General features: G+C 33.2%; 2 protein-coding genes and 1 pseudogene across 4 annotated transcripts; all 3 read right to left on the bottom strand.

Annotated features, from left to right (window-relative positions):
* Window positions 1-2,934: 2,934 nt before the first annotated feature.
* On the bottom strand, window positions 2,935-5,840 carry LOC120133751 (annotated as a pseudogene).
* An 18,349-nt stretch (window positions 5,841-24,189) lies between these two features.
* Window positions 24,190-26,678, bottom strand: LOC120133811 (fatty alcohol:caffeoyl-CoA acyltransferase-like). Its single transcript, XM_039150331.1, has 2 exons — window positions 26,205-26,678; window positions 24,190-25,112 (listed from the first exon to the last, which is right to left on the bottom strand). Exons 1-2 carry the CDS (start codon window positions 26,658-26,660, stop codon window positions 24,237-24,239), a joined length of 1,332 nt encoding a protein of 443 aa, XP_039006262.1. The 5' UTR covers window positions 26,661-26,678; the 3' UTR covers window positions 24,190-24,236.
* A 28,113-nt stretch (window positions 26,679-54,791) lies between these two features.
* On the bottom strand, window positions 54,792-70,580 carry LOC120133745 (protein PHOTOPERIOD-INDEPENDENT EARLY FLOWERING 1-like). 3 transcript variants are annotated; one of them, XM_039150264.1, is made up of 21 exons: window positions 70,479-70,580; window positions 68,537-68,639; window positions 67,170-67,250; window positions 66,877-66,984; window positions 66,624-66,704; window positions 66,447-66,535; window positions 66,244-66,377; window positions 66,092-66,132; window positions 65,339-65,474; window positions 64,700-64,768; window positions 64,544-64,608; window positions 64,329-64,460; window positions 64,184-64,231; window positions 62,019-62,087; window positions 61,823-61,885; window positions 58,655-61,733; window positions 58,254-58,315; window positions 58,083-58,150; window positions 56,696-57,473; window positions 55,752-56,278; window positions 55,017-55,461 (listed from the first exon to the last, which is right to left on the bottom strand). In XM_039150264.1, the coding sequence occupies exons 2-21, from the start codon at window positions 68,594-68,596 to the stop codon at window positions 55,017-55,019; spliced, it is 6,135 nt and encodes a 2,044-aa protein (XP_039006195.1). In that variant the 5' UTR covers window positions 68,597-68,639; window positions 70,479-70,580. The 3 variants fall into 3 exon arrangements, with proteins under 3 accessions (XP_039006197.1, XP_039006195.1, XP_039006196.1); XM_039150265.1 differs by having other exon boundaries at window positions 70,505-70,576; XM_039150266.1 differs by lacking the exon at window positions 70,479-70,580 and having other exon boundaries at window positions 54,792-55,461; window positions 68,537-68,596.
* Between the last annotated feature and the right edge of the window lie 1,509 nt (window positions 70,581-72,089).

Below are 72,089 nucleotides of genomic sequence, written 5' to 3'. Positions count from 1 at the left end.
ACCTTACATAATTTGTGATCCTATAACTTATATCACATGTTCATATAACAATTTTCCTATAATACATAAATCATTGTCATATAACTCATATCATATAAATTCATACCACATAACATATAATACGAACAAAACATATTCACACAATATCAAACATAATCATACTTCTACTCCTACAATCATATTGGAAACAGACTTGTCGCAAGTCCAATTTCCATATTCAATACGTATATTATAATAAATATGCACTCACCTGGCCTCACTAGTCAATACCGATCTCTTATCTTTTCCTTGATCGATCTTATTTGCCAAATATTTCGGAATTGCTTTACGCTTAGAATCTACATAAATGTACATTTTTAGGCAATTATTAGATACCTACACCTTGTAATTGGATACTAGCAACTTACACGAACCTATTAAACCAATATTCACAATTTTCCTTAGGGGGAATCAGTTCCCTCCTGTGGGGGTATCGGTTCCCCCATGACATTCTGTAAATTCTAGTTCGTTTGAGGGGGTATCGGTTCCCCTTGAATGGGTATCGATTCCCCTAGCCTAAAAATCACATTTTGAGCTCGAAAATCACTTCATTTTTAGTTCCACACTTCCTATTTCACTCCCTTTAATATTCTTAACCCAAATATACATACTTAAACTAATAAATTTTCATTCAATATCTCTTTAACTTAAAAATTCTAACACTTCTAGCTTCTTATTCTCATAGATGACAAGTCAAATTCAACTTCCAATTTGAGTAATGAACTCTATTCCAAAATTTCATTCAAAAACTCTTAATCTTTAATCTCTCCTAATTCCATAATCCTTTGTTTTTAAGATGATTTAAGCTTTCCTTAAGCTTAATTATCATCCAATAATCATAACCAAATCCTAAATTCAGCTAAATATCAACTAACAAGAGATCTTACCTTTACTTATGGCTTCACGGTGGAAAAGAAGAGAATGAAGAAGAGAAGTCTGGAACTCTCTCATATTTCCCACGTTTTATAATACTCAAAAAGGGAAGATAAAAATCTTTCCCATGAAAATACCATTTTGCCCCTTTAGTTCATCCATCTTTGCTATTTAATCCAATATTAAAATTCTTTACTTAACTCCCGAGACTTTTAATTTATTTCTAAATTAAGCACAAAACTTTCAAAATTTGCAATTTAGTCACTGACCCTGATTTGGGATGTTGCATAGGATAAGACATAAAAAATAAGATATAAGCAATGTGACAAGAAATGTGAAATAGTATAAAAAGTGGATATGAGCTACGCGATATGTGAAAGTGATTTACATGTTTATACGTATATGTGATTCAACTTATGTGACATAATCTACGTGCTATGTGAAAGTGAACTACGTGTTTATGTGAAAATGTGAAATGACATAAATGATGATGCCCGTGTTATGTGTCATGAGAGATAGGGTATAGTTGTCATGCCAAGAGTCGAGGGTCTACGCGGTCGTTCGGGACATATATGTATTCTTTGGAACATGTGAGGTCTTTTGAGACACATACTTGATCCTTGGCATATGTATATGATTCTTAAGGAATTTTCTACGTGGTCCTTAGGGACAACCTTATATGGCACTTCGGTGCATTTCTACGCGGCACTACGGTGCAATTCTACGTGGCACTTCGGTGCATTTATACGAGCTGTGGTGACAGCATTAGAGCACAACCTCTATAGACTCACATATCTATAGTTCTCATATGTGTACATGGGCTAATAAGAAAAAACAACAAATATATTACATTTGATTTGTATGCTTTTGTGTTATGAATGGTATTATATGATTTATATGATGATATGTGGATTGTATGATTAAATGAGGCAAATGTTGGTTAAAATGCTAGGTATAAGAGGATATGTATTAAGTGATATAAACGATAATAATATTGATAATGAAATAAGGCTAATGATGGAAATGATGAGTGATGAATATATGTGTGTATATGTTTTTATATGTAATGATATATATATTGCATATGTGTTATAGGGATTTGTTACATGAATAAGGGTATGAATGATAGTAGTAATTGTTCATGCATGATTACAAGTTATAGTTATATTTTATGTTTATTGCCTCACTAAGTCATCGACTTAGCGTGTGATTGTTTCACACGTAGGTTACCGAAGTGAGAAGAGTAAAGAGCAATGTGGAGCAAGACAGGTCAGATCAGAAGAAAGGTGAATAATATGTATTTTAATACATAAAGTTTTAGTTGGCATGTCAAAATAATATATTATATAAGCTCTGAATAGTTCGATAAAGGTTTTGAATAAGTTATATGTAATAATAAATTTTAAATTACTCACTATTTTATACAACTAAAGGTTTTTGAAAAGTCAATGTGACACTTCAGACTCGGATCCGGGTCGGATACGGGTTGGGGGTATTACAATGAACTTCTTCTCCCTCTTCGGATAAGTTATTCTCATTATGAACTCTCTGCTGAAAAATGTTGATCCACCTCCTTTTGTGATAGAATTGCCAAGGTTGAACAAGTTCTTCTCATTATAAACTTCTTCTCCCTCGTCGGACAAGTTCTTCTCATTATGAACTTCTTCTCCCTCATCAGATGAGTTCTTCTCATTATGAACTCTCCACTGGAATTGTTGATCCCTCGAGTGAGGTCTGTGTGATTTAACAAGGGTTGGTTGGGGTATTAATAACTCCAACTACTACAATATAATATTATTTTTTTACATAATAAAATAAAAATTAAAAAATTGGTGTTTACAATATTGTATAACTTGAAAAAAAAGAAACTTTTAAAAGCATCTTTAAAAAGTGTAAATCACATTCTCTTTATTAATAACATAACGTACTAATGTACATTACGTGGTCGATACAATACAATAATAAATAACGGAGCCGGTTATTCATGCAATACGAGAGACTTTGATGAAAATACGCAGTACGTAGGTTTTGGTAGCTGTGCGCATCATATTAAGTAATGAATAATATTATTATCTCCTGTGGCCACCGGAGCCACTCTCCCTCTGGCAGTTGAAATAAACGGCAGCCACCGGCAGGCCGAGATTGTAAAGCTCAGCAAAGTCTCTGGTGTTGAAATTCTGGCGCCACCCCGGCGCGTACACTGTTTGCCTCCCCGGTTGCCGGAACAACACGAACACGAAATGGTGGATGCCGACCGTTGGTCGTGGGCTCTCATAGCACACTACTTCTTGCCCTGAACATTGAAAAACAATAAGCAAAAGTGAAAATGAGGGCTAAAAGAAAAACCCACAAACTTGAGTGATATATTTTTGTGGATCGAGCTCTAATGCTATACAATATGATCAATGAAACGTCAGTTCAAAATTCAAATCGTAAATATGCATCGGGAATATTTTATAGCTTTAGGCTTCTTTTCTTTTCTCCTACTGTTTTCCCTAAATTAACCAAGACATGTATGGGTGGCGCAAACACTGTTTGTGGTGACGGAAAAAAGACGATTCTCAGTGTCGGCAATAACTAGTGATAACTTAAACCTAAGCAAACGAGTATATATACGCGAATCGACATATACACTATTATATCTTTAAAAATTTTAAATTCTTATATCATTAAAGTATATTTTTATAATTTTTATTAATAATTTAATTCATATTTAGAGTCGTAGTTGAGTCTGGACAGGAGACAACCGCCCAAGGCCCAAAATTTAAAATTCCACGTATAACTAAAAATAGTAAATTACTTTTCTAATCTTCCACTTATTATTTCATTTCTGTTTTAGTCTTACAATACAATTTTTTTTCAATAATTATTACTAGAGGCCTAAATTTTATGTTCACCTTCGGGCCACTAAAATATCATAAACAAACATGTTCATATCTTATAAAATATTATAATTTCTCGTTAGTAAATTTATAATATAAATTCTCATATTCTTTTAATATGAAATCTTGAATCTGTTCTTAATATATACAAATAATAATAAAGGGTGCAAAGAAGATACTAACCAAAGTTTACACCAGTAGTAGCTGGAATATCAGTTACCTACCTGAAAAGTTTGATTTAAGTATAAATGTAAATACCAGTGAACTAAACTACAACTTTTGTGACGGAATAAAGGATTTTGTCCTTTTCTTTAATTTTCACTTAAACAACCACTGTATGACCAATCACATCATATTCATAAAAGAAGAATAGTATCTTTTCTTTTTTCTCTTTTTTTCGACTATTATTTCACGGTATGAATTAAGTGATACTAATAATTAAAAGATTTATTATTAATTTTTAAAGTCTCAAATTCAAGCATAGCATATGTATATACAATTTAAACATTGTTTTATGAAGAGTAAAATTAATTAATTAAGTGATGATTGAGTAACTGTTGATGACTCTAGTCCTTAGAAATGGGAGAATGGGAAGACGGGGCGATCAATTTTCTAAAAATTTTAATTTTATTATATATTTTAGATATTTTTTATAGATTCTATTAAAAATCGATTTTCGTTCTTTAAAATTTTAAGTATATGTCATCTTAAAATTTTATAAATTCACCCTCTTAACATAAAATTATATATCCGTCCTTGTTAATTTTAGTATCGTTAATGCAGCCCTAAAGTTACTTAATAAATATGGTATATAGATTTTTTTTAATAGTCGGGGTGATTATAAAGTAATATTTATTCATATATTTATTTTGTCTATTGACAACGCACACATCGGTGGATCCACCCTTAACCTAGGGTGGGCATATACTCATCCTAAAATTTTGTTGTTTGTGCCTACCTTGAGATTTCATTCGTTTGTCTATCTTATACGAATTTTTTTTACTAATATATTTGTGCTTAGCCTTGAAAATAATTTTAGATCAACCATTGAACACACATATACCCTACAAATACAAATGTTCGAATTTAAAGTCTTTAGAGAGAATAACCCTCATTTACCATCGAGACCACTCAATTGATTATATTGTATATAGAATTATATATAGAGATTCTCGTGTAAAAATTAACGGGATTAGTCTCTTGATTAAACAGCTAAACGGATAAGGATAATTTTAGCTTTGAAGCTGCTTATGAGTTTTATCTTCTTGAAGCTGCTTTAATGAGGGTGGGTGGGTGGTGAGAGTTTATTGTTTTTTATATGGTTTTTCTTGATTTGAAAGTTCTCTTAAACGCTTTTATGGATAAGTAGCTAATTTATGGCTCTTTGGTTAGAATGTCAAGTGCATCAAAACTTTGAATTTTGAGTACTTGTGCTCGCATGCTTTCCTCACTATCCCTGTTCTACTTCTCTTTGCTTGTGTGTTTTAGTATACAACTTGGGACGGAAAGAAGGGGTGGATGGTGAATTCGTACTTGAAAATTTTAAATTCATATATATTTTAATTCGTATATATTTTAAATATATTCTTCCTATTTTTTTATTGATAATCTATTTTCTCTCTTCCTCAAATTTTTATTCAACCTTAAGTGAGAGAGAGCCAAACAAGGAGTAGGTAAAATATATATACATATGTATAGAGAAAGAGAACTCACCAGTGCAAATATTCTCTGAGATTGGGGTCACTTGGGCTGGGGGCATCAGGATCCACCATAACCTGCACCAGGCAAACTGATCATTAAGAAATCAAAAACCCTAATCCATTAGTATTAGTTCGTATAAAGGAAGTTACCAGAGTGTAGAAGTCCTAAGATCATCACCACCAATATCAACCCTGGGCTGGTTCACAACTCGAGAAGGTTTGAGCTCGACGCATTGCTAACTTGCCTAGTAGAGTAAGACACCTCGAGAGAAATAGACCTCGTAAAAAAGTCCAAAACATCTCCTATAACCCTACCAACTACAAGGGGATCTGTGCCTCTAGGCATGCTATTTGCCCTACCAACTACCAGGTGGTCTCTATCTCTGGGCATGCTATTGCTATTGTTATTTGCTAATGGAAGGAAAAGGGCTTAACTGGAGAATTTTGGCTTGAGTTTATTGATGAAAACAAGCTATACTTGAGTTGTATTTATACAAGAGAGCCATGGCATTTACATTTATTTTATGTACCATAAAATTATTACAATTTCGAGACATAAATATTATTTTCTCCTTTCTTACTTTGGTTTGACTAAAAAACATTTTTCAATGAATTATTTTAGGCTAAACTACGTTTTTATTCATCAAATTATCACTTTGGTTCCATTTTAATCACCCAACTTTTTTTTTCAAAATTATTGTTAATGTTACGTTTAGGTTTTGTCGAAACAGTTTCTTCCCGAATGGGGAAAAGGGGGTCTCGTTTTGAAAATATATTTTAGAACGATCGATCAATGATAAAACGTGATTTGAGGAGTCGCCACCAATATTTGATTAGGGTGTGATTGGGCACCCAAAAACGTATTTGCCATTTTAATAAAATATTAATTTTAATTGAAACGACAAACTTGCGGTTTGCGTTACCAAAATTTGAGTTCGGGAGTCGGTTACGTGTGGGGAAGGATTAGCTCCCCCACAACGTCCTAAATCGGTACCTAGTCGATTAATTAATTGTATTTGCAATAAAATTTACAAGTTCGAGTCTAATTTAATTTAAGATCCCCTAAAATAACGTTCTTTGAAATTTTGAATGAAAGATAATAATATTTAATTATTTCCTATCAAGAAGAACCGATCTCTCATACCTCGAAGCAACCGATTATTACTCCAATCGAAATAAATAATTATTAAAATTACATTCTAAATTTCACTATCAATTTCAAAATAATGACACCCAAAATAATTTTAAGAGTGAAAACGATAATATCTAATTATTTTCAATCGAGAATAAATGACATTTTATGCATTAAAATAGTCAATTATTACCCCAATTGAAATAAAGGGATAGTACTATTAAGTCTTAAAATTACATAGCGATTCAAATGAAAATGATAATATCTAATTATTTCCAATCAAGTATAAATGACCTATCGTACTTTAAAGCAATCATTTATTACTCGGACCGAAACAAAAAGATATTACTATTCTCAATGTCGATTCAAATGTTATTATTTTGAAAATCTATCGGGAAAACACATGCAAAAATAAAATAAATAAAAAGCATATCAAACAAGGAATTAATTATTGACTTTACCTATATTTAATGAGAGTAAGGATGTTCAATTATTTAAATATCTCGAGACGAGACCTTAGATTCGATCTAACAGTCTTTTCTCAATGAATTTGATTAAAAGAAAATTGTTTTTTTCTCAATTCCCGAATTTTAAAAATGAAATCGATTTAATTCGTGTCAGTAATTGAGATAGACTTTCATTTTAAAATTATCGAAAGTAACTTTCTTATATGTTAAGAGAGTCACTTTACAGTAATATTAAAATGATCGAATATTATCCTTAGTCAATTTATTTTGAATCAAATCAAGGGATGCTTATGAGGGTATCATACACAATCAATTAGGACTAAAATGAAATAATATGCAAACAACATGCAAAAAATAAATTAAAAATAAAAGTAGGCCTAAAACATAAATAAACAAACTCTCATGCCAAAGTTATAAAATATACAAGTGACCAAAATAACCATTTTCAATATTAAATGCTAAAATTACAAGGAATGAAAAATAAATAATACATGGGGCTAAATCGAACTAAATTAAAATTACATGGCCGAAGTAAAAACATGCAAAAATATAGGGGGATATACATAAAATATCCCTAAAAATAAATATCAGACATAAAAAGGGTAAATTACATAAATAATCCCTACAGGGATTAACATGCAAAAATGTGTTAAAAGTATGAGGACTAAACTTAGATTAGACCAAAAAATTTAACGCACGCGCAAAAATGGCTAAATAACAAAAATGTTCTCTGCCAATGATCATTATGTAAAAACACGAGTAAGTTAGGGAGACCAAAGTGTAATTTCCCCTAACTTAACCCTATATATACTATTTAAGATTTTATTTTTTTTCATTTCAAACCGTTTTTTATATAAAAAAATCTTTTTTTCTAAGTTGTGTAACACCCCTCAACCTGTATCCGACCCGGATACGAGTCCGAGGTGTCACATTGACTTTTCAAATCATTTACTTTGACAAAAATAAAATAATTAAATAAAAATTTAGTTTGACATTTTCAATAACCAAATAATTGCTATTGTGTAAAACATATTGATTTACAAAACTTATCAGAGCGTATTCGACACCAATCTTTTATCTTACATGCCAACTACATTTCATAAAATGCATATAATTCAAGATTTTTCTGATCTGAACTTCAGGAAGGAGATGCTGACCTGATGAGCTCATCTTCGATCCCTTTTTCCTCTTCTCGAAAATTACGCGTGAAACATTCACACGCTAAGTCGATGACTTAGTGAGACATTAACACTTAAATATAAAATCTCAACTCTAATTCATGCTCTACACACTTCATAGAACTATCATAATTTAATAAGCTCATAATACCTACAAAACATAATTACATACATATATATATCATACCAAATCATATATTCTTTGATGTACTAATTACATATAGACACACATATCATCATTTACATTCCTAATCTTTTATATGTTATCATCGCTTTTTTTATATTAACATTTTCTTCTTATCTTTAATACACATACACATCATATAACATCAAATCACCAATAAACATATAACATCACATAGAATTTTCGTATATTATATCTTTAATGGCCCATGTACACATGTGAGAACTATATATATATGAGTCTATAGAGGTTGTGCACTAATGCTGTCACCACAACTCATATAAATGCACTGAAGTGTCACGTAGAATTGCACCATAGTGCCGCGTAGAAATGCACCAAAGTTCTATTGTCTCTGAGGACCATGTAGAAAATTCCTTAAGAATCATATACATTTGCCAAGGATCAAGTATGTGTCTCAAAAGACCTCACAAATGTTCCAAAGAATACATATATGTCCCGAAGAACCGCGTAGACCCTCGACTCTTGGCATGCCAACTATACCTCTAGCTCTCATGACACATAACATGGGCATTAATATTTATGTTATCACACATTCACATCTTCACCTAGTCACATAGTTCTTTCACATAGCTCATTGTCATATAAATCACATATAACATATACATATAAATACATAACTAAGCATTTTCACGAAATATCAAACATAATCATACTTCTAATCATACAATCATATATTCAACATATTGGAAACAAACTTGTCACAAGTCCAATTTCCATATAAATACGTATATTCTAATAATACGCACTCACCTGGCCTCACTAGTCAATACTGATCTGTTATATTTCCCTTGATCGATCTTACTTGCCAAGTTCCGGAACTTGTTTAGGCTATGTATCTACATAGTAATATATTGATACTTATCAATATACTAATTAATATATTATAAACTATCATTTCTTAGGCTAAAAGAAAAGCTATTTTCATCTTTTAATAAAGGTATGCATCGATGCACTACACCATGTATCGATACACTACACCATGTATCGATGCATCCCTTGACGGGTGCATCGATGCACTATCTATGCATCGGTACATAAATCCCATTCAATGTTTGTATTTTAAGGGGGTGCATCGGTACACATTAAATGTGCATCGATACACTTTGCCCAGAATTCGTATTTTACGCCCGAAAATCATCAACTCTTCATTCAATTTTTCTATTTTAAGCCCCTATCATGTCATTAAACTCAACTACCACTACTTAAACCAACTTGTATTCATATAAACCATCTCTATCTTCCATATCTCATCATGATTCTTAAAATTAAGAATCTTATTAAACTTTCAACTTTTTTATTAATCCCTTCTAACTTCATAAATCTTTTATTCTTAGTGATGACAAGTCAAATTCCTTCTCAACTTTCACTTATTAACTCTTTTCCAGAAATTCATCTAAAAAAATTCATAACCCATGTAACATTCTCCATGCCGGGTTAGTGATTAATTTGTAAAAATTCAGAATTTGGTGATTAAAGTAGAATAATTATATAGTTTAAAAATAATTGTTAGTAAATATGAAATGAATTTAAGGACAAAATGGTCATTTGCAAGGAAAAATTATAATTAAAAATTTTATGGGGATATATTATAACCCACGTGGGGGTTGAGTAGGAAACAAAGGTTTCCAGAATTCTCTCTTCTCTTCTTCCAAACGTGAAGACCAAGTTTAAGGTAAGAATCTGAACCTTGGTAGTTTCTTTGATTTTTAGCATGGAAATTGAAGTTTGGATATTATATAAGCTAAAGGAAAGCTTATATGACATTAAGACAACAAGATAAGTGATTTTAGAGAGAGATTTGGAAAATGAGTTTTTAGATGAAATTTTGATATGGATGAGTTTTTGAAGTTTGAATAAGATTTTTGACTTGTCAATAAGTTAATTAAGAAGTATGAGGTGATAGAATTGAAATTAGAACAAGTTGGAATTTGAGTAAGATTCTTAAATTCTATGTGGATGATTAGTTTTTTTAGTTTTATAGGTATTGAATGGATAATAATTAGTTTAAGTAAGTGTATGAAAGCTAAGAGTATTAAAGGGAGTGAAATATGTATGTTTGAGCTGAAATGAGATGATTTTCGGGCTCAAAATAGGATTTCTGGGCTAGGGGAATCGGTACCCATTCAAGGGGAATTGATACCCCCTCAACGAATATGAATTTCCAGAATGCTAGAGGGGAATCGATACCCCCAGGGGGAGAACCGATTCCCCTATGAAAAAAAGAAAAGAAAGAAAGACTAAGCTATTAATTCCTTAAATTGGTAAGATATTAAAGCTTAATTTCAAGACATAGACATCTGATAATCATCTTGAAAATTATGTTTATGTAGATATCGAGCCTACACGAGTTCGGGAACAATCTACAAGTAGGATCGATCGAGGAAAAGGCAAAGAAACATAGGTGAGTGCATATGCATAGCATAATTATAGAAATATACTCAATTCTAGACTGGTGATAAGTCTAGATTTTATATCTTGGAACAATCTACATGAATTCATATAAAATGCATTATATGACATGAATATGCAAGAAAAGTTATGAGCTATGTGAAGAGGTAAGAATTTACATGTCTACGTGATATAGACTACGTGAAATGTAAAATCCCATGTTATGTAGATGAGAACTATAGGTATAGTTGGCATGCCAAGGGTAGAGGGTCTACGCGGTCCTTCGGGACAAAATTCTACGCGGTCCTTCGGGATATATATATATTCTTTGGAACATGTGTGAAGTCTGGTGAGACACATATGTGATCCCTAGCATATGTATATGATTCTTAAGGAATTCTATGTGGTCCTTATGGACATTATTATATGGCACTACGGTGCAATTCTACGCGGCACTTCGGTGCATTTATACGAGCTGTGGTGACAGCATAGTGCACAACCTCACATTACTCAGATACCTTAGGTTCTCAATATGATATCATGGGCCAATAAACTTATTAATACGAATTCATGAATGTTAAAGTAATATGCTTACAGGTATGGATATTGATGATGTAGACTACATTGATTAAGTACATGCTTCCATCTCATTTCATATCATTATGACATGGTCATTACATTGCTTTGTTATTATTATTACATTGCCTCACTAAGTCGATGACTTAGCGTGTGAGTGTTTCACACGTAGGATCCGAGAAAGTAGACGAGACAGGTTAAGCAGCTTGACAGCATTACTCCTGCAACCACCAGATCAGAAGCAACTTAATCAGTAGGTCATTTTGTTATGTAAATGGCAGTTGGCATGTAATTAAAGGGTTAAGTTGTGTATGCTCTGAATATTTTGGTAAACTTATGTTACAATATGTATATTATCGTATTTTCTTAATATAAGTTCAAATATTTTTCTATTATTGGTTAAGAGTTGTGTTTTAAAAGTCAATGTAATATCTCTGAATCATATTCGGGTCGGGTACGGGTTGGGGGTGTTATATTTAATGGTATCAGAGCTATGGTTTAGCCGATTCTAGGCATGAACCAGAGTCTATAGAGTCTTTAAATGGAATACATGCCAACAAATAGTGAGAACTTCTGATCTGGTATAGTATGAGTATGTTGTTTTGCTAATAGAATAATGTGTTTATTCTTATTAGATGTCCGGACATAATAGCTCCCGAAGTGAAGCGGGAGAAGATAGGCATGCTGAAAGCAGTAATTCACCTGCCCTGGCCAGGCAAGGTGAAGAACAGGCATCTCAAGGAGTGCCTGTGCAAGATCAAGATACGTTCTTCAGAACGTTAGACGCTATTTTGACGCGTCTTTAACCTTCTGCTCCACTAACTCAAAGAATAAATGTAGCAAAAGAGTTGAGAGGTTTAGGAACTCCCGAATTTAAGGGAGAAGCTGAGGAAGGTCCAGTGTCAGCGGATCTTTGGTTGAATGATTTGAAAATCATGTTAGATGGTCTCCACTGTTCCGAAGTGGAGAAATTAGATGGAACTGTATCTTTATTGAGGGGTCAGGCGAGGATATGGTGGACGAACGTCACCATGAGGATGTCAACCGACCAGTTGACTTGGTCTTTGTTTTTAGAAGAATTTAAAAACAAATATATTGGAGATCAGTTTATCTAACAAATGAAGCAGGAGTTTTTGAATTTGAAGCAGATGAGCCGCTCTGTATATGAGTACGGATGTGAGTTTAATAAGCTGAGCAGGTTTGCAGCTGAGCTTGTGCCTACTGAAAAAGATGCTTGCGAATGGTTCGTGGAGGGCTTGCGCCCTAGACTTAAAGAAATATTGATAGTATTAAACTTGTCCTCGTTCCAGGAGGTGATCAATCGTGCAAAAGCTCTTGAAAGGGCTCAGAATAAAAGATTTGGGGACTCAAGAGTTCAGACATCAAAGAGGACGACTACTTCCTCTAGCTTAGTACCAACAAAAAGGGGAAGAGACTCGGGATTTCGATCACAAGCTAGATCAGAATCAGTTGCATCGTCTGCTAGGGGAGCAAGTCAGGCAAGACCTAGACAGACGCAGTCAGTGGAATCTGGTGCTGGAGATCTACTCCGAGTCAAGGGAGACAGTGTCAGCACTGTGGGAAAAACCATTATGGGGCTTGTCGTATGGCTGCTGGGACTTGTTTTCGATACGAGATGCCGGACATTTTATCCGGGATTGTCCATTGATTGTTGGGGAGCCTGCACCATCTGGAAGAGTTGGTTCTTCCTCAAAAAGAGGACGAGGAAGAGGCAGAGGAAGGAACCCATCTGAATTCTCTGCTCAACCTGAAGTTCGATCCACTGCTCGGGTATACAATCTAAATACAAGTGAAACCGTGATGACCATATTATAGCAGGTACTAAATTTATTGGTACTGATTGATCCGGTTCTAATTATTCTTATATTACAAGTAAGTTAGTAAAGGAGTTGGGATTCCCTTAGAAGCTACGAGTAATGAGATTATAGTAACAACTCCGTTAGGCCATAGTGCCCGGGTGAATAAAGTCTGTAAGGGGTGTCCCATAAAGGTTCAGGGAATTGAATTCCCTGCTAATCTGATGGAATTACCCTTTAACGAGTTTGAAGTGATTCTAGGAATGGATTGGTTGTTTCATTATTATGGAGAGGTTAATTGCAGATTGAAAAAGGTAACCCTGAAAAGTCCAGGAGGAACAGAGATAAGTGTGAGCAGTGAAAAGTTTAATTCCTTAGCAAATGTAATGTCAGCTAAGAAGCTATTACTACAAGGATGTCAGGGTTTTCTTGCAAATGTGATTGATTCAAGAGCTCAAGAGAAAAGGTTAGAGGAGATTCCAATAGTTCGAGAGTTCCCTGAAGTTTTCCCGGCTGAGTTGCCAGGATTACCTCCGGATAGAGAGGTATAATTTCAAATTGAAGTAATGCCAGGAACCGCTCCAATTGCAATGGCACCTTATCGGATGGCTCCGAAGGAATTACAAGAGTTAAAGAATCAATTGCGAGATTTGTTAGAAAAAGGATTTATTCGACCAAGTTTGTCACCTTGGGGAGCTCCGGTGTTATTTGTTAAGAAGAATGATGGATCAATGCGTCTCTGTATTGATTATCGACAGCTTAATAAGGTGACCATCAAGAACAAGTATCCCCTTCCGCGCATTGATGACTTGTTTGATCAACTAAAAGGAGCTTCGGTATTTTCGAAGATCGATCTACGTTCGGGTTATCATCAATTGAAGATCCAGGAGAAAGATATTCCGAAGACGGCTTTCAGAACGAGATATGGTCATTATGAATTCATCGTAATGCCGTTCGGAGTAACGAATGCACCTGCTACTTTCATGGATCTCATGAACATGATTTTTCAGCCCTATCTGGACCAGTTTGTTGTTGTCTTTATTGATGACATATTGGTTTACTCGAAATCCATTGAAGAGCACAGCACACATCTGAGGTTAGTTTTGCAAATTCTCAGGGATAAAAATCTCTATGCGAAATTGTCCAAATGTGAATTTTGGCTAAACGAAGTAATTTTCTTGGGGCATGTGATCTCGGCAGTTGGGATTAGAGTAGACCCTTAGAAGGTTAAAGCTATAATGGATTGGGAAGTTCCTAAGAATGTGTCTGAAGTTCGGAGTTTTCTTGGACTTGCCGGTTACTATCGAAGATTCGTTAAGAATTTTTCGATGATTGTGCTGCCTCTAACAAAGCTAATGAGAAAGAACGTACCATTTGTTTGGACTTTTGAATGTCAAGAAAGTTTCGAAGTTTTAAAGAGAATTCTGACGGAAACTTCGATATTGGTTCAACCGGAATCTGGCAAGAATTTTGTAGTATACAGTGACGCATCCCATAACGGGTTGGGGTGTGTATTAATGCAAGAAGGAAAGGTGGTAGCGTATGCATCGAGACAGTTGAAACCACATGAAAGGAATTACCCCACTCATGATTTAGAAATGGCTGCTGTAGTATTCGCTCTCAGGATTTGGCGTCATTATCTTTATGGAGAGCGTTGTTATTTATATACGGATCATAAGAGCCTGAAGTATCTGATGACTCAAAAAGAGCTAAATTTAAGGCAACGTAGATGGGTAGAGTTCTTAAAAGATTATGATGTGATAATTGACTATCATCCCGGAAAGGCAAATGTGGTAGCAGATGCTTTGAGTAGAAAGACGTTTGCAGCTTTACGAGCTATGGATACAAGATTATCTTTAACGGGAGACGGTGGTCTTTGTGCAGAATTAACCCTTAAACCAGAATGGTTGGAACGAATAGGAGAATTGAAAAGTAAAGATGAAATGTGTTTGAAAAGAATTGAACAAGTAAAGAACAAAGAGATTAAAGACTTTGAGATTAAGTCAGATGGAAATCTATATTGTAAAGGAAGAATTGTAATACCCGACAATGACGACTTGAAGAAAGAAATATTAACAGAGGCTCATTGCAGTCCGTTAACGATGCACCCGGGTGGAACCAAGATGTATATGGATTTGAAGGATCGATTTTGGTGGTCAGGGATGAAACGAAGCATCACCGAATTTGTGTCTAAGTGTTTGATATGTCAACAAGTCAAAGCCGAGCATCAAGTTCCATCAGGATTATTGCAACCGCTTTTCATTCCTCAATGGAAATGGGAAAATGTTACGATGGATTTTGTTTCGGGGTTACCCTTGACCCCGAACAAAAGAGAATCAATCTGGGTAATTATTGATCGATTAACTAAGTCAGCACATTTTCTTCCGGTTAGAACGGATTTCTCTATGGAAAAGTATGCAGAGCTGTATATTAGAGAAGTTATTAGATTGCATGGAGTACATGTGTTTCCATAATCTCTGATCGAGACTCTCGATTCACTTCTAGATTCTGGAAATCTTTGCATGGAGCGTTGAGGACTCGTTTAAACTTTAGTACGGCTTTTCATCCTCAGACTGATGGGCAATCAGAGAGAACTATTCAGATATTGGAAGATATGTTACGAGCATGTGTTATTGAGTTTAAAGGGTCATGGGAAAAGTATTTACCGCTGGCAGAGTTCGCTTACAACAATAGCTATCAGTCGAGTATTAAAATGGCTCCCTATGAAGTATTATATGGAAGAAAATGTCGTACTCCATTAAATTGGTATGAACTCAAAGACCGAAGTGTTCTTGGTCCGGATTTAATTCAAGATGTAGAACAGAAAGTTCGAGAAATTCAGCATAACCTCAAAGTGGCCTCTGATCGGCAAAAGTCCTATTCTGATCTTAAAATGAAAGAAATTGAATTTCAAGTTGGAGATAAAGTGTTTTTAAAAGTGTCCCCATGGAAGAAGGTGTTGAGATTTGGTCGAAAAGGAAAATTGAGTCCTCGATTTATTGGACCATATGATTGTAAAGAGAGTAGGACTGTAGCATATCCAGCTAGCTTTACCACCTGAGATGGAAAAGATACATGATGTCTTTCACGTTTCAATGCTTCGAAGATATAGATCTGATCCCTCTCATATCGTGACACCAGAATAGATTGAGGTTCGACCTGACTTGACTTATGAGGAAGAACCGATTCAAATTTTAGCTCATGAGGTTAAGCAATTGAGGAATAAGACTATTCCATTGGTTAAAAATTTATGGAAGAATCACAAAGTAGAGGAAGCAACATGGGAGCGTGAGGAGGATATGAGGAATCAGTATCCCCATCTCTTTTCTTATTGAAAATTCGAGGACGAATTTTCTTAAGGGAGGGAGATTTGTAACATTCTCCATGCCGGGTTAGTGATTAATTTGTAAAAATTCAGAATTTGGTGATTAAAGTAGAATAATTATATAGTTTAAAAATAATTGTTAGTAAATATGAAATGAATTTAAGGACAAAATGGTCATTTGCAAGGAAAAAATATAATTAAAAATTTTATGGGGATATATTATAACCCACGTGGGGCTTGAGTAGGAAACAAAGGTTTCCAGAATTCTCTCTTCTCTTCTTCCAAACGTGAAGACCAAGTTTAAGGTAAGAATCTGAACCTTGGTAGTTTCTTTGATTTTTAGCTTGGAAATTGAAGTTTGGATGTTATATAAGCTAAAGGAAAGCTTATATGACATTAAACAACAAGATAAGTGATTTAGAGAGAGATTTGGAAAATGAGTTTTTAGATGAAATTTTGATATGGATGAGTTTTTGAAGTTTGAATAAGATTTTTGACTTGTCAATAAGTTAATTAAGAAGTATGAGGTGATAGAATTGAAATTAGAACAAGTTGGAATTTGAGTAAGATTCTTAAATTCTATATGGATGATTAGTTTTTTTAGTTTTATAGGTATTGAATGGATAATAATTAGTTTAAGTAAGTGTATGAAAGCTAAGAGTATTAAAGGGAGTGAAATATGTATGTTTGAGCTGAAATGAGATGATTTTCGGGCTCAAAATAGGATTTCTGGGCTAGGGGAATCGGTACCCATTCAAGGGGAATCGATACCCCCTCAACGAATATGAATTTCCAGAATGCTAGAGGGGAATCGATACCCCCTGGGGGTATCGATTCCCCCATGAAAAAAAAGAAAGAAAGAAAGCCTAAGCTATTAATTCCTTAAATTGGTAAGCTATTAAAGCTTAATTTCAAGACATAGACATCTGATAATCATCTTGAAAATTATGTTTATGTAGATATCGAGCCTACACGAGTTCGGGAACAATCTACAGGTAGGATCGATCGAGGAAAAGGCAAAGAAATATAGTGAGTGCATATGCATAGCATAATTATAGAAATATACTCAATTCTAGACTGGTGATAAGTCTAGATTTTATATCTTGGTACATGAGCATATTCTGTATTATGAGACATGACATGAATTCATATAAAATGCATTATATGACATGAATATGCAAGAAAAGTTATGAGCTATGTGAAGAGGTAAGAATTTACATGTCTACGCGATATAGACTATGTGAAATGTAAAAGCCCATGTTATGTAGATGAGAACTATAGGTATAGTTGGCATGCCAAGGGTAGAGGGTCTACGCGGTCTTCGGGACAAAATTCTACGCGGTCCTTCGGGATATATATATATTCTTTGGAACATGTGTGAAGTCTGGTGAGACACATATGTGATCCCTAGCATATGTATATGATTCTTAAGGAATTCTATGTGGTCCTTATGGACATTATTATATGGCACTACGGTGCAATTCTACGCGGCACTTCTGTGCATTTATACGAGCTGTGGTGACAACATAGTGCACAACCTCACATTACTCAGATACCTTAGGTTCTTAATATGATATCATGGGCCAATAAATTTATTAATACGAATTCATGAATTTTAAAGTAATATGCTTACAGGTATGGATATTGATGATGTAGACTACATTGATTAAGTACATGATTCCATCTCATTTCATATCATTATGACATGGTCATTACATTGCTTTGTTATTATTATTACATTGCCTCACTAAGTCGATGACTTAGCGTGTGAGTGTTTCACACGTAGGATCCGAGAAAGTAGACGAGACAGGTTAAGCAGCTTGACAACATTACTCCTGCAACCACCAGATCAGAAGCAACTTAATCAGTAGGTCATTTTGTTATGTAAATGGCAGTTGGCATGTAATTAAAGGGTTAAGTTGTGTATGCTCTGAATATTTTGGTAAACTTATGTTACAATATGTATATTATCGTATTTTCTTAATATAAGTTCAAATATTTTGCTATTATTGGTTAAGAGTTGTGTTTTAAAAGTCAATGTAATATCTCTGACTCATATCCGGGTCGGGTACGGGTTGGGGGTGTTACAACCCAACCTTAAAATCAACAATTAATCCACAAACAAAGAAGCTCACCTTTGAGCTTGGAGATACGGGAGGAGGAGAAAAGAAAGAAAACTCTGGAGAATTCTCTCATTTTCCACGTGGTTCCCTTATCTTATAAAAGGAATATAAAATTTTTCCTTGTCAAATACCATTTTTCCCTTTAATTCCTTTAATAATTACTAATAACTTCTAGGAAATATTTCCATATAAATCATTGAACTATTCCATTATTCTACTTTAATCACCAAATTTCCGAAACATTTCAATTTGGTCACTAACCCGGTATTGAGGATGTTACAAGTTGCCTCGGTCGACCCTTTGTCGGCCACCTTAAACCACCACCAACTACCGCTCGACCGCCGCACATGGCGGTTGGAGACCTTAAACTTTCCCAAAATACTCCCTAAGCTTAGATCTACCACCCTAGACCCTTTTTCTAGCCTAAAGATCGCCTAAACGACCATAAACAACCCTTCCAACCTCACCGTGAGATTCGATCGCCGCGAAAATAAAACCGGCCAACCCTCTAACTCAGGTAAGCTAATCGACCTCCTAAGCTCTCGGTTTTATTTACATGCAAGGTTTTTTTATTTTCTTTTAATCTCTTGGGTTTTGAAAACTGTAAAAAAATGTACTTCAAAAATTTTAAATCTTCTCTTTTATTGTTTTTTGATCTGGAGGGTTTGAACCCTTTTTACATTTTTGGTTCGGGTATTTATAAGCCCGATTTATAGCTTTTGCTTATTTTCGGATGAAATTATTATAACTGAAACAAGTGAATATTACGTGCTTGGCTGGTTTTCGGTTGCTTGCTTTGATACACGTTTCTGAAACTGTAGGAGACTCGACGCGTGGTTGGTGGCAGCATTTGGTGGCCGATGGTTGACGCAGTAAGGAGGTGGCCTGGGATTGGTGAACGGCGACGGTTGCTGAGGCTCGATCTAGACGTTGGATGGGTCCAGATCGGACGATTGAAATGAGAGGCAGCGGCTTAATCTGGGTTACATATGGTCCGTTGGATATTTCCCAAATCCAACGGCTAGGAGCTGTTGGCGACTAGGGAGATGGGTAAAACCCTAAATTGGCTTGGGCTTCAAGATGGGAGCCGTGTTTTTGTCTTGATGGGTTGAGACTTGTATTTTGGGTTCCGGGTTTAATGTTATGTAATTGGGTCAAACTTGTTTTTGGACTTGACCTGCAAAAAAAATGTATTTAATAATAATAATAATAATAATAATAATAATAAAGATAGTAGGACAAAAAACGAGTGTCGACAGGTTTCATTTTGGTCATATGTCATTAAAAAAATTATCGGAGATGTTGACGTGTCATCGTAAGGTAATGCCACATCATAATTTAAAAAAAGTCACAATAGCAGTTCTGTTAATTTTTTAAGGGCAGATTACCAAAATGAAGCCAAAACGTAGCATTAGTGATGATTTTGAGAAAAAAATACTTTGATGACCAAAATTGAACAAAAGTGGTAATCAAGTGACTACATGCATAGTTTACCTATTATTATAATTAAAATAATTTTAGTAATAATAAATTTTAGAATGAGCAATTTTGTTTCTTTTCTAAGTTTTTTAAGGATTAGTCTAGAGCGAGTGACACGAATCGATGTACACCACAAATGATATGTACCGATATGCATTACTAATATAAAATATGGTAACATTCATAAATGGTGATTAAATTTATTAAAATAATTTAATTTGTCATTGGATTTTTAAAAGTTATAAAAAAGACATTAAACCTCATATTTTATTTAAAAATAGGCAACAAACGTGAAATATTGTTAAGAGGGTGACAATGTAACACCCATAACTCATATATATCTCGTATTACGAGGTAAAGATGTCACATCAACTTAACAGCCACTTACTGAATATAAATGCTTAAAATTTTGTTTCATTTAAAACAACCTTTTTTTTTTTACAAATTTAAAAGTTGTTTCCTTTAACAAGCATAGTCCTAATATTATACTTTATTGTTCCAAACAAAGTTGATTTTTATGCAACAATTAGGCAGTTCCATGTTATTTCATATTTATATTAAACTGCCTAATATTGCTTGATTTAAAACCATTTAAAACCCTCCATAATATTTATTCTTAAATACGGTTATAACTAAAATTAACTAAAATTTAAAGTAGTCATAAATTACTATTATAGACCCTTTTTAGAATAAACATGATAAAGCAACCCAACAGATATAATGTACATGTCATTAATAATTCAAAGTTAAGATGTCTTCTTATTCTATCGATAGGTTTGATTTCCATAAGATGCTTTCAACCTCCTCACTTCACGTCCTCTACTTTATTCGACCCTACGCATGAAAATTTTCACGCGCTAAGTAAAACTTAGTAAGACAAGTAAATAAATCAGAGTGAACTATATCGGTAGAATATCATAAATAATTCAAGACATAAAAATAAATGTAAATAAAATCTTTAAAATTTCAAACCGAACTTTCCAAGCCGTATTTTTCCTCGTCAGAAACCTGAAAATCATGGTCTCATAATTTTATCAAAATCACAATAATCAACATCAACAATAGTATACTTTGCATATACTTTCCATTCAGACATATTTCGGAACTTTAATATTTCGTATTCATATTCTTTTTTCTTTCAGTCACTTTCAGAACTTTCCTTATTTTCATTTTTGTAACCTAGTGTATATTTATGAGAATACAAGTTACGTTAGTGGAGTGCGCACTAGACACTTTAGTGTCAATCGTAACTTAAACGAGATTAAGATTAGGCATCTTTTATTCTAGTGTTTGGCCAAAATTAAACAAGACGTGTATGTGTGGCGTAAACAGTGTGTTTAGTGTTGTTGGAAAAGAGGATTCGCCGTGTAGACAATAACTAGTGCCTACGTCGTTTGACAAAGCTCTACCACTAAGCTTATTTCATAAAAGAAAAAAGTAGCAGCAGGAGTGAAGAACAGAACATTTCATGTGAATCTATCAAGTGGCTTCCTTAACCAAGAGGAATATTGGATTTATTAAAGGTTTCGAATTCGAGCAGTTATATGTACATAATATATGTGCATTGACAATAATTAAAAAAAATATTGAATATATATTGTATGCGTGGCCGCAAACAAGATGTTAACAAAAGCTTGCACCAGTTGCGGCTGCAATTTAATTCTGATGAACTTACCTTCAACTTTCCTGATGGAATACAGGATTTTGCCGTTTCTTCAATAAGATTATGATACTTGTCGTCTTATTACAGGGTTGAATTTATTTAATTAATTTAAATTAAATGATGATCAAATTTATAAGTTTTTTAAAACATTTATTGAATTATTTAAAATTAGGGTCAAATTGGTAGAATGTATAAGTTATGGAGACTATAATTGTCATTATACCTACCTACATTATCAACTCTGTTAAATTTTAGCGGAAACTTAGCGGAAGACGACTAAATAGAAGAAAAAAAAGACATTGGTGATGATTTGTTAAAAAGTTTTTATGATCAAAGTAGAAAAAGGGTAAGGATCAATGAAATAATTTATTCAGTGGCTAATTCAACAAAAAATTTATAGGCAGGACCAATATAAATATTATAAAATTTTTATCTAATAAAATTTGTATATATTTAGATTAAATCTAGAAGAAATATATTAATTGGAACAATATAATTTTTTAACATAATTCATACATATTTTTTATTTAGGTTATACTAACTATTTAGCCACCCACCTATTATTTAATTTATATTTTGGTTACTCAACTATTTTTTTAAATCATACACTACCTTTCATTTTGGTTCTGCTTCGACCACTCACCGTTAAAAAAATAACAATATGATAATATGATGTTTTTTAAATTATTGTTCAATCTTGAAGTGACATTATCTGATGATGACACGTCAACATTGCTGCTAATTTTTTAAAGACGAGTGACTAAAACACAACCAAAATGTAACATTAAGCGTGATTTAAAATAAATAATAGTTGAATGATCAAAATAAAAATTAAACAATAAGTGAATGACTAAATAAGTAATTTACCTATTTTTATATTGGATGGGCCATAACCTAAGTAGGCCTAGGCCTAAATAGTCCCATGAGTTTACCCTTTACATTTGGTGCGACATCTATATATATATAATTTTATGAGAAAAGATCCAATAATATAATTACATCAATTTAGTATCGTTGAATTAAACTAAATTAATTACTAGAATACGCAGTTAAAAATAGAAAGATTTTTATGAATAAAATAAAAGGAAATGAATAATGAAATTGTGATAAACTTTATTTTCGATTATCCTTTTATATTTATTTAATGACTATGTATTTATATAAATTAATAAATCTAACTATTATTTTGTAGTAATATGATGTTTTATATTAAAAGTTATTTATTTTTCCTCAGAAAATATATGAATGGGTTGTAGGTCGGGCTCAAATATTGCTTTGGTAGTTCAGGGCTTAGGACGAGCCCGGCCATAAGATTTTAATTATATTGCAGCAGATCCCTGCAAATCCATCCCTCTCGAATCTTGAATTTGTATATATATTTTGATATAAAAAAGTGATGTTTAAAATAGAAAATTGAGTATTTTATTTTTTAATGAAACGATGGTTAGATAAAATGTTAATCTAAAAATATATTAATAAAAATAAATAAATAATATTATTGAATTGAACGAAGAAAAATAAATAAAGAATTAAAATTAAAGAATAAAATTGATTAATCGTACGTTGACATGAAATCAAATGAGTAGAAGTAGAATTTTGTTGGGGCATGTATGAACAGTTTCTTTAAGACAAATTTGTCATCTCATCGGTGCTTTGAGTAATGTTGGATGTCGATCTCTCAGGATACAATAACAAACAATCACAACAGTAGACACGACTGCAAAGATCAGTTGAACATAATCTTACATTTCTCTATCATCGGGAAGAATTAATTTGAAAGAATTTTTTAGGTGTTTTACTATTTTAAAATTCTAAAGTTGTAAGTTGTACTAATTACTTCTCAACTAACCTTTTAATAAATAGTATAATTCTTACTTTTTTTTTTAAGTTGCAAGTTGTAAGAATAAAATTGAAGGAATTTTTTTAGCATTGTGTTGATCCTTTCTTTTAATGTTTAATTCTTACCTACTTCATTGTTATCATAAAAATATATACATATCTGCTATACATTAAAAGCTTGTATAATATATATATAATCAGAAAATATATGTTTATATGTATGTGACATGAGTATTTTTTCTAATAGTTTGGATTGATTATATAAAATATATATTTATTTATACTTTATAAATGTAATTGTTCAAACTCAAATATTCTAAAAATATATATTATCTTCTACGACTGAAACAATATATATAATCACATTCCCTTTCATTTCTAACCTTAACATTATGAAATATATATCATCATATATATAATGAGTAGTCATAATCATAATCACAAGCGCATGCAGTCCAAATGCAATTTCAAACGTTACAAATACAATACAAACAGTGCAACTAATTCATTATTACAAGGCACCTATTGGTGAGATGTTTATGTTTTATTATCAAGGCAAGTACTTGCGAAAGAGGTTCTCAAACTTGCTCATTTCCTTGCTGGGTAGCGACACCAAGACATTGACACCATTGTTGTCATCAATATCAGGGAATAACAATATAATGTCCTTCCTTTGGAACACCACAGGGCAACTATACCTTGGCCTCCCCCATGGATAATCCACCTCGTCAAACCCTAGTTTCCACCATGAAGACACCAGAAACTCCCCGTCCGGGAAACCTTGGTAAATCTCCCCCCAGTCTATCGCTGACCTCGCGTACTCGTCCGTCATTCGGTTCGCACCCTCTGTCACCAGCTCTACCAATTTTGCAAACGGGGCTTCTTCTATATCCTTGCACTTGGCCCTCGCGTAAGCGGTTAACACCGCATTCCCGGTGTACGATCTCGGCAATGGTGGGATTAGCCTAGGTCTTATGTTAACAGCGTATAGCAACGTGGAAACCCTACCAGGGTCCGGTTTGTCCCATGATAAGGCTTTGCAATGCCATATAAGCGCCGTCACCACATTGAACCCGGTGATCCTTGCGTCGCCGTGTGCTCCGCCAGAGGGTTTGGCCTTCTCCTTTAAGTTGGTTATGTCATCGGAGGTGAGCCGGAAAACTTTGAAGTCTAGAGCTTCGGAAGAGGGATCAATGACGGGAGGGTTTGAGTCATGGAACTTGGCCAACTCGAGGTGGGGAAAGCTGACACACGGCGGAGATCGAGCGGCGAGGAGTTGGCGGTCATTGCATGGGGTCACAGCGAGGGGTTTGCCGGCAGCCAAGGCAGCCAGGTTGTCTAAGAAGATTTTGAAGCTTAATCCATCAAAAGTCACATGGCTAGTAATTAGGCCCATTGCAAAGCCACCACATTTAAATGATGTCACCTGTCAAGGGAAACTGATTGTTAGGGGTGCACATTCCCATATCATATATTATTTTATCTGAAAGATATCTAAAACTTTAAATCATTAAAATTATAAATTTACATTCGATTTTTAAAAAAAATCAGATTATTAAAATTTTAAATTGATACGAGAATCCAAAACTAAAATTTAATTTTACAAAATTTTAAATCAGATTATTATTATATTGTATTGTATTGCATTGTCACACACAATAAACAATTAAAAATTTTATTTTCTCGGCTAGAGTTTTAGTAGGTTATTCACATATTAGGCTACAGATGGCTAAACTCTAAACGTTCAATTTTTATTGGATTTTTAAATAATCTGAAATTAAAATCTAGTAGATATCTATCTGACCCAATTTTTCTTTTCTTGAATATCCGATTTAAATTATTATAAAATTTAAAAATAAATTATATATTCAAAATTTTAGATTGAATCAATGTATTAACCGATCATATCGATCTAATTCAAAACAATTCACATTTCTATTGTTTGTTAGTCTGTACGGTCCATTTTATTAATATTTCAAATATATATGTATATTACTATCCCTATTTTAATTGTTTTATTAGATTAAAATTATTTTTAATTAGAATTATAATCATAACAAAAGGAGATGAGAATGACGATTAATGTAAATTATAGGTGACCGTGTTTATAGTTGGAAACTTTAATTAATACTTGAAATGGAATATGCAAAGGATGTGGTATGCAGCCGATAAGAGCAGTATACTTTATTACTTAGGTTTACACCATAAATAATTAATGTGGACCATTTGTATGAATGTAATGGACCCATTCTTTTAAATACTCATTTAAAATTAAAATAAAAAAATAATATGACCTCTTTTTTAAAAAAATTAAAAGTAAAATAATGAAATTAAACCTAAAAAAATAAAATTAAGTAATATATAAACATTATATATCGATCAACTCCTCGATTATCATGTGAACAATCATTTTTAATAATTGCATCAGAAAAATCACTTTTAATAATTAATAAAATTAAAATATATAAATATTTTAAAAAGTATAATTAAGAAAATAAATAAAAAGAGGTTTTGTTACCTGGACAATACAAAGTGGTTGATTCTCTTGCTCCAAGCAATCCACGCTCTTACAAACCAGTTGGCCAAATGCTGGATTAGGGTAAACCAAGTCTCCGATATCGTCCAACGCGTAATCACTTGAAGCCACCGCGAAACCGATTCCGGCCGAGTTACAGTCGATCTCTAGTCGACCCGTCTCGGGGTTCGACCTCAACCTTCCGGCCAGGAAGTCGTATGGCACGAGTAACTCGGACAACGTGCGTTTCAGCATGTCGGCCACCGCGTGGGGCGGGAGGTCACTGTGGGAGGGGAAGAAATGGACGGTTTCGACTGGGAAATTGAGCACTCTGTCTATGTTTGATAAGAACATGGATTTTCTGTGGGATTTTTCGGGTGGAAATACAAGGGAAACGTCTTTGACAGTGATGTTGAGGTCTTGGATAAGTGTTGGAGGATCGTTGAAGATGGTGCACATTGCTTACCTTTCTTTTCTTTTTTGGGTGTTTTAGAACAAATCTGTGCTTATTTTTTGACTATGCTGTGTGTTTGAAGAAATGCATTGCTATATAATATATGTGAATCTACCCTGATATATAGCGAGAGACGTTTATTGTCCGGGAGAAACTACGTATTAGTCACCCACCTATTCTAGTGGTTCTATTTTGATCACACATTTATTTTATTTTTCAAAATCATACTTAATGTTACGTTTTGATTTCATTTTAGTCACTCTCTGTTAAAAAATAAACATAATTGTTGATGTGATAAATTTTTTTAAGGAAAAATTCAATGATGGCGTGGCATGACCTTATGGTGACACACCAATATCACTGTTAATTTTTTAACGATGGGTGATAAAAATAGTCAGGTGACCAAAATGAAATTGCAAGAATGTGTGGGTAGCTAAATACGTAGTATACCCTATTGTTTATTGTATATATAAATAGGGTTAAATACACGATTGGCTCCTAAAGTTGTTTATTTTTCTCATTTTAGTACTTCAACTTTTTTTAATCTTTTTCATATCTAAAGTAATAAATTGTTACCGCCATTAGTCCATAGTATTTAACCCTATTTATATACAATAAACAATTTTTAAATATGTATTTGTTGTATACAATTTATGCAACATAAAAATTTATGAAAACAACAACGGTAACAATTTTCAACAATATATAAACTCAAGATGAAATGAACTGATAAAAATACTTCAGATAACATAAACAATTATTTTCAAGACAAAATTCCAATAAAAATGCAATCAAATTCAAAAGATAGAACAAAATTCTGAAAATTTTCAATTTTAAAAGTCTAAAAATTTCATAAATGTATAAATATAATAAACATTATGTGAAGAACATTGAAGAGTATGGATAAGGGAAAGCATAAAACTATAAAATAATCATCTAATTTCATGGGGGACAACTACATGATTATTAGAGGGTCAACAAACACAATCAATTATGAAACCAATACCTATGCCAAAAATTGATTGCTACAATATCTGTTTTTGTACATCCACCCCTCTATTTGTGTCTCTCTATTTCTCCACCTTTTTTTTCTTTTTCTTTTTTGAGGTCTTTGACAACCAATAATTTCCTTTTAAATTCATCTAATAAATCAAACCCTCTAACCCTTAATTTAATATAATTTAGTCCATATTAATAATGTAAATAACCTATCCTCATTTTAACCCATGATACTTCTCTCTTAAATATTTGAGTTGTACACTAACATGTTATGCAATACATCTGTCAATGGAATTAAATTTATAATGAAAATTGATTGAATACATAATATAATATATAAAATTTGATTTTGTATAGATGTATATATTTATATATGGGATATAATTTAATTATACAATATAAATTTCTTTCAGTTTTACATAGATTTAGGATCGTTAGATGAGTGAAAATAAATGGATGAGATTAACATAAAGGAATTAGAAGATATTCACTAGGGAAAAAGTTAAGGAGTTTACTTAAGTCATCTATTCTCTATCATCCAACAATCCTAAATTTATGTAAAACTAAAAAGGTTTTATATCGTATAAAATTTAGACTCATCTCAAAGAATGATAACTTTTTACAGCTGTTGGAGTAAAATTAAGAGGGCGGTTGGATTTGATGTCATGTGAGTCACCTCTTTCATTGCAATGGTAGATTAATTTTGTAGCAATTTGAGGAAAAGAAGTAGCTGGGGCACTAAAACGAGGGAAAGTGAAAAGTAAGGACTATAAAACAAAAGTCACTGAGTTAGTTGTGCAAAAGATATATATGGCAAAGTTGTGTGTGTTAGCTATACAAACTTATAATCTTAAGGAAAATTAGACTTACATTCTTAACAAAGACAAAATTTCTTTAATATTTTGGGTTCAAACATTGTGTATACGTGAGAGTACAAGTATTCATTATCAAAGATTTATGAATTTTTAAACATATACTATTTTATATCCACTTTGTATTAATAAAAAAAATAAAAGTAAAAAGAGCTTTAATTGCTAATTGAAATAACGAATGAGTCCCTCCTCTTCTACAACGAACCAAATTCATACACAACCGAAAACTTTTAATGCTTTTAGACAGACAGTTTCAGTGTATCATGTTTTCCGCTTCACATTTATTGTTCTTTGTATGTATTTGATATTATGGTAATTGAGAGAATCGGTTCGAGTGGTCCTTGGAAATTCAAACACATTAGACGACCATGTTATAATAGACCTAATCCAAATGTTAATACGAGAAGTAAGGATTCATGATGTGATATCGGAGCAGAAAGTTTATCAATTGAGCTTAACAACAATAACCACCAAACAACTTCTGTTAGTACTAAACCTCCTGAGCAACTACCATGACAAATTTAAACCTTTGACTTTTTAACATTCATTATACTTTCTAACTCTTCGGTGAAAAAATTAGACACTATACAAAGATACCAAATTAAGACTTTGACGCAACTCCTGGAAACGAGCTGAGCCTGAGATCAGTGGTTTTGTGAAGACATTCACAACAGCTAACTAACTATTTTTTCCCAAACAAAATGCACATCTAAGTCTACATGTTTAATTTTGACATGTAGAACTACGTTGGCTGTCATGGTAACAGTGCTGGTGTTGTCACAACATATAATTGATGCCTAAGATAAGGTCACACCCATGTCTGCTAGAATTGCCTTAACCTAAAGTACTTCTGACGTCGCATCAGTTAAACTCTGATATTCAACCTCAGTTGTGCATCTATAAACAGACTGTTACTTCCTAAGGCTTCATGACAACAAGTGCTGCCCTATAAAAGACAGTATCTTAAAATAAAGCATTGATCATCTCGATCACGTCCCTAATCTGCATCCGTGAATGCCTTAGTTGGAGTTGTCCTTACTGAGGTGCTTTGATACCATATTGAAAAACATAAAATCATTTAACTAACCCATATAAATAAGAGTGAACAAGAACAATCAAAATGAGGGTAGAGTAAGATGAGAGAGATGCATGCACTCCATTTTGAACCAGATTCAACGTTACCGGCTATAGCTATTAGTAGATTTAAAGTTAAGCGAGAATAGAAAGATAAGCATGTAGGCTTTAAGATGATTTGACTCCGTCAATCAAATGACCTTTATATAGCCCCTATTTGATTCAGTGGATCAGCACTGAAAGTTTGACCCAAAGCGGATCAACCGGACTTAACAACAATAACGGATTTTCTCTTTTTTCCCATCTTTCATTATTTTCTCTCAACCTAATCAATCTTAATTCAGAAAAATCCACCAAATCACTCAAGATTTATCCTTTTTAGAATTTCCCATTTTAAATCTCAACAATTTATGTTTCTAAATTCATGTTTTAATCCAATTCTTCAAATTCCTAGTTTTAATCTTCAAAGGCAATCTCATTTTTTCTAACTATTTTCTAATTCATTTCAACATTTAGAATGGGTTTGTAAGTTCTAAATCAACATGTCATATTTTTAAATCTAAACTTTCATGAAACTAGAGCCCCAATGGTGTTTTTTAGAAAAAAGAATAGTAGAATTATTGATTTTAAGATGATTTTGACTTGTATTTATGTTAGAAAAGATTTTTATATGTTTAAATTTGTGTAATTTAGATTTGCATAAGTCAAGGTCTTTCTAATATAGAAAAGCTTATTTTCTTTAGTTTTTGAAAGTTCAAGATTTAACCTTTTGACTAGTGATGTTAGAATCATTTTTCATAGGTATTGCATGATGGTTTAAATATTTAAAACGAAGATAGATCACAAGTATTTGGAAATTGAATTCTTGATTATATAGTTAAATTTCAGTTATTAGAGAAATAGAGAAAAAAAAAGTTTAAAATACAAGGTACTCTGTTTTAATGATGATAAACATGTGCTAATGATGATGTTTAACCTTGTTTACAAGAATCGAAGGTGGCCAGAGCTCATACAGCGAAAGGTAGAAGAAATGACATTCTCGATTAGGCGACAATAAATGCGATAAGTTTTGATTTATGACTAAAAACATTTACGTTAGAGGGTGAAATTATAAAATTACAGGGATAAAAACATATTATCAAATTTTATATATAAAAGAAAAAGTTTTAAATATATAATAATTCAATTTTTTTAAAGGGACAACGGCACCAAACCGTCTTCTTGAACAATCCCTGAATAAGATAAGATGTACATTGATTGTGTTTTACATGCCCTATGCAATACGATGTGATACATTTATAAGATATGTTTTATAAGATGTGTAAGATATGGAACACGAAAATGTTCACAAATATAAGATATGGCATATGAGATGTACATTAGAATATGATATGGAATATGAGTTGTATATGAGAATAATATTACTATGATATATGATGAATGAAAAACATGGAATGTGGTTATGTCAAAAAGAGAGAGAGAGAGAGAATGAAATGTGATTTATGATAATGTGTAATGTGTAAATTTACTGATTTTATACACATAATTGTATATGACACAATACTAGCTCTTTGAGCTTTATAATGGCACATGCAAGTGAAATAAAGTGTGAATATGACATGCACTTGAAAGTTTAAAAGAAAGTGAACGTGAAATATATGTGACATGAACATGATAGTAATGTGAGAATGGTAAATACGAACAAAGATTCCTACATAAAATGGTAAATAGATATAAGAAATTGGATATATTAACGTTGTGGTCCTCTTAAAATTATTGAATATAAATGACACGTCATGAGATTTGATTACTCATACATGTTTATTGTATTTAGACGTCAAAACCTTGGGCTATGACGGAGAGAAAAAAGAATAATGAGCTAATGCTACATTCATGGGACATGTTTGATGTTTTGGAGATTGTTAGTATCATGCGACACTTTGATAGAGACATGGTCGACTCTTCGAGTCAATAGTAAGGCAATATAAAGAGATTCTTTTATCTAATATATGTGTGTATTTCATAAGTAACAAGAAGCCAATATATTAAGAACGAAAAACTTGATTTATATTGAAGTGCTATAAGAGCACAACTAACTTACCTTATTGGTTAAAGGAATTGTTGTTGTTTTTGAAGGTCATGGGTTCGAGCACCAGCGACTACAAGAGTAATTGAACGTCCATTATCAAATGATTGAGATTAATTAAAACATATACTACTTTGAAATTACATTAGCTTAATAAAAATAATAATAATGTAAATGATGAAGTGAAGTAACAAAGTTGATACAGGTGCATTAACATGATCATGCTAAAGTAACTGTTCATAATTGTGAGGTAAATATGTGGAATAAATGAAAACGTGCTAAAGTAATTGTTGTAATTGACATACAAATGTGACTTATAGTGCTTTTAGTTAAAGAAAGCATGAACATGTTATGATAATGTTAGTATATGTGTAACATCTTAAAAATTGGTCCAGTATTTTTCTGATGTTCCATTATTTAAAAATATTTTTTAAGATTAAATTATTAATATGAATATTTGAAATGAATCTAATAAAAAATTTAGTTCAAATTGAATATGAACTAATTTAAAAATTAAAATATTTATTTTGAAAATATATTTTAATTATCAATTTATTTATTTATATTTATATTTTATTTATATATTATACCGATTGAGCTAATTGCCGTACCATCTACGGTGCATATGTTAGGGTATTCCAAATAATTGTGGCTTGCACCGAATTATTTGTTGCATTAATTCACGAAAATTACGTGAAAGCAAATGATAAATGAGGCAGAAAATTAGTTGGAGAATATTAAATAACCATACTTTTAAGTATTTGATAAAGTTTGTCCCCTCAACCTCCTCCATTCAAACAAAGCAATCCCAATCCTAATTTCTTTTTGGTTGAAGTACACAAATAGTCCCCCGATTATATAATGTTGTTTTGTTAAATCCTTGACTATTAAAAGTTATAAATGGTCCATCGACTATAGAGTGTTGCTTTGTTGAGTCCCTCGACCATTAAAAATTATAAAATGATCATTTAACTATTCATTATGTTTCAAACTCGTCTTATTCAATTTTTAATCCGTCATGGAGGTAATGACGAAGAAATATTATGGTTTTGACTTTATTATGAGTAGATTCTTTATTTTCTTTTTTAATAGTATCACTTTAGATCATTTACAGTTAAGTGTATTTTGACATCTTACATCCAAGATAGATAGTTCTTTCTAAAAATATATAGGGTCACAAATTCAAATTTTGTAAAATTCAACATTGATATACTATCAAAATAAACATATGAATTAGATCAAATAACAAACATTATTATTATTAAAACACTAATTATTAAACCTCCAACGGCTCTTGAATTAGAGATTGAATTAATTATTCAACAGACATCTCTCAAATTTCTAAAAATAAAAAAACCTCATCGATTCATTAATCCATGATTACCAAGAAATTCGTACAAAGTTGACGAGCCAACCACAAAACACCTAGAAGATATATATATATAATATGTGTTGGTCCAAATGCAAAAAGCTGAACATAAAATAATCCCAAACACATGCTTGAATAACGAGGAAGAAACATGCATGTAAATGGAGCAAATTGTAGTGGAGAAACATGGACGGTGTGAATCAGTTTCACACGCATAATTTTATATAAAAGGCGTAAACTTTTAAAGAAATGGGAAAAATAATGAGAGGCTGATGATTTACCTCAAATTAAATAGAAATAACACCTGATCGTGTTATAAAATAAAGAAAGAACAAGAATAAGATGTGTAATAAAAGAGATGTAAAGTGTATTGAAAAATTTTACCGACCTCTATATTTATAACCATAAGTAGTAGATCGAATATATAACTCTAATAGAACAAACACATTTGACTCGAATAAATCTTGTTTTATGTTTGGGGGCTGATTTTTTGTACAAGTTGTTGCAGAATAAAATGAAAAAGCTTTTGAGAATAAAAGGAAATGAAGTGGGAAAACAAAAACTTAGTTGGTAGTAAAGGATTGGATACTTGTGCTTTGACATGTAGCTTTATTCCTTTTGAAAATTGAAGTCCCATGTTTCTGGTGTTGTAAATGTAAATGACAGAATTTTCAAGGAAAGTTGTTTCAACTATGGAGGAAACATCAATTAGTTTGATAGATTTGGTGTTCTCTTGGTCCATTCAAGATGCCCTTAATCCCAATCTTTACAAATCCCAGGTTCTGCAATTGCTTCTACACTTTTGTTCAATCTCATATCACCTTATCCTAATGTTTTATTTTTCTCATATATATATACAAAGTATATACCTACTAATTAATTACTTTGATTATAATACCTACTAATTAATTACTTTGATTATAATTAAGTATTCATGTGTTCTTAACTGAACTGAACAGGTGAGGAAGATCCCTGAGACATTCACATCTACTGCAGACTACTTTAGCTCCTTTACGGCTCCTCTTGTTGAGGAAACACATGCAGACTTGCTCTCAGCCATGGCGAGGCTGTCTCGAGCGCCTTCGTATCAACTCTCTTCCATTGAAAGGGACATAACCTACCGAGCCCCGACGGATTTTTCTTATAAGATTATTTTGCGAAACTCTAACCAGAGTGATTTAGTAACGTACAGACCGCAGGGTGGAGATCTTGCGGCACTTACCGACGTAAGACCAACATGCATCAGCGATTTAAACCGGCCTACTATGACTTTTCTTCTTGCATATGTCCAAGCCGTAGGCAACGATAAAATCTCCCTTTGGTTATCGATGCCGGTCGTGATTGAACAAAAGATGCATAGCTATAAAAAGAAGCATATTGATCTCTTTTTTGTATTTTTAACTAATGTGACAACCAATATTCGAATATGGAAAGCTTTGCATCCGGATCCTTTACGAAGGAACCTGCAGATGATCTACAAAGTTATTCATATGAATGCTGATGTAAGCAAGTGTACCGTTTCGAGCCGTATTTATGCTTAGAAGTCTTTTCACTTGGCTAAACTTGCTTAGATTTATGTTTCCTTGCAGTACGAAGAAGATTGCGCCATGTGCTTGATCGAAAACAACTCGGTTACCATTCTTCATTCGAATCTTACGGTTTAAATGATTCCCAAGAAGCTGCAATTGCAAGTTGCATTAAGACATGGAGATGCTGCCATCAAAATAGTGTCAAACTCATATGGGGTCCTCCAGGAACAGGGAAGACTAAAACAGTTGCTGGCTCTTCTAGGAATGAAATGCCAAACAATTACATGTACTCCGACTCTCATCACGGTGACGGAATTGGTGTCTCGGCTCGTGAGATTAATTGCAGGGACATCTGAATATGAAACCAACGGATTGGGAGATATTGGCTTTTCTGCATGGGAACATGTATGGTGCCTACTCATTCATCAATATTGCCTACAGAAAGGAGCAGTTTGGTCATCTGCATAGTAAAAGGAGCATGGTGAAAGCAGGGCCGGTCCTGACTTTTTCTTGGTTCGGGCAAAATTAAAAAAATGGGCCTTAATTTAAAAGAAAATTAAAAAAATATGCAATATAAAATTTTAATTAATTTTTTTATTAAATTAAATAAATATTAACTCATTACAATATCAAAAATGTCAAAACATATTTAAGCATATAAATACTTATAAAAAACATTGTCTTCGAGCATTTCTTGATGCAAAATCATTGATGATAGTGTCAACATCAAAGATTTCCAACATATTTTTCTCAATATATAACATAACTAGCCCATTCAATATTTCTTGTGACATTGTTGACCTCAAGTAATTCTTCAATAATTTCAGCTTTGAAAAACTTCTTTCCGCGGATGCTACCATTACCAGCATTGTTAATAAGATTCGATAAGCAATTGAAACATTAGGATAACAATCTCTAGCTTTAACAAACTCAATAACTTCAAGCGTTGACATGAATACATTTTACAAAGTCAATTGCAACACTTTAATTTATTCATCTGCATCAACATTTGACAAATTATTATGAGAAAAATAATCTTAAAATTATTGCAACATTATTTTAATTTATTGTCATCCAATGACTTCAACCTTGTAGAATCAATTAAAAATCCAAAATAATTTTCAAAAATCTTTAACTGCTCAAATCTACCTTTCAAAGAAGCGACCGCCATATCAACAACAACAACAAAATAATTAACTTTAAAAGACTCCTCTGCTGATTGCATTTCTTCATCTTGGTCATTCTCATCAAATTGTCTTTTTCTAAAAATACGACGTTTAGTCGGAAAAATTGGCTCTGTGTTCACATCTAATGCAAGACTTTTAGCAATATCTATACTAGCTTCGAACCCCTTATTTCTTTAGTTTTCAAAATATGACATTACACCTTCCAACTCCTTTATGGTAGTATCAATGCACATTGATTTAGATTGTAATTTCTTACTTACCGTGTTGATAGCAAATAAAATATCATACTAGATAACCATTCCAAGTAAGAATTCAAAACTTTGAAGGGCGCTAGCTAAACTTTCTGCTTTTGCATCATTACCACAATATTCATATAATTGTAACAAAGCTAACCTTATTTTAGGAGCATGAAATTTAATAGCTTTGACACTTTTAATTCGACTTTCCCATCGAGTATCAGATAAAGATTTCACAGTTTCCGGAACATTATCACATAAAATTTTCCACCTTTTGGTAGAACTTGCGAACAATGAATATATACGTTGCAAAATCCCCAAAAAAAATAGCTTTAACACAAGAATGTGCCATATCAGAAAGAGAAAGATTAAGATTATGACAAGCGCATGGCATATATAAAGCTCTAGGATTTATTTCAAGCAACCTCTTTTAAACACCTTGGTGTTTTCCTTTCATATTAGAACTATTGTCATATCCTTGGCCCCTCACATCATCAACGTTCAACTCTAGAGATTGCAATGTATTTACTAATTCATTGAAAAGCCCCAATCCAGATGTATCATCCACTTTCAAGAATTCTAAAAAGTACTCTTCTATTTTTACTTTGTTGTTTGACATATTTACGCATCACACTATTAGAGTCATTTGTTCTTGATGACTTACATCAGGGGTACAATCAAGAATAACAGAGAAATACTTTGCCTTCTGGATGATCTTTAGAATAGAAGTTCTAATACTATGGGCCAAGAGAGAGATTACTTCATTTTGAATGTTATGACCAAGATAATGATAATGAATATTTTCATTTTGAATACGTCTAATATGGTCTTGCATAGGCAAATCAAATTCAACAATCATTTCAATTAATCCTAAAAAGTTTCCATTATTCTCATCGTAAATTTTCTCACTAGATCCTCGAAAAGCTAAATTATTTTTAGCAAGACATTTTACAACACAAACTATTCTTATTAAAACTTGCCTCCAATGTTCTTTCTCTTTTGAAATTCCTTGTTGTAAATCTTTATCAAGTATTTGATTAGTTTTTAATCTCACTCTTAATTCACTCCAAATATTCATGTTAGTCATATGCTCAATACTATTTTCATGTTGTTCGAGTCTCTCACTAAGATGTTTCCAATCATTTACTCCATCATTTGCTAAATAACTCTTATTGTTTTGCTTTGTAAACAATTTACAACAAAAATAATAAACTTTGTCCACATGTTTAGAATATACCAACCATTTTCTATCGCTCATCTCTCCATTACTCAACTTTCTAGAAAAATAAGCATATGAAAAATGCCTAGAATTATTTGCTAAGGGAAATTTCAAATTCAATTCTCTTATAGGCCCCTTTTCAACTAAAATATCTCTAGATTTATTATCAAGATTACCCCAATTTCTAGGATCATAAATGTCTACAGCAGAGACTAAGTCTTGATCAATCCCAACATCTTCAACATTAGACTCATTTTGTGCATGATTATGGACATTTAAATTAGAAATGTCACCATCTATATGAATTAGAATATCATGGTAATTTGTATCAGTAACACCTAAATTGGTACAATTTGAAGAACTATCAAGATTATTTAAATTCCCAGCAATATCATTTAAATTTTCATTAAAAGGCTCTCTTTCTCCACTTTTAAAGAATTTATCAAGAGCTCCCTTTTGCGATTCTATTAAATCATATATTTGTTTTCTTTTTTTCATTTTTCACTACTAGACATATGTTTTTAGGCAACATTATATAACAATGCAACTAATGTAGAAAAGAACAATAACACCTGTAAATGGGAAGATCCTCGATCGAAGTATTTATACGCCAAATTCGCAACACCATAATGATTGAACTTAAAAGGAAGATGAAGTATATGCATATCCACGTTTGACATTTCATATCCAAAATTTATGAAACAAAAAAAATAAGTTTATCTATAATTTAGAAATATATAAAAATAAAAAAAAAAATTTGGAAACACGAACTTACTTAGGATTTTAAAAATATCTTTAATGACCACAATTGATGATAAGTAATTGTGATTTTGTGTTTGTGAATTGTGAGAAATATGAGAAATTGAAAATTGAGAACAATAAGAAATAAGTTAATTTTACTTCAATGTTCTCCTATCATTTATAGGGAATAAAAAGTAATTGTTATAAACATTATGATTAATGTAGTTTTTAACGTTATGATGAGAACAATAAGTCAATAAGAAATAAGTTTTTAACGTTATTTGTGACCCTCTTGCATTAATGTAAGAAAATAGTATATTAATATTTATGGGCCTGCTTTTAATTTAATTTATTAAAGTATGATAAATTAATATAACTTAAAATTATGGTGTAATATCCCAAAATCAGATTGAGTGACTAAAATGGAATTTTTGAAACTTTGAAGTATGATTTCAAAAGATTGTAAATGCAAGGAATTATTTGTAAATATTTTTTAGGGATTGTTGGTAATTATTAAATGAAGTAAAGGGTAAAATGGTCATTTGACAAGAAAGATTTTTATTTTCCCTTATAAGATAAGGAAACCACGTGGGAAGAGAGAAAAGGTTCCAGAGTTCTCTTCTCTTCTCTTCTTCCTTCTTCATACGTGAAGGCTTGAACAAAATGTGAGTCTTCTATTTAGATAATTTTTGGTTAAATTTAAGGTTGGGTTATGATCATTAGATGATAACTAAGCTTAAGTTATCTTAAAATCAAAAGATAAAGGAGTTAGGGAAGATTAAATATTTGGAGTTCTTGAGTGAAATATTGAAATAGAGTTTATAATGAGAATTGAAAGTTGAACTTGACTTGCCATCAATAAGAATAAGATATTTATGAAGTTAGAAAGGATTAATAACAAAGTTGAAAGTTTAGTAAGATTATTAAATTTTAAGAATCATGATGAGATATAGAAGATAAAGATGGTTTATATGGATATAAGTTGGTTTAAGTAATGGTAGTTGAGTTTAATGACATGATAGGGGCTTAAAATAGAAGAATTAAGTGAAAAGTTGATGGTTTACGGGCTTAAAATGCAAATTCGGGGCAAGGTGTATCGATGCACTCTTTAAAGAATAAGCATCGAATGCAATTAGTGCATCGATGCATAAGGAGTGCATCGATGCACCCCCTTAAAATGAAAACATCGAAGATGATCGGTGTATCCATGCATGGGTAGTGCATCGATGCACATGTTAAAGAATGCATCGATGCACTGTAGAATGTATCGATGCACTTCAAAGGGGAAATAGAAATAGACCTTTCTTTTGGTCTAAGAAATGATATATTAGAGTATATCAATTGGATATTAATATGTATCAATATGTGATTGCGTAGATATCGATCAAGAGCAAGTTCCAGAATGATTGAAAGATTAGAATTGATCCAGAAGAGAAAGTAAGCCATAGGAGTAATTGATAGCAAGTGAGGCCAATGTGAGTGCATATTCGATAGTATATGATGGTTAATGGAAATAAGACTTGCGACAAGTCTATTTCCTATAGTTTTGTGTATGAATTTATGAATAGTAACTTGTGTTTAATATGAGTGTGTATATGCTTGTTTATATGAATTGATTTGTTCTTGTATGTGCTATGTGATTTCTTGAAAGACAATATTATGTGATGATAAGAGAATATAAAATAAGTTAAGAAATTAAATGAGTATAAATGATAAGTTAAGTGATAATATCTATGTGAATATGAAAATGATCTATGTGCATATGTGATATATATGATATACAGGAACATATGTGAACAAGAGATGAAAATGATATACATGTTATATGAACACATGGGAAGTGTTATAAGATAAGTGACATATGAATATGAAATCATATGAACAATGATATGTACATGTGAATATGTGATATGATAGATTGCTAATGCCCATGTTATGTGTAAAGAGAGCTAGAGGTATAGTTGGCATGCCAAGAGTCGAGGGTTCATAGGTCCTTCGGGACATACAGTGGTCCATCGGGACATTTTATATTGGTCATTCGGGACAAATTCATAGCCCCTAGTGGGACCTCATACGAGCTGTGGTGACAGCATAGTACACAACCTCAATATACTCACATATCTACAGTTCTCACGTGTATGAATGGGCTAAAATAAAGGATATAATATGAGAAGAATGATATGTGATACTATATGTTTGTTTGGTAAAATGATGTATACATATATGAAAGTATGATAATAAGATGATAAGATATTGTCAGGATATGATAACCAAATATGAAATGGATATGGATACAGTTGTATATTTGGATCATGGTAATGTGGTATAGTAAAGGAAATAAGGATTTGTATATTTGAGTAAAGCTGAGGATTGATAAGAAGAGTTTGAGAATGTGTATATTGATGATCAGTTTATAAGACAAATGAAGTCATAATGTTGAGTTTGAACACTGGAATTTACAGGATGTATGAGAATAGAGGTGAAATTGATAAGTTAAGTAAACTAATTTTGAGATAATTTCGATTGGAAATGATGTATATGATTGGTAGAATAGGGCTTGTGCCCTAGATTGAACAGATGTTATTGACTAACTATCAGAGTAAAAGTGATAGAGTTATGAGATTGCAGGAAAAGATAAAGTTGAGTTAATCAATTATGATGTGAATCTCAATATAGTTGTGTATTCTGATTAGATAGATATTATGTAGAAAAGGATATAAGTACTTGCATGAAAACTTAAGGAAGAAAAATACAAGTATAAGAAATGATAAAGAATGAAGCTCTATATAAGAAATGGGTTATCAAAGTTATGAGAATGCAATGAAGATTTATACATAGAGATGAGAATAGGTGATAAGACAATAGTATGTGAACATGAAAGGAAATATATGATTTGTGTATAAGGAATAAATAAAGGAATAATGGAATAAAGAAATGAAAGGGATTAAATTAAAGGATCATATACGATAAAGGTTATATGGAAGTGTAGATGATAATTTTGATATAGAAGTAAGAAAAGTGTGCAAGGTGATGTGAAAAGATTCTTTAAAGTGTATGTTGAATCATATTTAAAGAAGATTTAAGGTCGTGTTCTTGGTTAAATGATGATGGAAAAAGAGTTTGGTTATGGTTATAAGGTAAGTAAAGATGGATGTTACTGTCTACGTGATGAGTGACATTATATGTAATTTTAGAAAGGTCGAGGAAAATGCAGCATAGAATGAGAGAAAAGACATGAATGGATTGAGGTTATTGGTTACTGTGTATATAATAAGTGACAGTAAATAAATGTATAAAGGAAAAAGGAAGTTAAATAACTAAAGGAATGAAAGGTTAAGTATAGGAGGCAACATGAGAACATTAGAAGGTATGTTCTTATTGGTATGTGCAATGAAAATTCGAGGATGAATTTTCTTAAAAGGAGGGGAGATTTGTAATATCCCAAAATCAGGGTGAGTGACTAAAATGGAATTTTTGAAACATTAAAGTATGATTTCAAATGATTGTAAATGCAGGGAATTATTTGTAAATATTTTTGAGGGATTGATGGTAATTATTAAATGAAGTAAAGGGTAAAATGGTCATTTGACAAGAAAGATTTTTATTTTCCCTTATAAGATAAGGAAACCACGTGGGAAGAGAGAAAAAGTTCCAGATTTCTCTTCTCTTATCTTCTTCCTTCTTCATACGTGAAGGCTTGAACAAAAGGTGAGTCTTCTATTTAGATAATTTCTGGTTAAATTTAAGGTTGAGTTATGATCATTAGATGATAACTAAGCTTAAGTTATCTTAAAATCAAAAGATAAAGGAGTTAGAGAAGATTAAAGATTTGGAGTTCTTGAGTGAAATATTGAAATAGAGTTTATAATAAGAATTGAAAGTTGAACTTGACTTGCCATCAATAAGAATAAGAGATTTATGAAGTTAGAAAGGATTAATAACAAAGTTGAAAGTCTAGTAAGATTCTTAAATTTTAAGAATCATGATGAGATATGGAAGATAAATATGGTTTATATAGATATAAATTGGTTTAAGTAATGGTAGTTGAGTTTAATGACATGATAGGGGCTTAAAATAGAAGAATTGAGTGAAAAGTTGATAGTTTTCGGGCTTAAAATGCAAATTCGGGCAAGGTGTATCGATGCACATTCAATGTGTATCGATGCACTCTTTAAAGAAGAAACATCGAATGCAATTAGTGCATCGATGCACCCCCTTAAAATGAAAACATCGAAGGTGATTGGTGTATCGATGCATGAGTAGTGCATCGATGCACATGTTAAAGAATGCATAGATGCACTATAGAATGTATCGATGCACATCAAATGGGAAATAGAAATAGACCTTTCTTTTGGTCTTAGAAATAATAGATTAGAGTATATCTATTGGATATTGATATGTATCAATATGTGATTGTGTAGATATCGATCGAGAGCAAGTTCTGGAATGATTGAAAGATTAGAATTGATCCAGAAGAGAAAGTAAGCCATAGGAGTAATTGATAGTAAGTGAGGCCAAGGTGAGTGCATATTCGATAGTATATGATGGTTGATGGAAATAAGACTTGCGACAAGTCTATTTCCTATAGTGTTGCGTATAAATTTATGAATAGTAACTTGTGTTTAATATGAGTGTGTATATGCTTGTTTATATGAATTGATTTGTTCTTGTATGTGCTATGTGATTTCTTTAAAGACATTATTAAGCGATGATAAGAGAATATAAAATAAGTTAAGAAATTAAATGAGTATAAAGGATAAGTTAAGTGATAAGATCTATGTGAATATGAAAATGATCTATGTGCATATGTGATATATATGATATACAGGAACATATGTGAACAAGAGATGAAAAGGATATACATGTTATATGAACACATGGGAAGTGTTATAAGATAAGTGACATATGAACAGTGATATGTACATGTGAATGTGTGACATGATAGATTGCTAATGCCCATGTTATGTGTAAAGAGAGCTAGAGGTATAGTTGGCATGCCAAGAGTCGAGGGTTCATAGGTCCTTCGGGATATTTTATAGTGGTCATTCGGGACTTCATAGCCCCTAGTGGGATCGCATACGAGCTGTGGTGATAGCATAATGCTCAACCTCAATAGACTCACATATCTACAGTTATCACATGTATGCATGGGCTAAAATAAAGGATATAATATGAGAAGAATGCTATGTGATACTATATGTTTGTTTGGTAAAATGATGTATACGTATGTGAAAGTATGATAATAAGATGATAAAGGTATGAAGTGAGGGATGATATGTGCATATATGGATAATTATTTTATAGATGAATATATGAAATGTGCATAGTAGGAATTAGTCTATGTATATGTGGGTGTGATGCTTGTATGTGATATGTTAGTAGAAATTGTTCAAGCATGATTACGAGTTAGAGTTTTATTATATGTTTTATGCCTTACTAAGTCAACGACTTAGCGTGTGATTGTTTCACACGTAGGTATGAGAAAAGAGAGTGGAATAGCGAGAAGCAAGACATATCAGTATTTTCCTTACGATGATCATATCAGAAACATATTGAACATATGTATTTTGTTTATAGAGTTAGTTGACATGTAGTTACAAGATTTAAATTGAATATGCTCTGATAGTTTTAAAGAAACAATTTGATTGTAATTATTAATGTAAAATACTCATTTTCTTAAACCTCGAACTCGGATACGGGTTGGGATGTTACATTTAATGGTATCAAAGCTAAGGTTTAGCTGATTCTAGGCTTAAACCGAAGACAAATGAGGTTTAAAAATGTGTACATGCCAACTCAAAGTGAAAATTTCTGATCTAATAGAGTAATAAGTATGTTGTCTTGCTAATAGAATAATATTTGTATGATATAGTAGAAATTGATTATAGAAATTGTCGAAGTGAATCGATAGCCGACAAATCTAATGGTTATAGCAATTCACCTGCCCTGGCCAGGCAGAATGAAAAGCGGAAACTTCAGAAAGTGCCTTATAAGATTAAAGGTTGATTTCATAAAGTTGAAATCATATCTGAATAATGATAGAAAGTTTTCACTATTTTGAATCGGAAAGGTGATATGGATTCGTTTTGTTATTTAGTGGATAAGATAGAATATGGTGAACACGTGTCACTATAAGAGCGTTAAAAGATCAAATGATGCAGTGAGAATTGGTAAAAGAGTTTGAAACGAAGGGATATTGTTGTGTATAAGCAAAAGTGTGGATATGATAAGAGATTGCATTTTAGAAAGAAAAAGTTAGCTTTGGCTAACACGAATATGTGATGGGAATATACTGGAAGTATAAGATTATAAGATATTGTCAGGATATGATAACCAAATATGAATACAGTTGTATATTTGGATCATGGTAATGTGGTATAGTAAAGGAAATAAGGATTTGTATATTTGAGTAAAGCTGAGGATTGATAAGAAGAGTTTGAGAATGTGTATATCGATTATCAGTTTATAAGATAAATGAAGTCATAATGTTGAGTTTGAACACCGGAATTTACAGGATGTATGAGAATAGAGGTGAAATTGATAAGTTAAGTAAACTAATTTTGAGATAATTTTGATTGGAAATGATGTATATGATTGGTAGAATAGGGCTTGTTCCCTAGATTGAATAGATGTTATTGACTAACTATCAGAGTAAAAGTGATAGAGTTATGAGATTGCAGGAAAAGATAAAGTTGAGTTAATCAATTATGATGTGAATCTGAATATAGTTGTGTATTCTGATCAGATAGCTATGATGTAGAAAAGGAGATAAGTATTTGCATGAAAACTTAAGGAAGAAAAATACAAGTATAAGAAATGATAAAGAATGAAGCTCTGTATAAGAAATGGGTTATCAAAGTTATGAGGATGCAATGAAGATTAGTACATAGAGATGAGTATAGGTGATAAGACAATAGTATGTGAACATGAAAGTAAATATATGATTTGTGTATAAGGAATAAATAAAGGAAAAATGGAATAAAGAAATGAAAGGGATTGAATTAAAGGATCAGATACGATAAAGGTTATATGGAAGTGTAGATGATAATTTTGATATAGAAGTAAGAAAAGTGTGCAAGGTGATGTGAAAAGATTCTTTAAAGTGTATGTTGAATCATATTTAAAGAAGATTTAAGGTTGTGTATTCTGATCAGATAGCTATGATGTAGAAAAGGAGATAATTATTTGCATGAAAACTTAAGGAAGAAAAATACAAGTATAAAAAATGATAAAGAATAAAGCTCTGTATAAGAAATGGGTTATCAAAGTTATGAGGATGCAATGAAGATTAGTACATAGAGATGAGTATAGGTGATAAGACAATAGTATGTGAACATGAAAGGAAATATATGATTTGTGTATAAGGAATAAATAAAGGAATAATGGAATAAAGAAATGAAAGGGATTGAATTAAAGGATCAGATACGATAAAGGTTATATGGAAGTGTAGATGATAATTTTGATATAGAAGTAAGAAAAGTGTGCAAGGTGATGTGAAAAGATTCTTTAAAGTGTATGTTGAATCATATTTAAAGAAGATTTAAGGCTGTGTTCTTGGTTAAATGATAATGGAAAAAGAGTTTGGTTATGGTTATAAGGTAAGTAAAGATGGATGTTATTGTCTACGTGATGAGTGACATTATATGGAATTTTAGAAAGGTCAGAGGAAAATGCAGCATAGAATGAGAGAAAAGACATGAATGGATTGAGGTTACTGGTTACTGTGTATATAATAAGTGACAGTAAATAAATGTATAAAGGAAAAAGGAAGTTGAATAACTAAAGGAAGGAAATGTTAAGTATAGGAGGCAACATGAGAACATTAGAAGGTATGTTCTTATTGGTATGTGCAATGAAAATTCGAGGACGAATTTTCTTAAAAGGATGGGAGATTTATAATATCTCAAAATCAGGGTGAGTGACTAAAATGGAATTTTTGAAACTTTGAAGTATGATTTCAAAAGACTGTAAATGCAGGGAATTATTTGTAAATATTTTTTAGGGATTGTTGGTAATTATTAAATGAAGTAAAGGGTAAAATGGTCATTTGACAAGGAAGATTTTTATTTTCCCTTATAAGATAAGGAAACCACGTGGGAAGAGAGAAAAGGTTCCAGAGTTCTCTTCTCTTCTCTTCTTCCTTCTTTATACGTGAAGGCTTGAACAAAAGGTGAGTCTTCTATTTAGATAATTTCTGGTTAAATTTAAGGTTGGGATATGATCATTAGATGATAACTAAGCTTAAGGAAATCTTAAGTTATCTTAAAATCAAAAGATAAAGGAGTTAGGGAAGATTAAAGATTTGGAGTTCTTGAGTGAAATATTGAAATAGAGTTTATAATAAGAATTGAAAGTTGAACTTGACTTGCCATCAATAAGAATAAGAGATTTATGAAGTCAGAAAGGATTAATAACAAAGTTGAAAGTTTAGTAAGATTATTAAATTTTAAGAATCATGATGAGATATGGAAGATAAAGATGGTTTATATGGATATAAGTTGGTTTAAGTAATGGTAGTTGAGTTTAATGATATGATAGGGGCTTAAAATAGAAGAATTGAGTGTAAAGTTTATGGTTTTCGGGCTTAAAATGCAAATTCGGGCAAGGTGTATCGATGCACACTCAATGTGTATCGATGCACTCTTTAAAGAAGAAACATCGAATGTAATTAGTGCATCGATGCACCCCCTTAAAATGAAAACATCGAAGGTGATTGGTGTATCGATGCATGGGTGGTGCATCGATGCACATGTTAAAGAATGCATCGATGCACTATAGAATGTATCGATGCACTTCAAAGGGGAAATAGAAATAGACCTTTCTTTTGGTCTTAAAATGATAGATTGGAGTATATCAATTGGATATTGATATGTATCAATGTGTGATTGTGTAGATATCGATTGAGAGCAAGTTCTGGAATGATTGAAAGATTAGAATTGATCCAGAAGAGAAAGTAAGTGTAACACCCTCAACTCATATCCGACCCGGATACGAGTCCAGGATGTCACATTGACTAAACAAAACAATACTTTAAAAAAAACCGATAAAACATTTGAACTTATTTTATTAAAAATACAATAATATACATATATTAATACAAGTTTATCAAAATACTCAGAGCATACACAACTTAACCCTTTAGTTACATGCCAACATCCATTTACATAAAAAATGACCTACTGATTAAGTTGTTTCTGATCTGATAGTTGCAGGAGTAATGTTGTCCAGCTGCTTAACCTCGATTGTCTACTTTATCGGATCCTACGTATGAAACACTCACACGCTAAGTCATCGACTTAGTGAGGCAATATAATAATATCAATAAATAAAAAGGAATTGCCAAAATGGGATGGGTTGCAATGATAAGATGTATGTAAACAATGCAATAACCAGAACCATGTTTCTTACACATATACTTATCAAATTCAAATTCATAAGTTCACCTTATTAAGTTCATTAGCCCATGGTACCATCCTGAGAACCTAAGGTATGTGAGTATTGTGAGGTTGTGCACTATGCTGTCACCACAGCTCGTATAATTGCACCGAAGTGTCACGTAGAATTGCACCGGAGTGCCGCGTAGAATTGCACTATAGTGCCATATAATAATGTCCATAAAGGACCACATATCATTCCTTAAGAATCATATACATATACTAGGAATCAAGTATGTGTCTCACATGACTTCACACATGTTCCAAAGAATATATATATATCTCGAAGGACCGCGTAGACCCTCTACCCTTGGCATGCCAACTATACCTATAGTTCTCATCTACATAACATGAGCTTTCACCATTCACATAATTTGTATCACGTAGACATATTATTTTTATACCTTTATCACATAGACATATAACTTTTTCTTGCATATTCATGTCACATAATGCATATGGTATGAATTTATGTCATGTATCATAATATGAAATGTGATCATGTATCAAAATATTGAATCTAGACTTATCACAAGTCTAGAACTGAATAGAATACATATTCATGCTAAGCATATGCACTCACCTAGATTTCTTTATCTTTCCCTCGATCAATCCTACTTTCGATTGTTCCAGAAATCGTTTAGGCTCGATATCTACATAGTAATTCATTGATACTTATCAGTATACTAATTAATATATTCTAAACTATCATTTCTTAGGCAAAAAGAAAAGCCATTTTCATCTTTTAATGGAGGTATGCATCGATGCACTACACCATGCATCGATGCATAAATCCTATTCGATGTTTGTATTTAATGGGGTGCATCGATGCACTCCTTATGCATCGATGGCATTCGATGTTTTTTCTTTTAAATTAATGCATCGATGCACTTCATGTGCATCGATGCACCTTAAACGATTTCTGGGATTTATCATTGATGCATCGGTGCACAATGAATGTGCATCGATGCACATTGCCCAGAATTGTTATTTTAGCACGAAAATCTCTTCTTAGTCTACTTAACACTTTATATTTCCCCTCTTTTTATATCCTTAACTTGCATACTCTTACTTAAACTAATTATTATCCATTCCATACTTTTAAAACTTAAAAATCCACTTCTCCATATAGAGTTTAAGAATCTAACCCAAATTCCAACATGTTCTAATTTGAATTCTAACACTTCATACCTCTTAAATAGCTTTATGACAAGTCAAATCCCACTTCTAATTCTTATTAGGAACTCTAATCCAAGATTTCACTTTTCTACTTCCTTTCTTTGATTCTTCATATTCTCCTCATCTTATGGTTTTAAGATAATCTAAGCTTTCCTTAAGCTTAGTTACCAACTAAGGATCAATAAACAACCTTAAATTCATCAAGAATTTGATCACAAGAAAACTCACCTTTAGCTTGGCTCCACGGCAGAGAATGAGAAGGAAGAAGAAAGAAATATCCAGAACCTTGTTTCTCTCATTAGCTTTCCACATGGTTTATTAAATATCCTTAAGAAACATTTAATTATTTTCTTGTCAAAAGACTCATTTGCCCCTTTAGTTCCCCATGCTTTACTAATTAATCCTACACCAAATATTTCAATCAATTCCTTCAACTTTCAATTTATCAACTTTGATCACTAAATATTAAAATTTCATAATTTAATCACTAACCCGGTATGGGGATGTTACAGTAAGCCATAGGAGTAATTGATAGAAAGTGAGGCCAAGGTGAGTACATATTTGATAGTATATGATGGTTGATGGAAATAAGACTTGCGACAAGTCTATTTCCTATAGTGTTGCATATGAATTTATGAATAGTAACTTGTGTTTAATATGAGTGTGTATATGCTTGTTTATATGAATTGATTTGTTCTTGTATGTGCTATGTGATTTCTTTAAAGACACGATTATGTGATGATAAGAGAATATAAAATAAGTTAAGAAATTAAATGAGTATAAAGGATAAGTTAAGTGATAAGATCTATGTGAATATGAAAATGATCTATGTGCATATGTGATATATATGATATACAGGAACATATGTGAACAAGAGATGAAAATGATATACATGTTATATAAACACATGGGAAGTGTTATAAGATAAGTGACATATGAATATGAAATCATATGAACAGTGATATGTACATGTGAATATGTGACATGATAGATTGCTAATGCCCATGTTATGTGTAAAGAGAGCTAGAGGTATAGTTGGCATGCTAATAGTCAAGGGTTCATAGGTCATTCGGGACATTTCATAGTGGTCCTTCGGGACAAATTCATAGCCCCTAGTGGGACCCCATACGAGCTGTGGTGATAGCATAGTGCACAATCTCAATAGACTCACATATATACAGTTCTCACATGTATGCATGAGCTAAAATAAAGGATATAATATGAGAAGAATGCTATGTGATACTATATGTTTGTTTGGTAAAATGATGTGTACGTATGTGAAAGTATGATAATAAGATGATAAAGTTATGAAGTGAGGGATGATATGTGCGCATATGGATAATTATTTTATAGATGAATATATGAAATGTGCATAGTAGGAATTAGTATATGTATATGTGGGTGTGATGTTTGTATGTGATATGTTAGTAGAAATTGTTCATGCATGATTACGAGTTAGAGTTTTATTATATGTTTTATACCTCACTAAGTCAACGACTTAGCGTGTGATTGTTTCACACGTAGGTATGAGAAACGAGAGTGGAATAGCGAGAAGCAAGACAGGTCAGTATTTTCCTTACGATGATCATATCAGAAACATATTGAACATATGTATTTTGTTTATAGAGTTAGTTGCCATGTAGTTACAAGATTTAAATTTAATATGCTCTTATAGTTATAAAGAAACAATTTGATAGTAATTATTAATGTAAAATACTCATTTTCTTAAATGATGAAATTGTTATTTAGTGGATTTCTAAAGAACAGAGTTTTGAAAAGTCAATGTGACACCTCGGACTCGGATACGGGCTGGGGGTGTTACATATGAGCCCTGGGCGGGTGCCCCTCTTTGTCACACCCCAACCCGTACCCGACCCGGATACGAGTCCGAGAGGTCATATTGACTTTTTAAAACAATATTCTTACAAAATAATAGAACATTTGGGCTTATATTAAGAAAATATTATAATATAATGTTGAATTATGTTTTGTTATAACAAATTTAAGGAAAGAAACGTATTTATGAATAGTATTATACTGTATGAATAGTATCGATACTGTTTAAATAGTACTATGAACAGTAATGAACAGTGTATCGATGCACTGCTACAGTACCGTGAACAGTGTACCGATGCACAAAAAACATCGAATTTAAAATGTGTATCGATGCACTGCTACAATGTATCGATGCATTGCTACAATACTTTCAGCAAAACATATATAAAACTCATAAAAATTTAACCTTTCATCAGTATAAAGTTACCATTTACATAAATACATTTAAAACATTACAAAACTCAATCATATGATTTTACAAATTCGATTAGAGCATATCGGATTCAAATCTTTATTTACATGCCAACCACAATCAGTATTACAAAATACAAACTATTCAATTCTTTTCTGATATGATCTTTGGAAAGGAGAAACTGACATGTCTTGCATAACTTTTATCAATCTTCCTCTTCTCGGAACCTACATGTGAAACAATCACACGCTAAGTCGTTGACTTAGTGAGACATATAAAACATATAATGATAATAATGATGCATGTCATATACATTTGAACATATAATCTAATTATTCTATCATGTCATAGATAATTCAGTTTAAATGATAATAGCATGATAACATGTAATAATGTAAACACTTTTGATACCTTTTGTAAGTCTATGTACATTACTCAGAACTTTAAGGTACGTGAGTACATTGAGGTTATGCACATATGTTATCACCACAGCTCGTATAGGGTCCCACTAAGGGCATGTGAAATTTGTCCTGAAGGACCACTTATAACATATATGTCCCGAAGGACCACGTAGAACCCTCGACTCTTGGCATGCCAACTATACCCTTAGCTCTCATATCATATAACATGGGCATTATTCTCATACTTCATATGTTCATGTATTCATGTCATTTCTCTTGTAATCACATATGTCTTTTCTTCTATCACATATCATATGAATCATATATCATTTATCGAATCATGTAAACACATATAACTTATGCATGCATTGTAAATCAAATAATATTTTAAGAGTCACTTCTTACCATAGTAACTCTGTCACTGGCTCATCGCAAGCCAATGTTTGTTCGATAATATAACTACAAATTAAATTGCACTCACCTTAGCCTTGCTTGCTTTGATTCGATTCTAATTTTTCAATTGTTCCGGAACGGGATTACGTTCTATATCTACATAACAATACATAGATCCATATCAATATTCTAATTGATATACTATAATCTTCCCTTTTCTAAACTAAAGAAAAATATCAATTTCCATTTTCCCTTTGAAGTATATCGATACACACTATAGTGTATCGCTACATCCATTCACTGGTGTATCGATACACTTATTGCATTCGATGTTTCTTTATTTAAGAATGTATCGGTACATATTGAATGTGTACCGATGCACTGTGCCCAGAAATTGTATTTTAAGCCCGAAAATTCCTCCTTTTCAATTTAAATTCTTCATGTTTCATTTCATTTTCTATTCTTAACTCAAGTACATATACTTAAACTAATTTCTACTCATTCAATACATCCTTAACCTCAAAATTCCATCTTTCATATGGAAATCAATAATCATACCAAATTTTCAAAATGCTCTAAATCCAATTCTATCACTTTATATTTCTTAATTTAGTTGATGACAAGTCAAATTCCATCTCAAAATTCCTTTATCAACTATTTTCCAGAAATTAATTTAAAAACTTCTTATCTTTAATCTTTCATAACTTCTTCATCTTTTGATTTTAAGACAACTTAAGCTTTCCTTAAGCTAAGTATCACTTAAGGATCAAAACCCAGACTTTAAATTAACAAATAATCAGACAACTCACCTTTGCTTGGCTTGAGCTTGAACACACGAGGGAAGAAGAAAGAAAGAAGAAGAAGAGAGTTTTCAGATAACTCTCCCCCCCCCACGTGATTCATTCTTATCAAGGGGAAAATATCTTTCTTGTCAAATGACCATTTTGCCCTTTAATTCCTTTGATAATTACTAACAACTTTCAGGAAATATTTCCAAATAAATCATTGAACTATTCAACTATTCTACTTTAATCACCAGATTCTGAAATTTTACAATTTAGTCACTAACCCGGTATTGAGGATGTTGCACTCTTGCCCCTGCCCATAGCTGGCCCTGGGTGGAAGTTGCGGTGATTTGCAACATAGTTGCTAGCCTCTTCAAAGGTATAGCTCGTGTGAACTACCAATGGTTTTCTATTGTATCTCATCCGAATTTCTTCCACAAACCGTTTTTTCAGTATTACTTTCCTACCTATCGAAGTCTCTAGAGTTCTTAAAAGATTCCAAAATTTCATATCCTCCATTCAACTACAACCACTTGACATAGCAGCCTAATGTGATATACCAAAGTTAAATTTGTTATTTAACAATTATATAAATTTGTCATGTCAACCTATAAATAACTATCATCGCTCTAATATATATATATATATATATATATATATATATATATATAAACTATCATGCAAAAGTGGATGTAAGATTCTCTCTATCTCTTGTTCATCTTTTTCGGATCATTTACTCTCTATCTTCGAAATAGAATTATTGTTTACAGCTATCCGTACGAAAAGGATGAACAGCCAAACACCATCATAACCCCATTTTTTCATCAACATTTTGAAATGGTCAAATTATGGGTTTGGTCCCTCTACTATTCTCGAGTTTGGGATTTAGTCCCCATACTTCAAGGTCAAGTTATGGTTTGTATAATATTCCGCGTTTCCTTTTCTTTAACAGGGTTCAATTCAACAAAACAGAGAGTGCGCATTGGGATTATATTACCCTACACAGCTCAAGTATATGCAATTCAAGAGAGGCTTGAAAAGAACTACATTGGATATTCAGACGGGCTTCAGTGTAAGCATCCGTTCAGTGGATGGATTCCAAGGGGTGAAGAAGTCATAATCATCTCTACCGTCAGGTCTAACATAAATGGATCAATTGGTTTTCTATCCAATCCACAAAGGGTAAATTTTCATTGACACGTGCAAGGTAATATTATATATTATGATTTTGGACCCTCTTGCTATTCTCAACTTTTGGCATTGCTTGTTTCAGGCATTGCCTTTGGATATTGGGGAACGAAGCAACATTGGTTAAAAGTAATTCCGCATGGACGAAACTAGTTATCGATGCTAAAAGAAGGGGATGTTTCTTTAATGCTGATGAAGATAAGTATCTTGGTGAAGCAGTTGTTACAGCCTTGATTAATCTTGAACAATTTGACACCCTATTAACCACGGATTCCCCATTGTTCAAGCATGCAAGATGGAGGGTTTTCTTTGGAGCATGAAATGGAGTGCTTATCAAGAGATGGGCATGCAAATGGCAACATCATCAGTTCCAATTCCCTTGGTGTTTATTTTGGTATAATTATCATTGCTATAGCCATTGCTATGTTTGTAACCAAATATCCACTTTCGCCTATATTCCTTTTCATTACTTCTTTTGTTTTAGTTTTTTTAATCCAACTAGGAATTTGTCATTTAAAGAGGGCTGTAAAGGTCACATTTTCTAAATATTAATAGAATCTGAATTTGTTAACTAATTCTAGGGCTGTAAATGTTAGGAGACAGATCGAGTTACTTGAGATTGACTCGGTCAAATCTCGATCAACACTCGAATCGAATGGACTCGACTCAAGTTCGACTCAGATTCTTAACGATTCAAAACGAACTATTTGATATTCAACTCGAAAAGCTTGCAAGCTACTCAAAAAACTAATATATTAAATTTTAAATTTTTTAAAATTAAATTATTAATAATATTAACATTTATATATTATTTTTAAAAAATACAATATATTCTGATTCAATAGAATCGAGCTTTAATTTTTTTTATTTCGAGTGAAAAATAAAAATTTTAAACTCGTGAACTTAGTCCAACTTCAAAAAAAATTTAGTTTGTGTCAAACTTAGACAATTTTAAACTCAAAATTTTTTGAATCAAGTCAAACTTAATAATAAAGTTTTCAAGTCGAATCGAAACCTAACTAATTCTCATAAAGAAACATGGATCATTCATCTTTTCTTTTGCCAAATTTACATATGGAGGTAATGGTAAGAGTAAGATTAGAGCTTTGCAAGAAAACTACTTTGTAAATTCACTTCTAAGCTTTCTAAATGTTCCAAAATCTGAACTTACATATCATCATCAACCAAAAGCCCATACGGACATAAATATTAGCATAAATTCCCCCTCAACATTAATTACAAAATTAAATTAAATTCTAATATATATTATATGCCTAACCTAGCCTCATATGCCACCCCAAAACTAATGTCCCCGAGCAGACCTCATTGCAAAATAGCTGGAGGATCTGACTTTTGCTCAAGCACTACTAATAGCTTCAACCAAGAATTTGTCAAAGCAGTTTGACGCAACCAGATTAGCACTACCCGATGTCAGTATAGTCCGGTAGGATCAAACAATCATCAAGGCCTGAAATAAAGCCAGGGGTATAATTGTGTGGAACCACATCAAAGCCCTCTACGTCAGATGCGAAAGCCTCATCCATGCTTGAACAGAAATCACTATCTACGCCATCAACCCAGCTGCCATCATTATTCACCAATGCCGGATCACATCTTAAGTTAGGATCATTGGGAGCAATTCTACCAGCTTGTTGAAATACTTGCTCAGCAAGTAAGTTGGATACATCACCATGCTCCATTGAAGCCTTCTTTAGTTTTGATTTAGGTCTGGTCGTATCAGATACAGGCAGCTTGTGCTTCCCCAAAGACTGCAATTTTTGTCCTGACCGATACTTGGGATCATTAGTTGGGAAGGCAGCTGAAGCCCAATGCAGAGCACCTTCGACACCAGCCATAGTTGCTACCCTGAGAAAAATGCCTCTATTTGGTTAGTAATCAACAGAACAGAACCCGGGTACTTAAAAATGTACGACCATTCTATCAACCAATGTAACCACATGCTACAGAACAATGACTGAAATTATCATCATCCCATTTTGATATTATATAGAAAGGCATAAGAGTTAGAGCTATAGTCTGAACTAGCATGCAAGAGATTCATAAGGACAATCTTTCAGACTAACAACAATAACTCCTAGCCAACGATTCACTACCAAGTATGGTACCTAATTTCTAACTAAAATAAGCAGCTATACCTGAAACGATTCTCAGCCAAAACATTTGAAGCTTTGAGATGAGGGTCTTCTCCAGCAGTCTTGTTTGTAGATGTAACAGGATTAGGGCCATATATTGATAAATTCATTACTGGTGGAAATGGAATCATAGAATCATCACTGTCCCTCTCGATTTCCAGTGTTATCTCCAAACTTTCTTCAATCGCCTGTGAATCCTCTCTATCAGAGAGGGAAACTGCTTCATTCCACTGTCTATCGCTGGCATCATGCAATGCAGCTGATAACAACTTGCTGCACTCCTGCAAATTTGAAAATTTCATCCGTGGTGTCATATCCTGTGAAGAACGCTGAGGTGTGTGGCCAATGAACGGACTTAGAAACCTTCCCCCTAAACGAACACCATTCCGAGATGATGAAACATTTTTTCGATATTCAGGGCGACGTGTCACCCTCCACACAGATGAAAGTAAGGCAGTAAAGTGCTTTTGAAGAAGTAACTCATGATCTGGCTGTGCAGCAGCAAAGTTTAACAGCATTCGCATGTTATCCTGCCATGATATAATATTGATGGATAAGGCTTCTAGCTTCATTGACTATCATAAAAAAATTAATTTGTTGAATGTAATTAAATATATGAACACATTAAGTCAACCGCACAATATGCATATATTGTCATCAGCCAGAAACACTGGTAAATAGGGGGGCAAAGGGGAGGAACCAGGGGAATTGGGGGTCAGAGGAAGTGCAGTAAAAGAATTTGTTTTACAAAAATAACCTGGTGGTGAGAACCACATTAAATATTCGCTAAGACCTTCCTTTTCCCAAAAATGAATAAATAATAAACATATGATATGCAAATCATTGTAGTTTTAAAACTTTAGACGTCAGAACAATGTTCACCTCAAATATTTCCCTATTTCTTGCTTTTATCCTCCTCGCCAACTTAAAAGGAACGAATAGCATACCTCTGTTACTTTCAGAAGAGCTTTTCCAGAGCCTACATAGCCGATCTTTTCATTACCCAAACTGTCTGGTGCAGCCAAAACATGTCTTTGAATTAGTTCCCTGAACCTCTCACAACAATGAACTGGATGACGATATCTACCCCTGTAAAAGCCACCAGCAGTCATGCTATAGAGAGCATCACTAACCAAACTCCAATTTGAACCATATTCATGCACTACCGCACATAAAATAGCATCCTCCTGTGCCAACCAAGAATCAGGTGACGGAACACAATCTTTAGACCAGATATTGCCCTTCTTTAATTTCTCTGGTTTTATCATCAAGACTCGTTTCATGGGCATGGATGTAATGGAAAATTTGCCTCCTGTTTTACTCCTGCTAGCAGGTTTCAGCTCAACCTCAACAGAATTGCTTTCACATGGGTTTACCTCTGCGCAATCACCATTCCTCTTACGAGTTGTACTTGGTTCCAATTCTCCCAGAGGCTTTTTAAGTTTTTTGGGCTTTTTCTTTGAGCTCTTCCCTTCATCACTATCATGCACTATCTCGACCTTCTTACGTTTTTTCTGCATAGATGAAGATGGTGATATGATATCAGAATAAGAGAGCTCTTCAGGCGATTCAACATCATCATCGATGGACATAGGTTCTGCTTTTGCTCCCTGTTTTGCAGGTTTTGCTTCAGAATTTAAAGACCCCTTCTTCAGAGACTTAAACTTGGCTTTCTTTGGCTTCTTCTTCTTAGATTTTGCCCTAGGTTCAGTAGTCATTTCATTCCTGTAAACAGATGACAGGTTAAAATTGAAATTTTGATCCAAAAGCCATATATAAGGATTTGACTCATTCCATCAGCAGACCTACTTCTCATATTTCAGGGACACGAATCATTAATTTGTAAGTGCCTTTTTTAGATCACCTTATTATCTATAAAGAATGTTGTGATTCATCCCTAATCCTAGTTAGAAGATAAACTTAGAAAGTTGCAAGATGTTTTAGCTGATAGAAAATCCAAATACAAGCTCATATTTAATGCAAAAACCATTGTTTTAAGGTACAAAAATCATGCAATAAATTCTAAAGCCTTGCACATCCAATCTTTCAGCTGTTAAGGGTGCTGATGGGATTCCTATGTGATAATCATATCATCCATTGCAAAGTTGAACTTGCAAATTTAACATATAATAGTAAGCAGTTACCACTACAGTTAAAGAGTTTTTTGTGTTAAAGCCTCATCTTTTAGATTTGCTAACATGAATTAATGCAGTTGCAGATAAATCTTGTATTACTCAATAAATCAAATCACAATCTTATTGTGTCATGCGCAAATAAAAAGAACATAAAAGTGATAGCAGAAAAGTTTTGGGTAAGAGTTAAGAGACATCTTACATTGCATCCAATTTTGCTTCATCTGCCTCTTCCTTCTCTTTGGCCTCAAACTCTAGTTCTTCCATTAACTACATGGTACAAATTTAAGAAAATAATATAAAATAGCTGCCTCAAATAAACTACAACATAATAACAAATTGTTTAAATGTCTGTACATAGAAATTTACTTACCTGATGTTGAACCAAAGCAACTTGCTGACGATATGCTTCTGTAGCAAAATCAGCATCCCATTCTGAAAATGGTTCATAGCAAGGCATTACTTCAGGATAGACACAACTAAGGTCATAAATTTATTTGCTTTTCATCATTTCAAATATTTTTATGTATAAAGTGGAACTGTATGAGGCTATGAGCAATCCCTGGTTTTGTATGATTAATAACCTTAAAGGTATGCAAATCATTTGCGCCATATAATTTGTTTCTTGCTGAGGAAGAATCACATAAAAGGAAACAATGTAACCGACCTAATTTTGCCACTGACCTTTTTAAAAAACCTTTAAAAGCTAATTGCTTCTCATAATAACATGCCAAGCAAAAAAAAAAAGTTTACACTGAAAAAGAAGACACTCACTCTCATACACAAGAGGTTCCTCATCATCGTCAATCTCAGCTTCCATTTCCTCCTTGTACTTCTCAATTCGATCAAGTTCCCATTCTTCTTCAAACTTCAATTCAGGTTCCATTGCTCCCTTGTCTATAATGGGGTCCCATAATTCCAGAAAACGGACTGCATATCGATCAATTGGTCTTAACTGGTTCTCGAGCAATGAGATAGCTTGTCCTCCTGCTGCAGCAGCAGCTGCCATCTTCTTAACATCAGCCAGCATATCAACATCATCTTCTTTGCTAGTAAGAATAAGAGCTTTGTCGTCAATAGGATCACCGGCATTCGATATCAGCCCATTATCTTTATTTGAAGTAACCATAAATCCAGCTTGATCAGTTGACTCATCAGCCTTCATGTCATCCTCATTTGCAAACTCGTCATCTTCCAGTTTGCTCATAGCTTCCTCTGTAAACTCCTGGTTGTCAACAGCCTCTTCCTGTTCAACTTTCTTCAATGCCATGTAATCTGCTTCATCTTCTGCATATTTCAAAGCAGCTTCGACATCAGCATTAGATACAGAGTCCTTGATCCCGTTGCTTTGATTTTTCTCTTTCTGACTCCTAACAGTAAGAGTCCTATGACCTGAAAACAATTCCATGGGATCAAGCTTCTTGAAAAAATCAGTATTATACGCTCCACTCTGTATAACTAGATCATCAAGGGCACGCTTCTGATTTGCTTTCTTCAAAATGTTTTCTTCAATGGTGCTCTCACTGATCAGACGATATATGTGCACTTCACGTGTCTGTCCTATTCGATGGCAACGATCTTGAGCTTGCTGATCCATGGCAGGATTCCAATCACTATCATAAAATATAACTGTATCTGCCCCAACAAGGTTAATACCTACTCCTCCACTACGGGTTGATAAGATGAAAAGAAAAATTTTATGATTAGTGTTGAATCGTTGCATTAAAGTTTGTCTCTCCTCAGGTTGAGTGGACCCATCCAGACGCATGTAAGTATATCCATATATATTTATGAAAGCCTCCAATATGTCAAGCATCTTGGTCATCTGGGTAAATATTAATGCTCGATGACCTTCAGACTTCAGTCTTCGTAGCAAAACCTCAAGCTCCTGCAACTTACCACAGTCAAACTGTATCAATCGCTTGTCAGGAAAATATACCTGCCTCCGGACAATTGCAGGTCTAATAGGTGTTAAGAGGGAAAACAATTTTTCAGCACATTGTTCTATATAAGATGGATGCAGAAACACAGAAGTTGTCGTTTTGCTGCACCAGCAAACAGGAGTTGGGGCCCGTGCTGCTGGGATTGCAAACATGAAGGACTCAACCAGATGAACCATTGTCTGGAAGCGTTCAACTGGAGAAAGAACAATCTCAGAAAGCTTGGAGGAGAACAAATAGGATCGGCCATCTGCTTTTTGTCGGTGAATATCAAATGCAGGGTGTTTCACAGTTAGCAGTTCCCGTAATGTTGTCGGGTAAATTGGTTTTTTCCGGCATCTCAAAGAATTCCACCAAGCAATTGATGTTGCTCGTTCTTTTGCTTCTCTTAGCCTCTCTTCTCTTAAAGCCTTCCTAATCTCTTCAAATATATTTGTCCCTTGCAAGTTATCCTTATGTCTAGACAAGGGTTTAATTTGCTCAAGATTATCCTGGTCAACACGTTCTTCTATTAAAATTTTCGGAGTAACCAGTGTTTCTACTTCATCACTCTCCCAAGATGTCATGCTAAAATCGAGATCAGTAAATAAAATTCCCAAACCCTTAAGATCTACAGTTGAAAATGGACGAGGGGAAAGAATTGAACAAATAGAACTACTCAACTGGATATGAATACCACCCATATCAAAAGAACTCACAATTGACCGTCCCTCAAATAAGTCAGGATGGTTACAGACTTTTCGAAGTTGCATGATCACACTGATCATCCCAAAAAAATTGGCACTAGCAAGAGTGGCTTGTGTCTCTGAGCTGGCAATGAAGTCTTCATACAAGTTACGCTGCCTTCTTGAAAGTCTACAGTATATGACATGCTCATGTTTCATTGGAAGCTGCTTTTCGACATCTCTTTTCAATCGGCGCAGTATAAATGGACGGAGGACATTATGCAAACGGTCAACAACCTCTTTGTTTACTTTTTCTTGTCCTTCTATCATACCTGATATAGGATTACAGAACCAATCCTTGAATTCTTGATGAGACTGAAAAATGTGGGGCATTAGAAAATGCATTAGTGACCATAGTTCCATGAGGTCATTCTGAAGTGGTGTACCAGTCAACAAGATCCGACGTTTTGAATTGAAGTTCAAAAGAGTTTGCCATCTTTGTGACTTCCAGTTTTTAATAAGATGAGCTTCATCCAAGATTAAGTATTTCCACTTCTTTCGCTTGAAGACCTTAGAATCTTGTATGACAAGTCTGTAAGTAGTTATGCATACATGAAATGAATTTGGTTTCAACCAGCCTTGCCTCTTCAATTTGCGCTCTTTAGCACTTCCAAAGTATGTCAGGATTTTGAAGGCAGGACACCATCTAAGAAACTCAGTTTCCCAATTGAGCATGACACTTGTAGGAACCACAATTAGATGAGGACCCCATATTCCCTTTTCACAAGCCAAGTGTGCAAGAAGAGCAATTGTCATGATTGTCTTTCCAAGCCCCATTTCATCAGCTAGAATTCCATTTAACCTTTTCTCATACATAGTAACAAGCCAATCCAAGCCAATATGCTGATATTCACGAAGGGGGTGTTTGAGAAGAAAAGGGAACTTTGTACGAACATTAGTAGTTGAGAATGTATTGCCTGTTGGTTGTGCTGATCTTGCAGCAGAAGCAGCATCAGCAATTCTATCCTCGCTTTCCTTTTCGTCTTCCAACTTTCTATCAGGGCTTGCTGCCTCCTCTGCAGGAGGATCCACAACTCCCAGGGGAGCACTGGATTCAAGATTTTCACCCTTAGAAATACCCTCCTCCCTTGCTTCAACATTTCGATGTGTTGGTGAATCCAAGTGGTCCTCCGATAAAGCTGAGGCATAATCTGATTCATCTCCAGACACACCACCAGCACTGATGTCCTATTTTTGATATAAGTGGATAATGAAGAAAAAATTAGATACAAAAAAGGTAATCTCAGGACAAAGGAAGAAACAATAGTTTAACCGACCTTTTTATACATTCGAAGCAATTCTTCCACAGGAATTTCACTCTCCTTTTGCAGTAAGGCAATCTGCATAAGAGCTGCAATGTTTAACCAAAGAACTACGACAAGAACTTCTACACACAAATTGGGGATAAAACATCTCCAGAAGGTCAGGAAATTGATACATAGAAATACAAGCCATGTTGAGTATGCCCATTACCTCATCCATAGGATCGCTAAAATCTGCTTTTGCCAGTTCCTCCTCCTCTGATAGCGTTGTCTCGTCATCCTAGTCATTGGGGGTAAAAAAAATATGAGAATCAATCTATCAAACAACCAAAATGGTCAAATAAAATTTTAATCAATTTCGACCAAGGAAAGACATACATCCATACAGACATCATATTTGACAAAACAAGAAAACATACATTCAATCAATTGATCAAAACAAGGTAATTTACGACCCTTCTGAGTATAACTAATGAATCAGAGTGAACAACATAATTTAAAAAACGTGAATAACCCATTCCCTCAAAAATATAAAATGGAAGAAGACAAAAAATTAAATGTGATTCAAGTATAACAAATTATGAATGCTTCTTAAGCATGGGGAAGAGAATAACAATATATATTTCAACAAAGAAGAAAGCTTCATAACAATAAATGTAGGGAAAATAGACCAATATGCTTTCCTATCTTGCAGAACAGCCTATAATTTGAGATTTCTTCAGGAAAAAAAGTTTTAAAAGATCAATCGGACAGGATGAACAGTCTAAAGACTCACTGTGCCTTGCTGCTGTTCTAGAATACAGCAGCTTATCTAGAATAATGCAAAGCAATTTATAGCAATCAAAAGAGAACCAATGGTACCACTAAAACAGTTAAAGCAACCATTAAATCTCTTTCTCCAACCAAACCTGTCTAACCAAACAATCTAACACAAACAGAATGAAATATTTTGAATAAAGTCTTTAGACAAAATATTAAATAAACAATCTAACATATAGACAGACAATAACACAAACAGTTTAGACAAAATATTAAATAAAGTCTTTGCAATATTTTTTTGTTAAGATATCTTGAATGAAATTAATTTATTTTCTTAAAACTGCATAATGTCAACTGATGGAGTAAATACAATATCATTGCAAAAGCAAATAAATATTCATAAAACATGCAGGAACAGAAGTGCAATCAGAATGCATACTTGAAAGTGGAAATCCCTTCCTTTTCAGGGACACTCTGGCGTGTCCTAATTTTTTTTTATAAGAATAGGAGGCCTTGTTAAAAAAACCCCTTCTTGATTAATGGAGCTCATAGGCAGCTCCTTAATCAGTGGAAGGAGGAAAAGAGTGCCTTGGAAATATATTAGAATCATGAAAAGTACATAGGAGTTACAACAACCTTCAAGTGCCTTGGAAGTAAAAATAAAAACATAAAAAACAGCCTTAATCAACACTTTAAAAATCAACCTATACCAGCCTTAGCTAGGGCATCTGCCTCTAGGTTAGCTGTCCTATTGACCCATCTAATAACACCTTCAAGATCATTAAGCCTAACAACAATCTCTTTAACAATAGCAGCGTAAACGGTTGGGCATATTTCAACTTTCTTAATCCAATCCACTGCCACCTTGTTGTCACTCTCAATAATCAAACGATCCTTGATCAGATCTCGAAAGGTGTCAAAAAACGATAAGCCCTTTTGAATAGCTTTTAAACCAAACAATCTAACACAAAATTAGCATGCGGGAGATCACCGATTATTTACTCTCATATTCCTTGGGCATAATATCAACTCATCATATCAATGCAACTAAAACCCAAAACCTGTTTTTTTTTTTTGGAAGTTGGAGTCTCATTAAAAACTCCCTTCGTATTCTTCAACATACTTAGAAGTATGTTGAAGAACATAGGAAGGAAGAAAAGAGTGCCTCATATTTTATTAAAAACCCAAAACCTGTTGACTGTTATATACAGAAATATGAAGCATATGACCAGGACTAGAAACCTTTTATGACAGGCATCCGGCACCAGCATTATACAAACAACATAACATAAAGACCAAAGGCAAACCAACAAGGAAAGGAGGAAGAACAATATCTTCCATCAGCGAACAAAAAGCAGAAGCAGCGAACTCAAATGAACACTATAATGACAACACCAATAATGGAAACTCCCCAAATAGCTAAAGCAAACAAGAGGTATAAGTCGGGCACATCTTTTCCAATTAAGCCTTCTTTATAACAGCAACAATTCTCCTCATTGATTAAAAGCAAAAAATTCCAATATAGGCATTCGAAAACTACAATGTATCAAGGTATGTAAAAAAAGCTGCTTAGGTACCAGAACAGACAAGAGTCCATAACCAGGAAAAAGGAGATACCATTTGATGTACTGCCTCTTCGCCAGCAAGGGTAAAATCACCATCCTCCTTCAGGTGATGAAAAAAAGGCAATAAGAAGATTATCATTTGATAAAAAGAAGACATAAAATCAAAGAAACAAAATAACAAAAAATAACTGTTTAACCTGTTCATCACTGAAATCATATGGTACATCTTTAGGTAGCTGCCCAGAGCTTTCTGACAGATTTCTGGGCGAAGATGCCTCAATATCTGGTGAGTAGTTTTCTGACTTGGACAAGACACCGTTGCTTTCATTCTAGCATCAGAAAATAAACATCATTTTGAGACAAGTACTTCCTTTGCAATTGACAAGAACAACCACAAACACATACAACTTACAGAACGACGAACAAGAAAATTGGTTGTCTCGACTTTACTGTAAGCAGAAACATGATTTTCATTGCCTGTGAAAATTAAAATTTTCAGAACTTTGAGTAGATCAATTGATCCATATGGCACAACTAACAAAAGTTATAAACAAATTATCAGCCTTACTACTATCATCATTCACCGATATTGACTCATTTCCATCCTCCCTCTTTTCTGGACTACCTTCTCCATCAGCTGTGAAAACTTACATTGATCAACATACTACATTTTAACCAAAAAGAAAAAAAAATTAACTAAAATGCAAGCATGAAAAGAAGGATGCAAATTACATGGATGACAGGACAAACATCAAATACTTCTAGTCTATATCATGTAGATTGTAGATAAGACTTGTAATACTGATTGTAAATAATTAGTTAGTTACTTAGGATAAGTCTCTAGTTTATCCTTAATTTAAATTTTAAGTAGACTTTTACTTAGGTTAGACTTCTTGTACATGAGGTCCTTTAAAAGGGAAAGGACTCTCCTTTTGTAACAGAGTTGAGAAATAGAAAACATAAAATTCTATTTCTCTAAAACTTACATTAATGTATTAACACGGGTGTAAGTTATTTTTACATATCATCATAATACAAAAAGGAAACATAACTAACAATGCAAGCACTAATCCATATCATAACATGACTTGGCAGTTGGCACATAAAATGAAAATCAAAAGAATCATCACCCCTTCCCCTCCCATTTTTTGCCACAGAGAATTATGTAGGGAAAGAAGAGAAAAAGCATATAAACGTAACATGTTACCTGTTTCCACAGCATAACGCCTGAGAAGCTCCTCAAGTGGAAGATCTATTTCACTATGCAAAGCTGCCAATTCTTCTTGCCTTTCTTCAGCAGTAATAAGAGCCTCATCTTCCTCTAGTGTTTGCTCGTCATCTTCCTAAAACAAGATCATCAAGAAAAAAATATTGTCACATGCTCAGACCACCAAAGCTTGAATGTTTACCGAAAAATAATACAAAAACAAAAACAAAAAAATAAATTGTCTACAGGAATTTCTATGGAGACATTTACACCCATAATCTCCTTTTTTTCCTGTTCTTTTTCTTTTCACTATTTTCTCTAAAGAAATTAGATAACTAGTAAAAAACATAAACTCCACCATATACTTCATATCACTCAATTCTCTTAATCTATTCTCTCAATTCTACAAGCTTTTCCAATTCTTTCTCAAATTCACAAATACTTCACAGCTGGGCTGTGACCCTCCATAAAGTTTGTAATCCTTTTTCATTACTCTCCCAATGACACAATATTACAGGGTACAATATATGACATGAAAGAAAAGATAAAAAGGAATTCTTCAAGAAAATCTTCACTGATTCTCCTTCAGAATATATTGAAGATCAAACCACACAGCTTGGCAATTTACAAGAAAAATAAGAATCATACTAAACTACAAAAAAATCATAGAAATTTTCTGTTTACATACCCAATAAATTAAGGCATGCATGTCATTAATAAAAAGCAGATCTTAATTAAAAGAAAAATACTTACAGATTCTTGTTCAGAGTGCACATCAAAATCTTCATCAGCATCTGAAATCATATCAGGAGAGGCTCCATGAGGCAGGCATTTAAATTACTTTGATTGATATGGCATTGATGAGGCAATTAAAAGTAATAATGAATCTATGAAATTCTGATTACCTGTATTCAAGTCCAAGGGTTCACCAGTCTCATTCATATCTGCTTTACCAGGAGAGTTTATTTGATTTTGAGCAGGATGTTGTTGCACAGGTTTGGACGGGTCTACTAAATTTTCTGCTAACATTGTTGAGTACCTAAAGTCCAAAACAAATATAAGTTCACTTTTCCTATGAAGGTATTGAAATTTAGGGTAAAAAACCAACCTCTCAGTTTGCCCTAAAAGAAACTCAAGTTGTTTATCCAGTGTCTTTTTCTTTTTCTCATCAAGCTCCATCTGATGCTTGTAAAGCACCTAGAACCACAAATTTAAATGGATAGTAAGATTCTTGATGCTAAGAAACCAAAAAGCATTCAGATTAGATCAATTGATAGTGACTTGCCAGTTTCTCTATTTTCATCCAAAATTTCTTCACGTCCTTAGAAATATTAAGTGCAACTTTCCGCAACCGCTGTTCCTCATCCTGATCACAATGGCATACTAGATTTAACAAATTAACAAAGGGTAGACTGACGTCAACTCAATCATATAAAAATGCCTTTTATACATTTACTAATACAAACAAAACTCCAGGAATAGTAAATGATATGTTAAAAGAACTACTGCTCCTTTAGTTTAGCAAGAGAAAAAGAAACCTTCAACTTCTTTTCTCCCCTGGTGGCCTGATCCAACATGCCCTTGCTGGCTTTTAATGCAACCTTCTTTGCCTGAGCCAGTTTCCATTTCCTCTCTGACTCGAAGTCCTGTTAAAATCCAATTTAGTTAGCAAGAGAGGAAAGCATGGAAACTGTTTCATATCTGCTGCAGGGAGAAGCATCCAGGCAAATAACATGAAGACATCCAGATATAAAGCACAAATGTCACAGTAACATTTTATATTTATGCACTGAAAAATGAAAACATTTGGAGGCATAAGTTAGTCAATTACCTTTGATAACCAAGCCATTTCCTCTAAAACATGATCCCAGTGAGATTTAGGACGTTGGGGCTCTCTATGTGCTTCAAGAGCCTAATATGAAGTCAAAACAAAAGATAATCAATACCAGAACACACTCTAGCAACACAATCTCTTACTGTAAAATCTAACCAACCTGAAGTTAAATCTGGAGGTTTGTCCACAGGCAATACAAAATCAGGACAGTCATTCAGTATTCTTAACTAACTATACCCATACATGTCAGCATGCATAATTTAAGAGAGAAGTCATCTTTAGCAGAATACAGACTCCCACATGCAACAATCATTCAGTCCATCTATATCACCCAAATACCAAAAGTTTTTTTCTTCAGAAGTAAGAAGCTATTGTAGTTACAGTTTAAAGTTAAAGAATTGACTTTCTTAAAAGGGTAGTCATGCTACTCCGGGCATAGCAATAACCAGTTCAAAACAATAATTTGCTCCAAAAGGAAAGGATGAAGAGGTATCAAAGGCAACCAAATGATCATCATAAGTGAATAAAAGATATAGAAGAGCAAAATCTTCGATAGACAGTGTTGAAGACAGGAATAGAGATAGTTAAAACTTAAAACATATAGCTGTTCGATTAAAGTAGTGAACTTGCTCACGCTATTGTACGTTTTAAGCTTTTCATAGCAAGACCAAGTATTGATGTTGAAAATAAAGCCATTATTTCTCTTAGCTCTAATCTCGGCATCTTTTAAAGAAAAATAACATCATTCAACATACCAAGGTTTGATGCTTGAAATCTAAATTATAAACAAAAGAGTTGAACATCTAACAAGAATATTGTTAAATTATGCTTTTTATTTCTTCAGTGTTCATTAAACAATAAGAAAAAACATTTTCAGCAAAAATGGATAGGAGATTTCCCTTAGAGTAAAACAAAATAACAAGCAAATGGGTAAAATTATTTAATCTAACAGGGTTTCAGACTTGAAGTTATTAGATAAAACATTTTATTTCTAGATTCCATTAGAAACTACAAGGTGATTAAAAACACACACATCTAATTAGCTATCAATTATCAATTCTCTGATACAATGTTTTCCATATATTTTATTCATTCGATATAGTTTGTCACAAAATAACAAAGATTTAACTTCCTCTGGACAAAAGCTAATTAGAAACTGAAATACAACAAAAGTTTCATGACAGTTGAGCACATAATCCAAATTCACCCTAAAAAGAATTGATCCTCCACTCAAGATTTGACCTTTAAACTTATTTACATTTACGCACATGCAAAGATGTGAACAATGCATAATGATACTAACAACAAGGCTAAAAACATATGAGACAAGAAAAGAGAGCTACAGAGGAATCAGACACTAGTACCTTTTGACGCCTAGCTTTTGTCTCATGCTCAAACTTAGACTTCAGTCCTTTAGACGCCATTATATCGCTTCGCTACTTAAATCATATTTTGCATGGGGAAGAACTGTGGGGGGAAGCCAAAAGAATAAATATATTAATTAGTAGAGTACCAGATAATAACAATTAATTTTGGAAAGCATGAACAATCAGAAACATTAGTTCACATTTGGCAATGGTTCATAAAATTCAAAAATGGCTTATTGTTCACCACTTCACAACAAAGAACTAAAATATATTGATACAAACATCCGTGACTTCAACCAGAACAAAACTTTCTCAGTCCACAAGGACATTGCAAACCTAAAAATGTTTTTTATTGGCAGACAATAAGCAAGCAATTTTCACTTCCTATGCACCATAATACATCTCAAGCCACACGATTTGTTGTTAAAAACTTTGAATCAACTATTTGATTGGCTCTAGTTCATCTAAAATCAAAGTCTTAAGTTTGCATGTTCAATACAATCACCTTAATTCACAGTCAAATAATATCTTCCTTCTTATTTTTATTTTTAAGAGAAAGGACAGGAAGCTGAGCTCTCTTGACATAAGAGAGCAGCCAATACTCACACGCAAGACTGCCAATGACCACTTGGAACCCCCTTTTTGGAGAGGCAAGAGTCCCAACAAAGGTGTGAGGCACCAAACCAACAAAACAAAGAAGAGTAGAAAAAATGCAACTTAAAGTCGGATGCAACTCAAGCAAAATTATTCCTCTAAATATGAGTATTACAACATCTCCATTTTAACTCCAAAAGCTTCATTACTTGTTGGCAGTCGCAACAAACAAGCAACTACTTTTAGCAAAATGCATGATAGTGTAAAATTGGTTCAACACTAAATAACTAGCAATAGTATCTACACACCGTCAAATCTGAAACTTGATATCAAAATTATTGACAAGAATAAACATAATCAACTGATTCATATAAGACTACTAAATCAACACAAATGATTATTTAATTATAATTACTATGGAACAAAAAAGAATACCAAGCATTTAGTGATCCATTAGGTGACCAAATAAGCACCAGATATGACTATTTTATCCAAAAATTGCTCTATCCATGCAGGAATATTCAAGCTCAATAACTCCGCCTAACATTAATTATAAGATATTTGCATGGAAATATTGGGGAAAAAATAGAAACAACAATAACTATGTTGCATGCAATTCATTCATCTCGAAAACACCTACTCCACAAAATACTTCATCATTCCAGGAAAAAAACCATTTTTGCTTAACTGCACCAAACAAAAAATTCAAAGTAATAACAAAAACAGCTAATTAGAAACAATTGGCCCAAACATGCAAGCCAGTTAAACCCCAAGTCTATTATCTTTTTAAAATTAGGGTATTCCTCAAAGCAACATCCGAAAGAAGGCCATAAAATGAATTCTCTGAAGCACCGTGACTTGGAAAATCAAAACTAACTGCATTCAAAGCCTTCCCTAACAATCAATAACAAAGACTCCAAACAATAACTAAATAAAAATCCAGAATAACCGAGGGACGCAATTAAAGCAATGTTTGTCTAGCCGTAAGCTTTAAACCAATAAAGAAAAAAATAACCCCTACACTGTTTCTTTGAGAGGCAGGTTAAAGCAAATCCAAAACAAGTGAAAAATAAATAAATGAAAAACCAGCTCATCCCACAAATTAAAGGAGCAGTTGTACATCTGTTTCGAGCCGAAACTAAGCGGATAAAGCAAATCATGAAAAAACTAAGGTGGGTTTTAGTTTCTAGCTAGAGATAAGCTAAAACGAGACGGACCCATTGCCATTTTTAAGCCATAAACATGCTGTGAGATTCGCTTTTGTTTTTATCAAAGGAATCGCAAAAGAAAACACGCGTATAAATATATAAATATAAAAACATATATATAAGAGATAAAGAAAGACCAGCCACGGCTTGAAGAGCAGCTTACGGTGGCTGCGTCGGCGGGATGCGGAGGCTTCGATGGTGGCGGTGATGGCCGAGATACGGAGAGAGAAACAGATCAGAGAGATATTTTACTTGTTTAGTAGGGTTATAATAAATCAGAGTTTTCGTATTTTATATCTGTGTTACCATTGTTATTTCTTGGATCCGACCAATAGTGTCCCTCCACCTGTCCCAAACTTTTCTAGCCCTTTCGCTTTTTTAACTTAATTTTACAGTTTTTCGATACGATCCCTACACTTCCATTTTTTTAACCATTATATCCAAAACGAAGTAACAAATCTCCTTGATTTTTTGGATTCCAATTCCAAACCAACATAATATATTTTTAACCAAAAGCAAATCATAGTTGTTCATTAAAACTTTATATTTAGCCCCATTATGTCCAAATTAAGGCCTTAGATGATTTTTAAATATTTTTATTGTTTAATAAATTAAATATTTTTTAATAAGACAATAATCGTTAATTTTATTAGAAATAAAAAAATATTCAAATTACAATAAAAATTTGTAGTCACAACAGTAAACTAAAACAAATAATAAGAACATTTTACTACAATCATTAACACAGGAAATTAGTTACTCAAGATAATACAATGAACATATAAGGAAAAGATTAAAAATCTAACAAAATAAACTCAAATAAAAAGTAGATACGAAAAGATCTGATCGTATCGATAAACGAATCACAAAAGATGTCAAACTATCGAAAAATCACCAACAAACCACAAATTAAAATGAGCAAAAAGTACCCAAGTGACGTTGTGTCAAGACTGTGCTTGTAAGAACACAAACTAAAACAAGATTGTCACCCTCCAATATAATATTTTGGGCTCATACATCGTGAGCTTTACACAAACCATTGAGACCACCCCAATATATATATTTTTTTTTGGTCACAAAGATTAGCACCGCACTAGCAGTGGTTACTACAGCCTCTCAAGTCAGATTGATCAGAGTTTATTATACTTTGGGCATCATGAGGCTGCTGTTGAAGCACATTGAGCCCCAAGTTAGTGTGGCGTCCAAGATTAGCTAGTTTATCGGCTAGTCTGTTAGCTTCTCGAGGTATATACCTGAACATTACAGTCCAACCACAGCTTATAAGACTCCGAATTCGCCTAACAATTGTGGACTCATGAGTCCGAGGGGTGGATTCCAAGCATCGCACAGCCTCAATATTATCCATCTCCACCACCATTTGTCGCAAACCTTGGTCCCAAGCGATCGAGAGTCCATCGAGAACCTTCCAAAGCTCGGCCTGAATAACTGAACAGCAGCCAATGTTTCTGGTATATCCAATGAGCCATCCGCCTTGGTAATCTCTTATAGCACCTCCGCTGGAAGCCTTCATCGTCATGGGATTCACAGCACCATCAGTATTCAGCTTGAAGATTCCTGCACGAGGTGGTTTCCAATGATCTCCTCTGCTGCCAACGCCATTTCGAGGTTTAACAATCTGCTGGTTCTTCTTGATGGTACCTGCTCAGGTTCTAGCCGCCTGAATAATCGCCGTTGAGGACCATATTTGGCCGCTGAAGACAAAGTTGTTTCGAAGCTTATCTCGACCT

The sequence above is a fragment of the Hibiscus syriacus genome, unplaced genomic scaffold (genome assembly GCF_006381635.1).
Source record: "Hibiscus syriacus cultivar Baekdansim isolate YM2019G1 unplaced genomic scaffold, ASM638163v2 tig00110596_pilon, whole genome shotgun sequence".
NCBI classification, from domain to species: Eukaryota; Viridiplantae; Streptophyta; class Magnoliopsida; order Malvales; family Malvaceae; genus Hibiscus; species Hibiscus syriacus.
The sequence above is the reverse complement of the archived record's forward strand: the minus strand, read 5'-3'. Positions and strand labels throughout refer to the sequence as shown.

Coding starts and splice junctions, on each gene's coding strand:
- LOC120133811 (XM_039150331.1), bottom strand. CDS start 26,660: ATGTGCACCATCTTCAACGATCCTCCAACACTTATCCAAGACCTCAAC. Junction 25,113..26,204: donor AACCACTTTGTATTGTCCAG/GTAACAAAACCT, acceptor TTCCCTTGACAG/GTGACATCATTTAAATGTGG.
- LOC120133745 (XM_039150264.1), bottom strand. CDS start 68,596: ATGGCGTCTAAAGGACTGAAGTCTAAGTTTGAGCATGAGACAAAAGCT. Junction 62,088..64,183: donor AAGAGGCAGTACATCAAATG/GTATCTCCTTTT, acceptor CCCAATGACTAG/GATGACGAGACAACGCTATC. Junction 58,151..58,253: donor TTGCTTTGGTTCAACATCAG/GTAAGTAAATTT, acceptor TGTACCATGTAG/TTAATGGAAGAACTAGAGTT.